The 72,089-nt window shown below is 35.7% G+C and overlaps 1 pseudogene; it reads right to left on the bottom strand.

The window, feature by feature from the left end:
- Positions 1-64,065: 64,065 nt before the first annotated feature.
- Positions 64,066-68,564, bottom strand: LOC123254953 (annotated as a pseudogene).
- Between the last annotated feature and the right edge of the window lie 3,525 nt (positions 68,565-72,089).

Genomic DNA, 72,089 nt, shown 5'->3' with positions numbered 1-72,089 from the left:
CTGAGCTTAGATAATTGAATAGATTCTTTTCATTCAATGTGTTAAATGTGTCATCCCATTATTAACTACTTCTGTGTAGTTCTTTACACCTTATTCAGCAATTTGAATTTGGATGAAAAACATAATTTTTTCAAATGTATGTATTTACACACACACACACACACACACATATTCAAAAAACAATGAAAAAGGCTTTGTGTGAATTAAACATCCCTGATCCTTATGTGCAAAGTGATTGCCTAGAAGCAAAGGAAAATTTCTCAATAGAGCCGGCCATGGGCTGGCTAGCCTTTTCCCATTGTCTCCACAAGTTTTTATTATTTTGCTTAAAGAAATTAGCAAAATAATAAAAAAAAGAAAATTAGATTTTTAAAACTGATTTAGAAAGTTTGTTACAAGTACTGAAGCAGGTAAAGGACTGAAAATGTAGGCTCTTTAGTTCAATGTTGACCCTCCATAGAAATTGAGTAGGAAAACAATTCCTTCTTTCTATTAGAAATGGCACCGTTTATTATTTGATTTCAGGGACTTTCAGACTCCTCTTAGTGGAAACATTAATTGGAAAGTGCCCAGTTATTTTCTGTGCACTTAACAATCCTCTTGTTCCCTAACAGCATCATTAGCTGACAGTCAGACCAAGAATAAGAAGCCTGTCAGCAAGAACATCAATCTCCTGGTATCTGAGATTTGTAGGCATTAGATTCTATCATTGTCCCTTATTGCTTACTTATGAAACTGGCATCTCTTTAGAGTCTCCATTGAGAAGATATAATTAAGGAAGAGTGATCAGGATGGGTCAGGGTCAGAGCTAGTAATTTTTTGCACCTGAGACGTATGGTACAAAAAATATACAGGGAAGAAGAATAGTGGCGGTAGCTGACACACAGAAAGATCACTGCTTCCCACAAGGAAAGAGGATAAGTGTGAGGTCAGGCCAGAGAGGAGCTCATCTCAAACACAGTCCATGAGAGAAACAAATATCCTTTTGTTGTTTTCTATTTAAATAAATTACTTTTTGCTAACTAGTTTCTAGCCTCAATTGTTTCTAGGCTACTAAAGACTTTAAGTCAAAATGTTTTTTTATATAGTTTTTTATATAGTAAGTTTTTAATAAATAGTTGTTGATTGATTGCTTTCTAGTGCTTTCTAGATTTCAGCACCTGGGACATAGCCCCAGTGGTCCCACCCTATTTATGGTTATGGGATGGAAAAATGGATATTGAATTGTTTCTATACATCTTTGCAAGTTAAGGCTTGCCTCACCTAAGCTATAAAAACATAGAAGCCTAAATGCTTTGCTCAGCTTCAGTCTTCATTGATTATGGCCCTAACCATTGCCATCATCATCTTCAGTTAGCATATGGTGAGATCTCAATAAACAAATGAGATGTTTTCATCTAAATTAACTATGTTTCATAGTTCATATAACCTGAGACTTTTTCAGCAAAAAGACAAAGTTTGGGATACAAATGACAAATCTATGAATAAAATGCAAATCAGTTAAACAATATTTTCCAACTTTTTAAAAAAATTTAGTGACATTTAAGTTTATCACAGAATATCATATGGTAAGGAGATTTATGAAGGAAATATAATACAGTTCACTTATACATTAATGGAGAAAGGAAAAGAGGTCTAAGCAAACAATATAGATAACTGGCATAATGAAGAGAGAAAAAGAAGTGGTCTGGCAAGCAAAACTCAACAATAATTTTTTCACTGGGAATTGCTCAAAAATGAAGCAATATAACTTAGAGTTGGTTGATGGCACAGGACCCTTGGTTAGAAGGAGCCTCAGTCTCAAGAGTGATTTCCACACTGGTGATGTTGAAAGTCACAAAATATCTACTCAGATCATACCAATGATTTTTTTCCACTAGAGGTGGGCCAGTCTAATCCTAAAACAAAAAGTATGGGTTTCTCTCCTGTTTGTCACTACTAACTGTATGACCATCAACAAGCCTTTCAGCCTGAAGTTCCTCATCTTCCAAATTAATGTCTGTACTACCTACCTCACGGTGCTGTTGTGAAGATCAAATAAGATAATGAAGATGAACCCTTTATAACATCAACTATTCTTATTCAGAATCCTATTTCATTCTCTTGTATCCATATTTCTATTTGGTACCATACTTCCTGTTAGGTACCCCATCACTTCAGATCCACTTTCTTTTTTAAAAAATTTCATTTATTTTTATGATCATTCAAAACCCATTTCCATGTTCAGGTCATAATTGTAAGACCACACTCATGCAAAACCAAAACCCCAAAATAAAACCATAAATACATTGATGTGAAAGATAATATGCTTTTATCCACATCCATGCAATTCCAATAGATCTTTCTCTGGAGATAGATAGCATTCCCCATCATAAGTCTTTTAGTATTGTTTAAGATCATTGCATTGCGTCATCATACAATACTGCTGTGTACAATGTTCTCCCAATTCTCCTTGTTTCACTCTGCAACATGTAGATCTTTCCAGCTCTTTCTGAAGTTATCTTGCTTATCATTTCTTATAGCACAGTAGTATTCCATCACTGATATGTACCACAATTTGTTCAGCCATTCCCCATTTGATGGAGGGCATCCCTTCATTCCAATTTCTTGTTCAGACATGCTTTCTTTACCTAGTAATCCCATGGTTCCCTTTGATCACCCAAAGGTATGAACTTTCCCACATCTCATACTCTGAAGGTTAAACTGTCTTCTGTGTCATTTAAAGCTTTAGTTAATCTGATAAACTCAGCTCTGATAATGAGTTAATGGGAAAGGGCTTAAAGGGGAGGGGAAATAGGAATCTCCTAACTCCTTGAGGATACATGTACCCTTTACATTTGTTTTTAGGGTTGCATCATGTTACCATGGGAAGCCTGTTTTGAGGTTCAAATGAGACAATGCTTTACAAAGTGTTTTGCAAACCAAAAAGAGCCATATGAATGTCAGCTATTATTAACAGTCCAAATTTAGTCATATTTTGGAGGTAATAGTTGTATGTTAGTCTTGCATAGTGACTCTAATTTTAGGCCAAGTTGAAAGCAAAGGTAGATGCTATGGCAGGCTGTTGGGTAGCTATTTCCAGCAGCAAGGGCCATTCATCACCTACAAATCACACCATTTAGTTAACCATCTACATAGATCGATAGAAGGCTGTTTTCTCCTCATAAGGTACTGGTACCAAAAAAAAAATCTACATGAATAGAATATATAGAGATAAGAAGATAGAGATAGATAAGTAGGTAGGTAAGTAGATAAATAGGTGATAGAGGGATAGATAGATGATAAAGATAATGAATATCCATATATATCTCTTCTTTCTTCTCTGTCTCTGTGTCTCCCTCTCTCTATGTCTCCCTCCCTCCTTCTCACTGTTTCTCTCTCCCTCTCTCCCTCCCTTCTCCTGTCTCTCTCCCCTCCCTCTGTTCTCTATACAGATATACCTATAGGATGCAGGGAGGCACAAAAAGCATTAAAAAGAGTCAAATGACCTGGATTCAAATCCTACCTCTAATATTTACTACTCATGTGACCTAAGTCAAAGTTTCCTCAACTTTAAAATGAAGGAATTACACCAAGTTCTGAGATCTCTTCTACTTCTAGATCAATTATGTATGTTTATTTAACCAAATCCTTAATTTCATCAATAGAAGGAGCTCCTTGTAAAGATCTCTCTTTGCCATTATATAACCACACATATGTTTCAACTTAGAGTCTTAGAGATTTGGGACACTTAGCAAATAATTGATTAGTCGAAGGTCATATAGCCAATATATGTCCAAGATGGGACTTGAATCCAAGCTTTCCTGTCTTTGAGGCCAACTCCCTATTCATCATTCTATGCTGTCTCTTTTTCAGAAGATGTACTTCGGTGGCAAAGCGAGAACCCCAAAGAGAAGACAGAAGAACTAGAGACTGAGGGACTCCTTCAGCCTTTCAAAACAATCTTGTGCTCTTTCCTTTATTTTCCCTTCACATAGTGGATGGCGGGCTCTTGGCAAAGTTTATAATGAACAGTTATTTTTAAGATATTGAAATATATAAAAATGAAAGTTGTGAAAAATCAACTTCCTGAAAGTTTTAAAGAAACATTTGTCTTCCTGTAATGCTTTGGAGGGGTCATCTTTGGATCTTTGCAAAAGGGAACCATGGGATGCCCTAACACCACCACACTCACCTCCAAACAGTGACTAAGAAGGATAATAAAAAAGGATGATAATATTCCCGACATAGGATTGAAAATGACTGAATGAGGTCTCTTAACCTAAAGCATCTCATTTTAAAGTTCTCTTTGACTCAGTTCACAGTTACCTAATACGAGTAACAGAACAATTGCTGAGTCAGCTGGGCTGGGATATGACTCCTCCATTCAGCAATCAGGCAATTACAAGCAAAACAAAATCCATGCCTCTACCATTTGCTGTCCGCTGGGCTGAGTCTTCACTCATGTGCTTATTAAAACCAAGATTGGTCCACAGGGTAGAGGGAGAGCATGTGGATTTCTGATTCAGCACACTGCTAAAGGCCCACTGTTCTGCAAACCAGGATCCTAAATAAGCATCACTTCTCCAAGGACTTAAAAAGCCTACTTATTGTATTTTTGTTGGCAGGGAATAGCATGGTCCCCAGCACAGCCTCTGGGTGGCACCTCTATATAACACTGGATTATCAAAGCGGACTTTTTTGCTTTTTCTCCTGCCCCTCCCAACTCTACCCTAAAGCTTCCTCCTAGCCTGGGGTGTGGGGGGAGGAGAAATCTTCAAAGAAATTGGTCCTCTACCTAATAAGATAGAGGCAGTTTTAGTTCTCTGCCCTTCTCTCAGATTCCATGTCCCACATCCATTTAGAGTTTCTTACTTCAGAATATTATGCCCTCCTAGGAAAAAGAAAATGAGGTCATGCAACCCCAGTCTTTGCTGTTCTGATTAGATGCCCCAGATCAATATTTTCAGATTCCTCCCCTTTCCCTTGATCTTTGAGCCCTATCCTTCTCTCTTCATATTCCTCTCAGCTTTTTCAAGGATTACGTTCTAATAGGGAACTATAACATTCAAATAGGGAAATACAGGAGATAACATGGATCTTAAAAGCTGGTAGGAGAGGAAGAGGTAGAAGATTCGCCAATCACAAGAAAAGACCATGAGGCAGAGTCACCTCTAGGGTCAGAAGGCTGATGGTAAGGAGGTAGAAAAGTCAGTTTTTCATTTATCAATAAGCATTTATGAAGTACATACTGTATGTCAGGCATTATGATCAGTCCAGTCTATTCCTGGTCCCAGCTGCTCCCCATAGATGAAAGAGAATTACAAATAAATAAGGTCATAGAAATAGGGAGGGGGGCAAGGTCATGAGAGAACATCAGGATTTTCAGTGATAATTAGATCAGGAAGACAAACAAGTTATGGTTGTGTGATGGGGAACCCAAAGTACTATATATACTCTTCTGTTTAGTTAGTCCTTGGTCCAGTCCAAGTTTCCCCTATTCCATGAGGTCCTTGAGTCATGCTCATTCTATTCCTGGCTCCATTTGTCATTCTTCAAACTGTCCAACCTTCTAGCCAGCAGCCTTCCTAACCTGGCGATGTCTCTACTCCACAGTCTTCTCTTCCAATTGATTTATTTCCCACCCCTCACCTGTCACCAGCTTTGAAGGTCCCTTTCACATATTGTCTTTTCCTATTAGAATGTAATCTTCTTGAAATCAGGAATTGTCTTATTTGCTAACATGTTTAGCATGGTGTTTTTAAATGAGCATTTAATAAATGCTTTATGATCTGTCTATATATTGATGAGCTTATCCCATTGTAACATCATGGCCTCTTCCAAGCACTTCCTCACTTAGATAGTGGTACTTTAGGACAATGTTTTGTATGTATTCAGACCATAGATTAAGAGCTGAGAGGAATCTTAGAGTAGTGGTGGCAAACTCAAATAGGAAGTAGTACAGACGCTAAACCATCATCACACCCATATACTGACTTAGAAAACCACATATTAGCATTATATTAGACCTGTTGTATTTTTCTTTGTTTCATTCAATATTTTCCTATTACATTTTAATATAGTACTAGACACTCAGGAGAGTTTGGCCTCCCAAAGTGGTCTGAGCCATGTATTTTTTCATCACTGCCTTAGAGGATATATTCAACATATTTATTTTATGAACTCAGGATCATACACTTAGAGGGATCTTAGAAGTCATATAATCTAATTCCTTCATTTTACAGATGAATAAATCAAGGCCCAGAAAGATTAAATAATTCACCCAAGTATCTGAATTAGCTGCTGGTTCTTCACTTAAGTAGAAGGAAAGGGAACAAGCATTTATATGGTAGCTATTGTTGTGCCAAGCATTGTGCTAAGTACTTTATAATTTCATCTCATTTGATCCTCACAATGTCCCTGAAAGCTAGGTTCTATTATTATTCCATCTTTGCAGTTGAGAAAACTGAGGCAAGACAAAGGTTAAATTACTTTCCCAGAGTCACACAGCTAATAAGTGTCTGAGGTTTTTGAACTCCCACATTGAGGGTGACAAAGCACTTTGCTCACAAGTGTTACTATCCCTATTTTACAGATGAAATATTCACACTTTTGATCCCATACTTATTAGTTCTGTGATACTCTCAGCAAATCATTTAACTCTTTGGGTTTCAGTTTTCTTACCTATAAAAAAGAATGATGATCCTCCACTTAAATGAAAGCTCCAGAAGTCTTCTGATTAGAAATCCAATGCTTTTGAACCAGTCAGTCATTCTCTTAGTCCACAGACATTTATTAAGTACCTACTCTGTGCCAGGAACTATGCCTAGTATTAGAAAAACAAAAGCAAAAAACAAAAAAACAAAAAACATGCACTAGCCTCAAAATATGCAAATAATTGAGTTGTTCAGTTATGCCTTGCTCTTTGTAACCCCATTTGGGGTTTTTGTGGCAAAGATACTAGAATGGTCTGCCTTTTCTTTTTCCAGCTCATTTACAGATGAAGAAACAGACAGAGTTAAGTGACTTTCCCAGGGTCACCTAGCTAGTAAGTTTCTGAGGCCAGATTTGAACTCAGGAAGATGAGTCTTGCTGCCTCCAGACCTGTACTCTATCCAGTGTACCACCAAGTGGCCAAAAACAAGTTTGTATATAGAAGATATATCTCCAAGTAAACGGGGATTACAGTAACATATACCTCACAAGGTTATTGGAAGACTCAGATGAGATACATGTACAATTCTTTGCAACCTTTAAAGTGCTGCATAAATGCTATTATTATTAGCAACATAAATATTATCATTCTTAAGTAAAAGAACATTAAATAGAAGAACATCAAAGAAAGGCATTAGCTGCTAAGGATGAGAAATGAAGGTTGGTGAAGAGGCCCAACAAAATGCTAGCTTTAGAAAGTGGAATTTGAGTTGGGAATTCCAATTCTCAGTCAACTGCTAAAGCAAAATCTATACATAATGGAATGAATAGGGCCAGTTAGGTGACCTAGTGGTTGGACTGCCAGGTCTGGAGTTAGGGAGACCTGAATTCAAATCTAGTCTCAGATGCTTACCAGTTCTGTGACTCATCATTTAACTCTCTTTGCCTCCGTTTCCTCATTTGTAAAATGAACTAGAGAAGAAAATGGCAAGCCACTTCAGTATCTTTGCCAAGAACACCTCAAATGGGGTCATAAAGAATTAAACATGACTGAAATGACTGAACACAATGAAGTAGAAAGAGCAATGATCCTCTAGTCAAAAGTTACAGTCTTTGCTCCCATTCTTATTAGCTATGTGATGCCTGAGGCAAGTCACAACCATTTTCTTTCTTTTTTTTTTTATTTTAAACCCTTAACTTCTGTGTATTGACTTACAGGTGGAAGAGTGGTAAGGGTAGGCAATGGGGGTCAGGTGACTTGCCCAGGGTCACACAGCTGGGAAGTGTCTGAGGTCGGATTTGAACCTAGGACCTCCCGGCTCTAGACCTGGCTCTCAATCCACTGAGCTACCCAGCTGCCCCTCACAACCATTTTCTGCCTCAGTTCTGCAGTTCAAAAAATGGGAATAGTATAGTACCTAACCTCAAAGAATTATTTTGAGGATCAAATGGAAAATAATTGTTAAACACTTAGCACAAAACCTGGCACATAGTAGGCACTGTATAAATGCTTGTTCCCTTCCTTCCCTTTTCCCATGTTTCATGAAAACCGTCCCCCTATTTTTAAGGAATATTGTCTCAAGGGAAACACTACTCTTCTAATAGTACTAGTAGTATCACTAGGGGAAACTACTAGTCTCAGAGATAGATTCTTTGAAACCCAAAGTGTTTTGGAATATTAGATACTAATGTGTTCATAAGTGGCATCATCCACAAACTGAAATCATGGAGATGTTTCGATTAGAAGGGAAGACCTAAATTTTAATACTAGCCTTGCCTCTTATTAATATCTTGGTACTGGGCCAGTGTTGTAGTTCTTCTGGACCCCTGTAAAATGGAGTAATAATACTTGTAACTGCCTTACAAGATTGTTTCCAGGACCAAATGAGCTAAGATGTACAAAGTGCTTTGTGGGCCATTAAGTACTCTCTAACTGTCTGTTCTCATTAGTGCTGCTGGTCTGGTATTTTCTTCAAATCTGAATGCTTCTTTATTCACAGTTGTTTTTTTGCTTAGTCTTTTGCTTTTTGATATCAAAAGCCTGGATATCAAAGCTTCTTCAGTGATGTGTAGCCAATTTTTATATTACAAAGTGGGGTACTTGCCTACCTGTACATCAAATATCAGAATTAAATGACCTATTTTTAATATTTGAGCCCACTAATGAGAAATGTTTTCTGTGAATATTACAACCTGTCAGTCTCTTTGGTGCTTCTTGACATTTAATGAATCAGGGTAACTGAACTTATTAATTGTGAGTCTCTCTGGGGGCAGCAGACGGCTGCTGCAGAAGGATATCACTGAAGTACATACTAAACCAGGGAGGGGGCTAAATATAAAATCTTTGGTGCCTGAGAAAGTGTTGCTTTCATTAAAAGTGACATCTCTCATTCCTTTTGGAAAATCCAGACAAATATGCATTAAAGGACATCTCAGAAACTTGATAAGTTAAAGTTATGCACTAGAGGAGGATACTTTTTTTACAAATTTTACTATTATCTATTTCTATTCTCATTCATAACATTAGTAGATTATTTACCCTAGAAGGACATGGACTAGAGGTAAAAAAAAGCCTTGATCTGGGAGTCAAGAAATCTGGGCTTTCATCAAATGTGGACTTACTTGTGGCCATTATCATTGTTCAATTGTGTCTGAGTCTGACTCTTTGTGACTCCATTTGGGGTTTTCATGACAAAGATAGTAGAGTAATTTGCCATTTCCTTCTCCAGCTCATTTCATAGATGAGGAACTAAGGTAATCAGGGTTAAGTGACTTGCCCAGGATCACATTGCTATTAAATGTCTGAAGCTATATTTGAACTCAGGAAGATGAAACTTCTTGTCTCCAGGCCTGGCACTCTATCTACTATACCACCTAACTGTTTTGAAATTAATAGGATGGAGGGTGTAATATTTAAAGGCCACCAAATTGCAATAACTAAAAATTAAAATTAAATTATGAGTCTGTTAGTAGCTTTAACAATTTAGTGTAATCAAAGTAGAGATAGTAAAGAGAGGGAACTATAAGAAAGAGATAGGGAGCAGTTTAGCTAAATACTCTAACTGCGTTCCAACGGAATGAAGTTTACCTCCAACAAAGTTCGAGTCTCTAGTCAGAAGTCCACAAGAGTCTCTTCAGCAAGAGTCACCAGAGCAAGCATCTCCCTCCAGCAAGAGTCATCAGCTCAGTAGTCTCTCCAGCAAGAGTGGCACCAACACAAGAATCAATGTCCAGCCCTCTGAAAATGCCTTTATAAGCTATTTTCTCCAACCACATCATATCTCAGCAACCAAACATAGTTCCTTAATTTGCCTGGCACTGCCCAGGGGGCTAGTGCTTGTTGGATCAATTTCCTATCTCTTTGGTTTCAACTTCCTTTCACTGTGGGCATGTATATCCTTGCAGATCTCAAAGGGCCTTCAGGTCCCTGGTTGATTAAATTAAAAGGGAGAGGAATTCCAAGCACCTGATTGATTAAATTAAAACCAATCCCCTCTCACAATCTTTCCATGATTCTACTGGGAGACGAGCATGTTGAAATCTCCCCAATTGAGGGTTTTGGTAGGTTAACATGCCTAGTCTCCCCAATGAATCATTACAGATAACCAGCTTATACCTCTAAAGATTCTCTTACTAGAATTTTACACTTCTAAGGGGAAATTACAATAATTTGGGGATAAGAGGGACATAAAAGAGAAAGAAAACAGATACAATGATTGATAGACTCATTGACAAAAAGCCAATTAGGGGGCATTCCCCCTTGGCATAAGAGTTTACATTCAGAATAAATTATATCCAAGCCCCTTCAGTTCAGTTCATTATATCCTAAAGTTCACTCTGGGTCTTTTTGATGCAGGGAATACATAGTAATCAAAACTGTGCATGTGAAATGGATGAACTCACACATAAAACAGAAGCAGATAGCATTAAAAACCTCAATCATTTTGTTTACAAGAAATACACTTGAAACAGAGACACACAAAATTCAAATAAGGGTTGGAGAAAAATCTATTATACATCAAATAAAGTAAAAAAGCCAGGGATAGCAATCATGATCTCAAAGAAAGCAAAAGCAAAAATAGATCCAATTAAAAGAAACAACCAGGGCAACTATATCTTACTAAAAGGCAGCATGGACAAAGAAGTCATAAAAATACAAAACATATATGAACCAAACAGCATAGCATCCAAAATTTAAATTTTTTTTAAATTAAATGATTTGCAGGAGGAATTAGAAAGTAAAATTATCCTAGTGGGAGACCTAAGCTTTATCTTCTCAGAACTAGAAAAGTCTTACAACAAAATAAATAAGAAATAAGTTTAAGAATTTAGAAAAAGTTAGATATGATAAACCTCTGGAGAAAATTGAATAGTAATAGAAAGTTGTACATGGCATTTCTCAAAAACTGACCATATGTTAGGATATAAAAACCTCATAATAAAATGAAGAAAAACATAAATATTAAATGTATCCTTTTCAAACCACAATGCAATCAAAATTACATTTAATAAAGGGCCATGAAAACTAAAATTTAAAATGAACTGCAAACTTATCCTAAAGACTGAGTAGATCAAATAATAAATCATGGAAATAGTCAATAATTTCATTAAAGATGACGACAATGAGAAAAACACCAAAATTTGTGGAATAATTCAAAGCAGTACTTAGAGGAAACTTTATATCTCTAAATGTGTATATCAATAAAAGAGAGCATGAAATTATGAAAAACAAAACAAGTAGAACCAAGAGAACACTATGTAGAGCTACCAAATTAATGTTTTAAGAATAACCCCCAAGTGTCTACCTCCAGAGAAAGAACTCATAAACAGAAATACAAAGACATAGTTTATATATACATTTTTTTTTATCAAGTGATGCTTTTTCTGGTGTGGGAAGGTAAGGGATGGAGATATCTGGAAATTTTGATGTAGCCAAGAAACAAATTTAAAAAAAATTTTAGACATATTAATTAACTTACATTCAATAAAAACAACAAATTTAAAAACCCCAATTAAAATATCAAAATAGAAATCCTGAAAATCAAAGGAAACATTAATAAAATTATAAGCAGAAAAATTCATTGAAATAATAATTGAAACTAAGAGATGAAACTCCTTAAGAAAAAGCTTCAGACAAGTGAGTTCTAGCATATATTTAAGAGACAATATCAATACTATGTAAACTACTGGAAAAATAAATGAAGAAAGTCTCACCAATTTTTTATGACATAAATATGGTTTTGATACTTTAAGCAGGAAGAATAAAAACAGAGAAAGAAAACTAAAAGGCCAATTTTCTCACTAAATATGAATGCGAAATTTTTAAATAAAATATACAAGCAAAGAGATTATAGTAATATATCACAAAGATCAAATGGTTCAGCCAGGTGAGATTTATACCAGGAATGCAGGGCTGATTTAATATTAGGAAAACTATAAACATATTTGAGCATATCAATAATAAAAACAACAAAAGTAATGAAGTAAAAAAATCATACAATTTCATTAATAAATGCAGAAAAACTTTTAGTAAAACACACCCATTCTTATTAAATCATAGGATTAAATGGAGTCTTTCTTAAAATGAGAAATAGTATCTATCTAAAACAAATACGAAGTATCATTTTAATGGAGATAAACCAGAACCCTTTGCAGTTTGATCAGGGTAGAGCAAGATGTCCATTATCACCACTATTTTTCAATATTGTACTAGAAATGTTTTTAATTACAATAAAACAAGGAAAAGGAAGGAATAAAAAACTGTTAATAAGGAAACAGAACTATTATTGTTTTAGACGGCATGATGGTATACTTAGAGAATCCAAGAGATTCAACTAAAAACTAGTTGAAAAAAATTAACAACTTTAGCAAAGTTGTAGGGTATAAAATAAATCCATGTAAGTCATCAGTATTTATATATCTTACCGTCAAAAACCAGTTGCAAGAGATAGGGAGATAAATTCCATTTTTTAAATTTCATTTGTAATGCAGACAGCATCAAATACATGGGGATCTACTTGTCAACACAAAGCCAAGGACCATATGAACACAATTACAAAACACTTCACACAAAAACAGATCTATACAACTGGAGAAATATTAATTGCTTTTGTGTAGGTTGAGATAATATAATAACAATGACAATTGATTAATTTATACATTCCATACATGCCATTCAAACTACCAAAAAATTTTTTGTATAGAATTAGGGGGGGAAAAGGGGTGGGGGGAAATCACCTGGAAAAAAGCCAAAAGGTCAATAATATCAAGGGAATCAATGAAAAAAAAAAGTGAAGTAGCAGTACCAGATTTAAAACTGTATTATAAGGTAGTAATCATGTAAACAATCTGGTTACAATATTCCTGTACCATGCTGTGTGCAATGTTGTCCTGGTTCTGCTCACTTACCTTGGCATCAATTTATATAAATCTTCTCAGCTTTTTCTGAAACCACTTGTTAATCATCTTTTATAGTCCAGTAGCATTTCATCACAAGTATACCCCTCAACTTCTTTGCCATTACATAAATGATGGGAAGAATGAAAAATATTGTGAAATATTGCTATGAAATATCAAAAAATATCAACTGTGAATGACTTGGCTAAGCAGATCAAGACAATGATCCAAGATAATTCCAAAGGAACCATGCTGACAAATACTATCCACTGTCCAGAAAGAGTACAGATTAACTTTTTTTTAACTTTCTTTATGTTTCTTGATTTTTATTTTATTTTTTGCAATATAACTAACTTGGAAATGTTTTGCATGATTTCAAATGTATAATTGATATATGGCTTGACTTCTCAATGAGCAGGGGAGAGGCTCAACATGTCCAAAACTAAGCTTACTATCTTCCCTATAAACCCTGCCCCTTCCATCCAAAATTTTCCATTACTTTAGAGCAGTGGTTCCCAAACTTTTTTGGCCTTCTGCCCCCCTTTCCAGAAAAAATATTACTTAGCCCCCTGGAAATTATTATTTTTAATTTTAATAGCAATTAATAGGAAAGATAAATGCACCTGTGGCCATCACTGCTTTCCTGGATTTCTGCAACACCCACCAGGGGACAGTAATGCCCACTTTGGGAATCACTGCTTTAGAGGATACCACCATCATCCAGATTAGCCACCCATTATCATCCTCGTCTGTTCACTGTCTCTTACTCCCTAAATTCAATTTGTTGACAAAACTGTCAATTTCCCTTTTGCAATTTCACATATCTAATTCTGCTACCATCCTAATGCATTCCCTATTACTTCATGCCTAGATTATTCAAGTAGCCTTCTGATTAGTTTGCATGCCACAAGTCTTTCCCAACTCCCCCATTCAGCAACCATTGATTTTCCCAGACACAGGTCTGATCATGTCACCCCCATACTCAATAAACTCCATTGGCTACCTATCACTACCAAGATCAAATACAAAATCTTCTCTTTGTCATTCAAATTCCTTCATGATCATAACATACAACTAGATAAATAAAAATGTGATACAAGATCTAGAAATAAAAGGTGATACCATAAACAAATTAGGGGAACACAATAATTTACATGCTAGCCCTGTGGATAAGGAAGAATTTATGACCAAACAAGTCCAGAGTACATCAGGAGAAATAAAATGAAAAAGTTTATTACATTAAATTAAAAAGGGGCTTTACAAACAAAACTAATGGAATAATGATTTAAAAAATGTATGCCAAGTGGCTCTGATCAAAGCCTCATTTCTCAAATATAAAGAGAACTGACTCAAATTTATAAGTATGGGGGCAGCTGGGTAGCTCAGTGGAGTGAGAGTCAGGCCTAGAGACAGGAGGTCCTAGGTTCAAACCCGGCCTCAGACACTTCCCAGCTGTGTGACCCTGGGCAAGTCACTTGACCCCCATTGCCCACCCTTACCAATCTTCCACCTATGAGACAATACACCGAAGTACAAGGGTTTAAAAAAAATTTATAAGTATGCAAGTTATTACCCAAGTGAAAATGATCAAAGAATATTAATAGGTAGTTCTCAGATGGAGAAATTAAAACTATCTATAGGCATATAAAAATGCTCCATTCTGGAGAGCAATATGGAGTCAAGGCCATATTGGAACAAATTATTATAAAACTATGCAAAACTATTTTATAATATAGAAAAATTCAGAATTATGCTAAAAGAGTTATAAAATTGTGCATGCCTTTTGACCCAACAATACTATTGTTAGGTTTATTTCCTAAGGTGATCAGTGAAAAAAGAAAAAAAAAGCCCTATATGTTCTAAAATATTTATGGCATTTCTCTTTGCAATGGCAAGGAAATTGTAATTGAAGGGATATCCATCAGTTGGGGAATTGCTAAACAAGTTGTGGCATATGATTAATATGGAATACTACTGAGTCTTAAGAAATGACAAACAGATTAATTTTGGATAACCATAAAAAGACTCACATGAAGTTAAGAAGAATGAAATGAAGAGAAACCATTGTATGCAGCACAGAAATAGTTTGAAGAAAAATTATATGTGTCCACTTCCAGAGAAAGAACTAATAAAAATAAGTGACATAGTAAGCGTATGTATTCATATATATATGAATGTCAACTTATGCCTTTTCTAATGGAGAGAGAGAAGAGAAGATGATTGGGTATTTTAATATAACAAACAAATTAATAAATTAAAAATAGTGCATATCCTTTGACTCAGTAGTACCGCCACTAGGTCTGTACCTTTAAGAAATCAAAGGAAAAGGATGTATCTGCACACAAAAATATTTATGGCAGTTCTTTTTGTAGTGGCAAAAAACTGGGAACTGAAGGGGTATCCATTAATTGAAGAACAATAGCTAAAAAAGTTTTGTTGTATGGTTGTAATGGGATACTGTTGCATCATAAGAAATCATGAAAAGAATTAATTTAGAAAAATCTGAAAAGATATATGAACTGATGTAAAGTGAAGTGAGCAGAACCAGGACAACATTGTATACAGTAACAGAAATGTTGTATAATAATCAACTCTGAAGGAGTAAAATCTTTCTCAGCAAAGCAAAGATCCAAGATAACCCCAAGAGACACATGAAGAAAAAAGCTATTCAAAACCATAAAAGGAACTATTGGATTCTGAATGCAGATGGAAGAACTTTTCAGTTTATTTCCTTCATGAATTTTTTATTGTATGTGTGATGTGTTTTCCTTCACAGCATGAAGAATATGGAAATATGTATTTCATGATAGCAGTGGTATAATGTATATCTGATTTATTGTCTCAGGGAAGTGGGAAGGGAGCTAAAGAAGGGAAAAAATCTGGATCACAAAATGTAAGAAAATAATTGTTAAAATTTGTTTCTACATGTAACTGAAAAATAAATAAAAATAGCAAGGTCCTTCTTAGCTTTCCCCTACACATATACACATATACCTATTTCATTCTTCTTACACTTAATACTATTCCCCACCCAACATGCCTTTCAATCCAGCAACATTAGCCTCCTTGCTATTCCACAAACTCCATCTCTCTATTCCAGACATTTTCTTTCGCTGTCCCTTGTGCCTGTAGTGTTTTCCCTCCTCTTCTTTGCTTCTTGACTTCTTTGACTTCTTCAAGTACCAACTAAAATCCTATCTTCTATAGGAAGCCTTTCACAAACTCTCACAATTTTAGTATTTTCTCTTCGTTAATTATTTCTTATTTGTACATTTTTTTTGCTTATTGACTCTCCCATTAGACTATAAGTTCCTTGAAGGCAAGAAATGTCTTTTCACTTTCTTTATATTCCCAGTACTTAGCATAGTTCCTGGTTTGGTAAATACTTTTTCATCCCTATTTTATTTTAAGATTTAATTTTCACCCAATTACACATTAAAACCATTTTTAACATTTGCTTGACAAATTCATTGCCTCCCTTCCTCTCATACTCTTCTTACCCTCCCTTATCTAGCAAGCAACCTGATATAGATTTTACATGTGTAAAACATTTTTCCATATTAGTCTTTTTGTGGAAGACAACACAAATAAACAAAAAATAAGGAAAGTGAATAAACCAACTATCAGTTCTTTCTCTGGAGGCAGATGGTATTTCTCATCATGAGTTCAGGGAAGTACTTAATAATGCTTATTGACTCGACTATTTCTCTTGGTCGAGTTAATTTCCTTCTGCTTCCTCAGGTCCTCTATCATTTGAAAATAAATATACCATTTTGCATTTTAGCATGATTTAAAACTCCAGGATTAAAGATAGTTTTACTTTATGAAGTGTGAAAAGACTTGGAGTTAATAGATATATAACTCTAATACCTATTAGCTATGTGGCAGTAGACAACTCACTTAATCTCTCAAAACTACACTTTTATTATCTTTAAAGTGAGGAAGGCATGGATGCTATTTTTCTCTAGTAGGGCCACAGTAAGAATCAAATAAGATAGTGTAAGTTTGTAAAGTTCTATATGAATTTTAGCTGATATTATTTGAGAAAAAAGTCCAAGGACAAGATTTTTTTTTCTCACTAGACTCAGAGTGAGAAGGTACCTAAGGTCATCTAGTCAAAGTATGCCTGAAAAAAAAAAATCCATTCTTTGGCATACATAACAGTATGCATTTCATTTTTGAGTGATTCTGTTTTTTTCTGAATACTTCTCATCATTAAGGCAGTTTTATCCCTTTGTGTTGTTTTATGCTTCCTTATGCCTTTTCCTCACTGACTCCACTTCTGCTCCTTGAGATCAAGTAAAATAAATCCAATACCTCTTTGATACAACAGTCACATATCTGAAAATTATAATCATTTCTTTCTCCATTCCTCCACAGTTTTTCTTCAAAAAAACAAGTAAACATCGCTGGTTCCTTAATTCAGCTATAGAAAAGTGCTAAAAACAATGCAATAATCCAGGACAACTCTGAGAGACTTATGAGAAAGAATGCTATCCACATTTGGAGAAAGAACTTTGGGAGTAGAAATCCAGAAGAAAACATATGATTTATCACTTGTTTATATGGGTATAGAATTGGGGGTTTGGGTTTTAAAAGATTCCTCTATTATAAAAATGAATAATATGGAAATAGGTATTGAGTGTTAATATATGTATAGCCCAGTGGAATTGTTCATCAACTCCAGGAGAGTGGTGGGAAGAGGGGAAGGAGACAAGAATCTTGAAAAAAATCATGGAAAATTTTTTAAAAATAAAATAACATAAAAAATTTTAAATGCTAAAACACAAGTTAAAGTAAATTAATGTAAAAATGTTATTTTGTATCTCTCAAGTCTTTCACGGATTATTTGATCTTTACTGCAATATTAATCCTTTTCATTCTTTTTTTTAAATTGAGATCACTTATTTTTTCCTAAAGGTTGCTATTTTCTCCCTATAAAACTCAGTTGAGTTTTATACTACATAGAGAGTTTTTAAAGACTCTAGCTTTCTTAGTATGGTGAACAATAAGTTTGGGTTGTTTGTCAATGTTGAGTCATTTTTTTCAACTCTTCTGGACCCCGTTTGGGGTTTTCTTGGCAGGGATTTGGTTGGCCATTTTTTTCTCCAGTCCATTTTACAGATGAGAAAACTGAATCTGAGAGAAAAATAGTGATTTATCCAGAGTCATGGAGCTAGTAGGTGTTTAAAGCAAGATTTTGAACCCATGTTTTCCTAACTTCAGTCTAACACACTATAAATGAAGCACTTAAGATCTAAGTTCATTTGCCAATCTACTTTTTGTAGGAAAAGAAAAACAATTATAATTTTTTAGATTTTATATATGTACAAAGATTGCTAGATGGTTAACATTATTATAAGTGCAGCTTAAAATTTGAAGGGTTTTATGTTCTAGAGTAACACAGAAAAGAATTTTAACTTCCTTCTTTTAAAAAGTGAAGCATATTCCATGGCATTTTCCAACCCCCAAAAAGGATAATTTTCATCCCTGTGTGGTAGTTTTTCAAGATATTGTGAATAAAATCTTTCAAAGGTATGGTGCATATTTGTAACCACTGGCATGAATGAGTTTTTCTTCTGGAACCATAGTCCAGGACTGGATGAAATCAAGCCAGTAACCACTTATACTCCTTGGGTCATGAGACCATGCTCTAATAACAAACCTATCTTCTAAGCCCTCTTTTCTCTGGCTTCCAATCTCATCACTCAACTGAAATTACTCTTTCCAAAATTAACAATGATCTCTTAATTGCTACATGCAATGACCTTTTCTCAATCCTAATCTTTCTTGAACTGTTTGCAACGTTTGAATGCCCTCTTTTCCTGGAAACTCACTCCTCTCTATATCTTGGCACTGATCTCTCTTGGTTCTCCTGTTCCCTGCCTGATCTTATTTTACTCTCCGTTGCTTGTTCATCACCAAAATCATGCCTACTAATTATACTTGTTTTCCAAAACTCTGTCCTGGACCCTCTTCCCTTTTTTTTCTCCTCACTCTCAATTGATGACCTCACCAGCTCCTTTAAATTTAATGATCATTTCTCTGTTCTCTCCTAAATTCTAATCCCATATCATCAACTATATATATTTTGAACTGGATGCCCCATAGATATCTCAAACTCAATATAACCAAAATATAACATTACTTTTCTCCCTAAACTTCTCTATTGAATTTATCTAAAGTTGTAAAAGATCCTATCATCCTTGCAGCCAATCATTTTCACCCTCAATGTCATTCTTTATTCCTTAACCCACCCATATATATATGTATATATATTTTTTGACAAATTTTATTGTTTCTTTTTCTATATTTTCCCTTCTCTGCACTGATGCAACCATATCTTAATTCAAGACTTCTCTTAGTTGGCCTGCCTATCTCAAAACTCTCCCCACTTCAACCTATCCTCCAAAAAGTCACAACCTCCAATTCAATAAATGTAAACGGCTCCTTATTACTTCTGGCTTCAAATTTAAACTCTTCTGTTGGACTTTTAAAGGTCTTTCCAACCTTTTTTATTTTTATTACTTTTATTTTATTTTATTGTATATAATATTTATATTATGATGTAGTATAAAAATTATATATTTTATTCCTTTTTTATTTTTCCAATTTTCTTACACTTTACTTTTCTCCAAACCCTTTAAGACACAGTCATACTGACCTAATGGTTCTTCACACATAGTATTCCATCTCCTACTTCTATAGTGTGGCACTAACTGCACCCCATTTCTGAAATGTTCTTCCTCTTCATTTCCCTCTCTTAGCATCTCTAGATTCTTTCAAGATTTATATAGTCCTTTCCTTCCATGTGAAGTTTGTCTTGATTTCCTCTAGCTAAAAAATGCCCTTTTTTCTAAAACTACCTTGGATCCACTTTCTACATATGTTGTGTATGTAGATGTACATGTTGGCTTCCATGATAGAATGTAAGAGTCTTGAGGGCAGAGACTCTTTCACTTTTGGTTTTTATTCCTAGTGCTTACCTAAATATTTGACATAAGATCAGTTTGTAATAAATGCTTGTCTATTGTTTTATGTGCGCTATAGGTCACAGGAAAGACTAACTGAGAGAGTCTGGTAAGTCTAACCCTATTATCACTAGTGGAACAGTAACTCAAAGCAGATAAGCTAATAACATCAATACAAAAGCATTATCTTTGTAAATAATGGACAGCAAGGCATATGCAGAAAGGTAATTTTCTTGTTCATTCGGAAAGACTAGCACATGTAAAGCATGTAAAACATATCGTGATTGGTTGAAAAGGAAATTGATGGCAGGTCTGGAGAATCAGATTGCCCAGAATCTTTTTTATATCTCTAAATTTCACTTAAATCCCTGCCAGACAGTGGGCAATCTTAAGAAAAGGTGCAAAGATTCTTATAGAGAGAACTTTGATGTGTTCCTCCTTGATCTGATTCTAGCCAAAGAATATCTGTATCATTGATGGGTACGAGCCATTTATGTATAACTATCCAAGTATATTTAAAGAAAGAAAAATACTTGCTACAACAGAAGGCATACAGCTGAATATGAACCTTAGGTGGTAAAACTATTGTACAAAAGAATTGCTTCATGCATTGTGAAATACTCTATCTATGGCAGAAACACCTGCCAGGCTGACTTCCTGCAATGAGATTTTGTCTGCTGTAGCTTGTCTTGTGGAAACTCCATGGGAGTGGGGTGAGCCAGAATCACTAGAGATACTGAGACAGCTAGGTGACACACTGGATAGTTAGAAGGCCTGAGTTTAGCCTTTGACATTTACTCTAGCTCTGTGTCCTGAGGAAAGTCACTGAACCCATTTACCTTAGTTTTCTCAATTCTAAAATTGGAATAATAATACCTATCTTACAATGTTATTATTTGAACTAAATGAGATATTTATCATAATGCCTAGCACATAGTAGGTGCTCTAGAAATGCTTATTACTTTTCCCCTTCTATGGGTAGCTGTGGTAGTGAGGGGTGATCCACTACCCCCAAAGGCATCCTATGAGTATAGGACCACTCATTTCAGATGTTGTAGAAGAGATACTTGGCCAGGCATGGCCCATGAAGTTGATCCAACTAGGAACTATCATGATTCTGCAATTCTAAAGTCAGAATTAATTATGTTGAGTGTTCCAAGACTTCCCCTAAGCATCTTTTCTTAGATCAGCTAAGATTAGTAGTTCTTCCTGCTCTATAAAACTTACATTTGTTCTAAAGTCCAGCCTCTATAAGAGATGGGAATCACTATCACCTAAGAGGTAATGTTTGATGAAATATGGTTCTTTTTCAATATAAATTCTCATTTGCCAGACCAATGGAGGTATCTTTAAGCATAAAATGACATAGTTGTACTTTTTTCACCACCATTACTTAACAGTAAGAGGGACTTAGGCATCAAACTTCCTAAGGGAGTTCAGATGATCTTCAAAGCAATGGATATGTTTTTAAATAAAAAGAAATGCATTCTAATACCTCACCTGGCCCAGTTTGCACTAAAGACAGTTTTCATAGATAAATAAGGGGCTTATTTTTATAACCCTCAAAAAGGTCCAAGTGCATTTCAGGACTTGGATATTTCACATCTAGAGGCACTTTCATCTGTAGTACTGACTGTCTCGGTGTTATTTGGAAGCCCTGTTACAGATGAAGAAATTTAGGTCACAGAGTGAACTGGTGAGGATGGCAGGAAGCAAACTTTACCTCCAAAGTCCTCTACCCCATGAACAAAATAAATTAAGGGTGTCTATCTCTTCCCAGCAAAAGAAAAAAAAATCCCAATGGCTCCAGGTAGAACAGAAAGTAGCCCATTGCCTTCTCTGGCAGCCCCCTGCTGCCAATTTCTTCAAGGATATCCAGTTCAATGGGCAGGCTATTTTTACTTAACAAGTCTACTAAACACATAGTGAATGACTTCCTCTTTAATTTGTTATGTAGCCAGAATTGAGTATGCCTTGAGAAGGCTCTAACTGACCAGAGACTTGACCATTCTCACTCCTAAGGTTATACTAGCTGCAAAAGCCAACATGGAATTGATTCTGACATTCTGACTCCCAGAGATTCACTTGCCTGATTTTCTGAAACTTACAAGGTCGGAACTTACAAATTAATCTCCTTCCTCTAAGACACAAGAAAGGAGGGAAAACTTCTAAGGCAAAGGGCTAAGGCCCAAATGTTGTTTTCAGAGGGAAAAGGTCCCAGGCCCCCTCCTCTTACAGCAGTGTCTTCCTAGATGCTATCAGCCAAAAATTCATAACAAGAACCAAGATCCACCAAGTGGGAACAGATTAAGAGAAAATGTAATCTTCTTCACTATCTATGGGACTATATAAGGTCACCTCGTGCTGATAGTATTAAGGCTTTTGACCATATTGTATTAGGGAAACAAATGAAAAGACAATGCTTATGTCCCCACCCCACTCCCATGACCATATTGGATTATTCTAGATTGGAGCCATGGAAAATGCACTCAAAACATCCCTACCAGTATTCTGAAAGCAGTAAAATTTTCAATTGGGAGAAAGCATATATAAGACCTTGGCATAAAGGCAAAATCCTCTGATACAAATTCCCCATGTAGAAGAGAATGGGAGACTATGTCCTGGAGAATTATGATAATGTTTATTGGCAGTAACTTGGAAAAAGACTGCAACAGTCTTAAACAATTTGTAATTTCTCCTACTCAGTTAGACATCTTCTGAATGGGATGATTTATTTTTTGTATGATTTGTTTTATATGACTTATATGATTGTTGACCTTCAATAAGGCATTTATTGGCCTCTTTCCCTTTTTCTCATTTGGATCACTTCTCTTCCTTTTGATTCCTTTGTTGATGGCATCCAATAAGAAATGATTTGTAAAAGAAAGATTTTAAGTCCTCTCTCAAGCCAACGTGTAGCCTCCTTTAAAAAAAAATAAAAACTAGCCTCAGTATTTTGCCTGGATATTTGTTATTGTTGTTGTTGTTGCTGCTGCTGCTGCTGCTGTTGTTGTTGTTGTTGTTAAAGAACATGAATGTGAAAGATCCCAACTTATAAGTTTAAAAGGTTCAGAAGAGTGAATTCACAGGAGTTCAGGGGTCTGGGAGATCAAGACAAGTTTTGCAGTCAATCCAGAATCTATTGCATGGAGGAGCAAGAAATGACCTTGAGGACTCAGTCCAGTTGTAGCTAAGGAAATTACTCAATTAGCAGTCATGGTATATTTGGACATGAACTTGGATGGACCCATATGTAAAAACTCAACTGTTAGAGACTCCAAGATATTGGAGAAGATGTTTATAATGCTGTAATTCTCTTATCTTTAAAGTAAATAACCTTGTAAACTGATTGATACTGACAGATAACACAGTAACTATCATCTAACAAGATAGGAAACACAATCAATGAGGAGCTTGAACAGATAATTCTAGAGGATACACTCTTAAGATCCCTCAGGGGTACTTCTGGAAACCTGAGGGGGAGATGAAGTAGCCTGGCTCTGGAATAATGGGTCAAAGGATACTGGCTACATAAGAATTAGGATTCTTCACAGCATCCTTGTTTACCTTAACTGGGTAAGTTAATAGTTGCACTTTTTTCATATTAGCTAATGTTCTATTTTACTTGTAACTCATTCATGATTATTTTAATCAATCAATAAATGTTTATTAAGTGCCTACCCTTTGTCAGACACTGTGATAATTGATAGGTATATAAAAATGAGTAAAACATGAATCTACCATCAAGGAACTTACAGTCTGATGGAGAAGACCTCATACAAACAAATATACACAAAAAAAGCCAAATATGTATAAGTAGGAAATAATTAGAGAGATGGAAAACCCTAGAATTAAGGACTGAGCAAGGCTTCTAAAAAAGGATGGTATATTAATTGGGATTTAAAGGAAACTAGGAAAGCCAGAAGATGAAGAGGAGGAAGGAGAGCATTCCAGTATGGGAACAGCCAGAGAAAATTCCCAGAGTGGAGAAATGGAATGTCTTGTCTGTGAAATAGCCATGAGACCAGGATTTCTAGGCTATAAGCCTAAGGGACTGGGAAGATGATGCACCCTTCAGTAATAGGGAAAGTTGGAGAAGGAGAGGATATACAGGGAGAAGAGAAGAGGGCCCAGGACAGAACCCTAAGAGCAACGCCCATGAGTGGGTATGACCTAGAGGAGAATCCAACAAAGGAGACAAGAAGGGAACAATTAAATATATAGGATTAGAACCTGAGGGAGTGGTATCCTAAAAACCAAGAGAGAAGAGAATATAAAGGAAAAATTGGTGATCAATGGTGTCAATGGTTACCAAAAGGTCAGAATGAAGATTAAGAAGTCATTGGAGGGGCAGCTGGGTAGCTCAGTGGAGTGAGAGTCAGGCCTAGAGACAGGAGGTCCTAGGTTCAAACCCGGCCTCAGCCACTTCCCAGCTGTGTGACCCTGGGCAAATCACTTAAACCCCATTGCCTACCCTTACCAATCTTCCACCTATGAGACAATACACCGAAGTACAAGGGTTAAAAAAAAAAAGAAGTCATTGGATTTGGAAACCATGCAATCATGAATAACTTTGGAGAGAGCAGTTTCAGTGGAATTATAAGGTTAGAAATTAGTTTGTAAGGTGTTAAGAAGAATGAAAAAGGAGAAAGTAGACACATCTATTGTAGATAGACTTTTTGAAGAGTTTAGCTATAAGAAGAAATACAGTGATACTTCGTTTTTTATCTATAATCCACTTGAAAACAATCAGAGAAATCTGAAACCATTGAAAGCAGAGGCAATTATTTCCATTGAAATCAATGTAAATTAAATTAACTCATTCTAGACATGCCAAAATACATACCAAAAATACATTTTATAGGGAATAAATATGGTGTTTAATACTAAAAACAATAAGAAATTAATATAAAAGACTAATATAAAGAATAAATGAACATTTAACATGGCATTTACCTTTCTGAAGACTCTTCTTGATTTATAGAAGACAGCAAGGAGATCTTTGATAGGACTCAGGCTGACTATGGAATTTCAGGGCAAAGGCTGCAACTGAAACAGAGTATCCTGGTACTATCACACAAAGCTCAGGGTTTTGACCATGGCTGGCAGGGAGGAGACTGGCAGAGAGGAACAGAAAAGAAGGCCAGTTGGTTATATACCTTCAGTCTCCACACCTTCACCTTCAGCCTCTGTGGGCAGCTGGAAAAGATTTAGCCTCAGGTCAGATTAGTTCAGCAGGTCAGCTCAACTAGTCTAATTAATGGAGTATACCAGCATAGCAGAAAAGAAGCTTCTTCAGGGCAAAAAAAGAGGAGCAAGCATACAGCCCACAAGGAGGAGGAAAGAAGAAAAAAATGAGTAAATGACTGAAGAAAAAAATTATGATTGAAAGCTTCTATTCAGATAAGGAACAAAGAATAGATGGAATAAAGGAGGACCAAGGAACATCAAGCAAAATGTCAAAAACAAAATAAAACAGTGAATAGAACTCAGGCTCTGGAAGAGCTCTAAAAAGAAATTCAAAAAACAAATATGACAGGTTGAAGAAAATTGGAAAAAGGAGAACTGAAAAAGCAAAATAGATCATCTAGAAACTGAGGCACATGAACTAAAAGAAGAAAATAGTGTCTTAAAAGTCAGAATTAACCAGCTTGCAAATAAAGTAAAAAAATAATAAAACATGAAAAAAATGAATTAAAAGAAAAATAGATCAAAAGGAAAAGGAGGGTCAAAAAGTCATGGATGAAATTCAATTTTTCAAAATTAGAATTGAACAACTTAAAGTTAATGACTTCATGAGGTATCGAGAATCTATAAAACAAAATCAAAAGAATGAAAAAAGAAGAAAATATGAAACACCTCATCAAAAAAATTGATCTGGAAAATAGAGAGACAATTTAAGAATTATTGGAGTACCTGAAGACCATGACCAAAAAAAAAAGTATAGACATCATACTACAGGAAATTATCCAAGAAAACTGCCCTGATATTCTTGAACATGAGAGCAAAATAGAGATTGAAAGAATCCACAGATTTCCTCTTGCATCAAATCCCCAAATGACACCTTCCAGGAACATTATAGTCAAGTTTAAGAGCTCCCAGGTCAAGGAGAAAATACTACAAAAAGCCAGAAAGAAACAATTCAGATATCATGAAGCTCCATTCAGGATCACAAAGGACCTGACAGCCTCCACAATGAAGGACCAGAAGGCTTGGAATATAGCATTCCAGAAAGCAAGAGAACTGGGTCTTCAACCAAGAATCAACTACCTAGCAAAACTGACCATGCTCTTTCAGGGGAAAGTATGGTCATTTAATAAAATAGAAGACTTTCAAGTATTCCTGAAGAGAATACCAGAATTAAACAGAAAATTTGAGGCCCAAATACAAAATCCAAGAGAAGCATAAAAAAAGGTAAGTAAGAAAGAGAAAAGAATTAAGGGCTTCAATAAAGTCAAATGGCTTATATTCATATGTGGAAAGATGATATCAGTAACTCTTAAAAATTGCTATCATTCTGATGCAGAGCGAAAGGAGAAGAGCCAGAAGAACACTGTACATAGAGACTGATATACTATGGTAAAATCGAATGTAATGGACTTCTGTACTAGCAGCAATGCAATGACGCAGGACAATTCTGAGGGATTTATGGTAAAGAATGCTACCCACATTCAGAGGAAGGGCTGCAGGAGAGGAAACATATAAGAAAAACAACTGCTTGAACGCATGGGTTAGGGTGGACATGATTGGGGATGTAGACTCGAAACTACCACACCAATGCAACTATCAACAATTTGGAAATAGGTCTTGATCAATGACGCATGATAAAACCAGTGGAAATGGGAGTTGGCATGGGTGGGGAGGTGCAGGGGGTGAAGGGGAAAGTAGGAGCATGAATCATGTAACCATGTTAAATATGAATATTAATAAATGTTTTAAAAATAAAATAAAAATAAAAATAAAGATTTTAAAAATTGCTATCATTGTCATAGTAGTTAAAAGAAGTATACATAGAGGGGGTGTAGTTAGCTGATATGTTTAAAAAAAAATAAAATAAAACCAGGGTGGTGGGAATGGGTTGTGAGTGTGAAGAAGATAATACTAAGAGACATGGGTAAAAAGAAGTAAAATGGGGCAAAATATGTTACATTAAAAAGCTTGGGGCCTGGGCATGAGGAGAAGATTAATATAATAGAAGGGAAGAAGAGATTGATGACAGGTAATACTTAAACTGTACTCTCATTGGAATTGGCTTAGAGAGGGAATAATAGTCAGATTTAATGGCGTATAGAATTGTATCTTACTCCTATAGAAAAGTAGAAGGGAAATAAAGAAATGGGGCAGTAGAGAGGAAAGTGAGACAATGGAGGGAGAGGGTGGGGGGGGCAGTGAATGAAAGATCCTATAGTAAAAGGGAAGTAAAAAGTGGAGGAAAGTAAGGGGAATGATATAAGGGAGGGGGAAGTGGGGAGACTGACTAAAAGCAAAATATTGGAGGGAAGGGAAAGAATGAAAGGACAAAGGTCAGGATTAAAGAAGGAAGTAAAAATGGAGGGAAATACAAAAAGGGTAAGCATAACTGTGAATGTGAATGGAATGAGATCATCCATAAATACACAATTAGATAGCAGAGAGGATTAAATACCAGAATCCTAGTATATATTGTCTACAAAAAAACACACATAAGGCAAGTAGACACACATAGGGTAAAGGTAAGATGCTGGAGCAGAACCTATTTGGCTGCAACTAAGACAAAGAAGGCAGGAGTAGCAATCATGATTTCAGACAAAGCTAAAGTAAAAATAAATTTGATTAAAAGAGACAAAGACAGAAACTACATCTTGATAAAAGGTAATATAAATAATGAAGAAATATCAGTACTCAACATATATGCACCAAATGTATAGCTTCCAGATTGTTAAAGGAGAATTTAAAGGATCTTAGGGAGGAAATACATAGTAAGTGGGGGACCTCAAGTTTCCCCTATAAAAATTAAACAAATGAAATAAAAAAAATAAGTAAGAAATAACTAAGGGAAGTGAATGAAATGTTAGAAAGAGTAGAGCTAATAGATATCAGGAGAAAATTGATAGGGATAAAAAGGAATATACCTTCTTTTCTGAAGAACATGGTACATATTGAAAGATTGACCATGTACTAGAGCATAAAAACATCACAAACAAATGCAGAAAAGCAGAAATAATAAATGCCAGTTTCTCATATCATAATGAGATAAAAATCATAATTAATAAGGGTTCACAGGGAGGCAAATTTAAATCAATTGAGAACTGAATAATCTAATTCTTCAAAATCGGTGGGTCAAAGAACAAATCAAAGAAATAATTACTGATTTCATTGAAGAGAATGACAATGAGGAGACAACCTATCAAAATCTATGTGACATAGTCAAAGCAGTACTCAGGTGAAAATTTATATTCCTGAGTGTATATATGTAATGCAGGGTTTGCAGCAAAAGCTTTTGCTTTTGAAAATTCAACCATACAGCCTTGGCAGTTAGAAGTTTAGAATGTTCACAGAAAATCAGTTCGAGCCTGAGACTATAAATAGTCCTGAAGCTCCAACTGAGGGGATTTTGCCTTTTGGCTTTGGCATTGGCCTGTGCTGATTGTCTTTGGGACATTTGACCTAGCCTGATTTCTCTGGACCTCTCCCTGACCTCTCCATTTACATCCCTACTATTTCCCTGAATTTCCCTTTGGGCCCTGGGAGAAAGTGTGGCTTTGGTGATTGGACATCATGGGTTTTAGTTTCAATAGGCAAGTAGGACATCCTAAATCAAGCCACCCTTTATTTATTGATCTGGTAAATACTTTACTTCAGGGCAGTGAAGCCTTCTGGACTGGGAAAGCCAGTCTCTCTCAGTCTGATTCCCTTCTCTGTGACCTTCCCCCAACACCAGCTTTCTCCCTAGTAGCAGTTACAAAACCCTGAAACCCTCTCTCTGTCAACTCACCCCTGCCAACAATAAATCCCCTTTGTTACCTACACAAAAGCCTCTGGCGAATCATTGTATTGAATATTAAGGCAAAGGCTGAAGAGGGAAGAAATTACTTCCTTTTATTTTTTGAGGGAAACCTAGGCATCTATCTTGGGCAGGAAGTACCCAGCAGAGACTTCCTACAGACATCAATTTCACTGGCAGGGAGGAGCCTTTAACTCCTCCCTCAAGGGTTCTTAGAAATTAACAGGAGAAACCCCTCCAGCCAGATCTAATCATTTCTGACTGGCCCAATTCCTCTTGTATCTATGAGATACTTTCCCTGCCTGTAGATCCAGCCTATTTCCTCCCAGTACCCTCTGTCTCTAGCCTCAGTGATTAGCTTGTTTGAGCAGTTCCTCCTATACTCCCATTCATTCCTTTACCTTCCTATATATAATCCATTCATCACTTCATTACTCACCTAACCTCTTTACTCCTCCCTATACTCATATTGTCTATTCATCCCTTACCTTCAGCTATTCCCCTTTATCCCTCCTCTTATCAACATTTTGCCTTACTTATTCCATAACATATATCAACAAATCAGAGAAGGAAGAGATCAATGAATTGGGGATGAAACTTAAAAAACTAGAAAAAGAACACATTTTAAAACTCCAGATAAAAACTAAATCAGAAATCCTAAAAATCAAAAGAGAAATTAATAAGATTGAAACTAGAAGAACTATTGAACTAATAAGTAAAACTAGAAGCTGGTTCTTTGAAAAAAACAAGTAAAATAAATATAGTATTAGTTAATCACATTTAAAAAAAGAAAGAAGAGAATCAAATTAATAATATCAAAAATGAAAGGGTCAATATCACCTCCAAGGAAGAATAAAGGGCAATTATTAAGAGCTATTTTGCCCAATTATATGAAAAGAAATATGACAATCTAGGTGAAATGGAAAAATATTTACAAAAAATATAAATTACCCAGACAAACAGTAGAGGAAATGGAATACTTAAAAAATCCAATATCAGAAAAAGAAATTGAAAAAGTCATTAAGGAACTCCCTAAGAAAAATCTCCATGGTCAGATGGACTCACAAGTGAATTCTATCAAACATTTAAAAACAACTAATCCCAATACTATACAAATTATTTGACAAAATAAGCAAAGAAGGGGTCTTAACAAATTCCTTTTATGTCATAAATATGGTACTTATTCCCAAGCCAGGAAAACCAAAAACAGAGAAAGAAAACTATAGACCTACCTCTCTAATAAACATAGATGCAAAAATCTTGAATAAAGTATTACCAAAGAAACTACAGTAAGTTAACACAAGGATTATTCACTATGACCCAGTGGTATTTATACCAGGAATGCAGGGCTGGTTTAATATTAGGAAAACCACCCACATAATTGACCATATCAACAACCAAACTAACAAAAATCACATCATTATCTCAATAGATGCAGAAAAAGCCTTGGACAAAATACAATATCCATTCCTATTGAAAACACTAGAAAGTTTATATTATAAGCAGTATTCGTTTAAAATCATCTGCAAGTATCATCTGAAATGGGAACAAATAGAAGCCTTCCCAATAAGATCAGGAGTGAAGCATTGATGCCTATTATCACCACTACTATTTAATATTATACTAGAAAAGCTAGCAGTAGCAATTAGAGAAGAAAAAGAAATCAAAGGGATTAAAGTAGACAATGAGGAAACTCAACTATCACTCTTTGCAGACGATATGATTGTATACTTAGAGAATCTGAGAAAATCAACTAAAAAACTAATAGAAATAATTAATAACCTTAACAAAGTTGCAGGCTAATAAATAAACTCACATAAATGATTAGCATTTCTATACATTTCCAGCAAAATTCATCAGCAAAAGATAGAAAAGAGAAACTCCATTCAAAATTTCTCTAGATAATATAAAATATTTGGAAATCTATTTGCCAAGACAAACTCAGGAATTATATGAGTACAACTACAAAATACTTTCCATACATATAAAGCTAGATTTAAACAATTGGAAAAACACTGATAGCTCATTAGTAGGATGGACCAATATAGTAAAAATGACAATTAAACTAAATTTATATATTTATTCAGTAACATACATGTTAAACTACCAAAAAACTTTTTCATAGTTAGCAAAAAACATAACAAAGTTCGTCTGCAAGAACAAAATATCAAGAATATCTAGGGAACTGATGGGGGAAAAAATGTACAGGATAGGAACCTAGCAATGGCAGATCTTAAACTATACTATCAAACAGTGATCAAAATAATCCGGTACTGGCTAAAGATAGAAGGGTAAAATAGACTTGGGGTAAATGACCTCAGCAAGTTAGTGTTTGATAAACCCAAAGATCCCAGCTTTTGGGACAAAAACTCATTATTTGACAAAAACAGCTGGGAAAATTAGAAAACAGTATGGGGAAAAAATTAGATCAACATCTCACACCCTATACAAAGATAAATTCAAAATGGGTAAATTACTTAAATATAAAGAGTGAAGTCATAAATAAATTGGGCAAAAATAGAATAGGCATACCTGTTAGATCTATGGGTAAGAAAAATTTAAGACCAAGCAAGGATAGAGACCATTATAAGATATAAAATGAATATTTTTATCATATTAAATTAAAAAAGGGTTCGTACAAACAAAACTAATGCAACCAAAATTAGAAAGGAAGCAATAAATTGGGGAAAATTCTAAAACAAAAATCTCTGACAAAGGTCTAATTTTTCAAATGTATAAGGAAATAAGTCATATTCATAAGAAACCAAGCCATTCCCCAATTGACAAGTGGTCAAAGGATATGAGTAGGCAGTTTTCAGATGAAGAGATCAAAATTATCAATTATCCCATGAAAAAGTGTTCTAACTCCATCCTGATTAGCAAAATGCAAATCAAAACAACTCTGAGGAACCACTTCACATCTCACATATTGGTCAATATGACAGTAAAGGAAAACAATAAATGTTGGATGAGATATGGCAAAATTAGGACATTAATGCATTGCTGGTGGAGTTCTGAATTAATCCAACAATTCTGAAAGGCAATTTGGAATTAGGCCCAACGGGCTTTAAAAGAATGCATGCCAAGGACAGTTGGCTCAGTGGATTGGGAGCCAGGCCCAGAGATGGAAGGTCCTTGGTTCAAATGTGGCCTCAGACACTTCCTAACTGTGTGACCCTGGGCAAGTCACTTAACCCCCATTGCCTAGCCCTTACCACTCTTCTGCCTTGGAACCAATACCCAGTATTGAGTCTAAGAAAGAAGGTAAGTAATTTTAAAAAAAGAATGCATGCTCTTTTGATCCAGAAATATCACTACTGGGTTTATACTCCAAAGAGATAATAATGAAAAATGTTTGTAGGAAAATATTTATAACCATGCTCTTTATAGTGGCAAAAAAATTGGAAAACAAAAGGATGTCCCTTGATTGGAGAATGGTTGAACAAATTGTGGTATATGATGGTGATGGAACACTATTGTTCTGTAAGGAATGATGAACTGCTTGATTTCTATATGAAGTGGAAAGACCTCCATGAACTGATGCAAAGCAAAATGAGAAGAACCAGGAGAACATTGTACACAGAAAGTGAAACATTATGGGATGATCAAATGTATTTGACTTTGTTACTAATACCAATACAATGATATAGGACAATCTTGAGGGACTTATGAGAAAGAAGACTACCTACATCTAGAGAAAGAACTGTGGAAGTAGAAATGCAGAAGAAAAACACATGATTTATTACTTTTTTATATAGATATCGGATGTAGAGTTTGAGTTTTTAAAAAATTACTACAAAAATGAATAATTTGGAAATAGCTATGGTGTGATAATACATGTATAATCCAGTGGAATTGCTTTTTGGTTCTGGGAAGGGGGAGGGAAAAAAGGAGGGTGAGAACATGAATCATGTAACCATGGAAAAATATTTTAAAATAAATTAATTAATTTTTAAAAATAAATGAAAGATAAAAGAAGTAATCCTTTGGAGGAGATAGTATGGAACAGAATCACTTGAACAAGGTGAGGTTCAAGGTAAGGTATTGGTAAGGAATAAGGGTACTTCATAATGTAAGACCAAGGTGAAGGAGAAGGAAGCGCTAGAGAGCATATGAGAGAGGAGATGAGAAAGATGAGAGAAGAGGGAGAGACTGGTAAATGGTCTTAATTTGTTTGGGAAAATATAAGGCAGGGTTATCAATTAAAAATGTGGGTAGGAAGTCATTGAAAGTTTGAGGAAAGAAAAAGTTTTTAAAAGCTGCTGAGGAAAGTAAGATAGTGAGTTGAAAAGAGAGCTATAGTTGGATTGTCTAGCAGTAGTGAGATTATATAACGGAAATTTGTAGTTGTCTCAGTCGGACAAGTCACATGATTTTCTCTTTTGTTCAGCAGATGTATGTAGGAGTTAGGTGGTGAATGGGGGGAGTGATGCAAGACTGAGGCTTGACTGGACATAATTAGTGCTATGATAAGGGGACTAGTGATTCTAGAGAGAAGGGCAGTGTTCAGTTTAGTTGGTTTATCCAGGGGTCAAGATGGAGAGAAAAGGAGAGAGTGTTTCATGCAGGGGAGAGAGCCTGGGAAAGAAGGAAGTGGTCAAGTGACTGGCTGTCTCAATTTGTATGAAAAGTAGTGTTTTGGAAGGGAAGGCAGAGGGAGAGGTGAAAAATCAATAGATTATGAACTTATAAGAGGATTTAGAATTATCTAATATAGAAGTGGTACATTTTTAAGGCATGGTATGAGCAAGAGTATGACCCTTTTTGTATGTAGCCAATGTGAGATGGAGGAATGGCTCATAAGAAGTGAGTATATCAAGGAACAGAGTGATCAGGGTGTTTGAGGAAGTCTAAATGTCTGTTGCAGTCCTCTAGAAAAAGAATAGAAGTTATAGAGAGAAAAAATAAGAGCCAGGTATTGAATTAATTGAAGAAGAAACAGAAGTGATTTGAGGGGGGTCTGTAGACAAAAATTACTAGGACTTTTTGTTTGGTGGTAGATAGGAATAGTATGAACCTAAAAGGAGAGATTAATAAAAGTGGGGGAGAACTTGAAAAGGGAATTGGGGAACAAGGAGTATTCCAACATCCCTACCTCAACCAGTGAGCTAAAGTGACTCAGAGAAGGTGCTCCCAGTCCCAGAAAGGGTGGCAAGTGAAGTTTAGTCAACAAGGGGAGCTAGGTTTCAATAACAGATAGTATATTGAAGGAATAGGTGAGAAAAAGATTTAAAATTAAGGGTAAGTTTGTTGCCTGTGGAACAGGTCTTTGGGAGGGCACAGTGGAAAGGCTGTGTGATATTTGATTGAATCTTTGGAGTGGAATGGTTGAGAGGGATTGGAATGATGAGTTGGGGGAAGGGGATTGGAATGGAATTGAATCTTGAGGAATTCAGACTCACTGGGATTTGAAGAATACCACCCAATTCATCATTATTGAGTAGAGAATAACACTCTTCTTCTGAATAAAGTTAGAGATTAAGCTAGAAACAAATACGAGATGGGAGTCGCAAGGTCAAGTGGTCAAACAAGAGGTTCCACTTCACAACTTCTCTTCTCTCCAAAGGCTAGAGATTAGTTAAGAAAAGGGCATAGGTGGAAATGGATGTTGAACCTTCACAGCAGGAGAAATAAGTCCCATTCCTCACAACTTTTCTCATCCTTTTCTCTCAAAGACAGGCACAACAGGAGATTGAAGGCCTGAAATCAAAGGTTAGGTTGCTTCTCTTTTCACCAGAGGTTCTCCACATCCCAATTGGGAGAGTAGACTGGCAGCATATATGGAAATTATCTGGTGCTGGCACAGGTAAAAGTTGTTGCTTTGGGTACAATTGGATAATGCCTGGTCCAGCCCCTTGCATCCTTCCCTCAGAGGGCATGCAATGTCCAGAAGATAGAAAACACAAGGCACTCTCCTGGTTTGAAAAACTTTAGATCTTCTTGTTTACCTAATGAGTGGCAATTGTGGCCTTGAGAAGAAACACATGGCTATAGGAAATGCATATTTTCCTAGGAGAACCCAAGATTGGACAAAAGTACTTGGCTTCCTTTTCTGAGCATAGATCAGTGATAACCAATTCTGAGAAACATACATCTCCAAACTTGTTAGTTTCCTGGAGATCTAGAAACCAGAGAAATGCCAACCTCAGCACCTTGCAAGAAAATTAAAGTCATAGAAAAGAGTCCAAAGGCATAAAATCCCCAAAATAACAATAGCTAGCACTTATATAGGACATCAAGGTTTACAAAGTGCTTTGCAAATGTTGTCTCGTTTATCCCAATTACAGCAGGAGATGGTTGCTATTATTAGCCCCATTTTAGAGATGAAGAAATTGAGGCAATAAGGGTTGAGTGACATTTTCAGAGTCATATAGTAAGTATCTGAAGCTGCATTTTAACCCAGGTCTTTCTGATTCTCAAGTCCAGCATTCTATCCACTGCATCACCAGCTGCATCAGACCCACTGGCTACAAGGTTAATGGTGGGGTTCCTCCCACAAGAGATTATTCCTACTTTTGCTGAGTCACTATTTATAACCTGTGACTCCAAGAAGCTGTAGCACTGTGGTGGCCATACCCCAATAAAACAATCTTGGTAGATGGGCTAAAACAACTTAAGGGTAACTGACCTTAAAATCATTGGTGATTTAGGGGAATGTCTCCCCCAAGCACATGAAGATTTCCTTCAGCTGAATGGGTAAATAAGAACAGTTCATTCCAGTGGTACTAAAGGTGGCTGAATCAAGCACTGTGGAGTGTCTAGAGCTTGGTTAAACATTGAAGATGCCAAGTTCATTCACTACATCCAAGGCTATCACCATCCTGACTTTTTGTCTTGCCACTAGACTTTGACAACCCTGGAAAAGAAAATGAGGCTGATGACTTTAGGCCACTCTGTCCTTTAAATCCAATTCATACAAGTCAAGACATCACCCCATGATATCACTGGTCCTCTTCAAAACAAAGAATGAACAACAATTTATCTTTGACACTGGCACTAGTCACTAGAGACCAATCAGGAATTTTCTGTACAACCCCAGCAAGGCAAATGCATGTGTACATATTCATTTCCACAAGAGATGCTTTTTTTTTCTGACAAAAGTCCATGCCCTGTAATTGCATTAACTTAATTAGGAAACTAAACTAAGTGAAGGTTTTCCTAATCACTAGATTTTATAACAGTGATATATGTCGGTTCTTCATTGGCAAAAAGATTTGTCCAGAGAACAAGGAAATTTAAACTTAAGTCCTATCCCAGTGCCTCATTTTGGTGTGAAAGTGGATGATTGATTCTCAAAGATTATGCCAATTAACAAATTGGAAAGATCTGAATCAAGGCTCATCTGAAATGCTAGCTCTGACACCTTCTTTCCTGACTCTCCCAGTTGTTGGCACTTTTCTGCCACTTTGAAATTACTTTTTTTTGATGTGTGTGAATGTATCATTTGCTTCTATGTGTGTGTGTAAATATATATATATGTGTGTGTGTGTGTGTGTGTGTGTGTGTGTGTGTGTGTGTGTGTGTCAGCTTCCTTCCAGCAGAACATAAACTCCTTGAGGGCAGGGACTATTTCTTGTCTATTCCCAGCATCTAACACAAGACCTGTCACCTATTAAATACTTCAAGTCTTGTTGAATTCAGTTGACTTTTTAAAACCAATAGCACAAAAGAAAATAAAGACCATAGCATTTCTAGTACCACATTGGGATCATGATCAGACAGCACATTTCAAATGTGATAAGGGAATATTCATTAAGAGAATTGTCCCCTTTCAGATTTTGGCACCTGACCCTCAGACATTGATCCCAGAAAACACGTTGAAGGGATCAGATTCTAGTGAGTCAAAATTCAGTCTTAAAGGAAATGTCAAACTTTAGGATAAGGGTCATTTTAAGTAATTCTATCTCATAAAAAAGTAATAGAATCAATTGTAATAGGAAAGGAAATAAAAAGTCCAGACCCAAATGAATCCACAGAATTCTATTACTTTTAAGAAATAATCAGTATAGTGTAGCTAGGTAGCTCAATGGACAGAGATCTACTGGAGATGGGAGGTCCTTGGTTCAAATCTGGCCTCCTATACCTCCTAGCTATGTGACCTGGGCAAGTCACTTAACCCCCATTGTCTAGCCTTTACCATTCTTCTGCATTGGAATCAATAGTTAATATAAATTTTAAGATATAAGTAGGGTTTTTTTTAATTTATTTAATTAATTTATTTAGAATTTTTTCCCATGGTTACATGATTCATGTTCTTTTCCTCACCTCCTCCCACACCCTCCTGTAGCCAAAGAGCAATTCCACTAGGTTTTACATGTGTCATTGATCAAGATCTATTTCCATACTATTAATATTTGCACTAGAGCAGTAATGGGCAAACTTTTTAAAGAGGGGGCCAAAGGAAAGGAAATGCTCATCTGTCAGTCTTTCTCTAAGGCAACTCTTTTGAAGTTTCGTTGTACTGTATCCTACTCATTGTATTCATCAGATTAGGAATAATGTCATGAGGCTGGATAGAACATTTCAGGGGGCCGCATCTGGCCTGTGGGCCATAGTTTGCCCATCACTGCACTAGGGGGATTATTTAGAGTCTACATTCCTAATTATATATCCCCATCAAACCATGTGATCAAGCAGTTGTTTTTCTTCTGTGTTACTACTCCCACAGTTCTTTCTCTGGATGTGAATACTGTTCTTTCTCATAAGTCCCTCAGCATTGTCCTGGGTCATTGCATTGTTGTTAGTAGAGAAGTCCGTTACATTCTACTTTACCACAGTGTATCAGTCTCTGTGTACTGGATCTGCTCCTTTCATTCTGCATCAATTCGTGGAGGTCTTTCCAGCTCACCTGGAATTCCTCCAATTCATTATTCCTTTGAGCACAATAGTATTCCACACCAACAGATACCACAATTTGTTCAGCCATTCCCCAATCGAAGGGCATCTCTTCATTTTCCAATTTTTTGCCACCACAAAGAATGCAGCTATAAATATTTTTGTACAAGTATTTTTCCTTATTATCTCTTTGGAGTATAAACCCACCAGTGGTATGGCTGGATCAAAGGGCAGGCAGTCTTTTAAAGCCCTTTGTGCATAGTTTCAAACACCCTTCCAGAATGGTTGGATAAATTCACAACTCTACCAGCAATGCAATAATGTCCCAATTTTGCCACATCCCCGCCAACATTATTTTCCTTTGCTGTCATATTAGTCAGTCTGCTAGGTGTGAGGTGGTACCTCAGAGTTGTTTTGATTTGCATTTCTCTAATCAGGAGGGATTTAGAACACTTTTTCATGTGCTTATTGATAGTTTTTGATTTCACCTTATAAAAACTGCCTATTCATGTCCCTTGACCATTTGTTGATTGGGGAATGGCTTGATTTTTTGTAAATTTGACTTAGTTCCTTATATATTTGGAAAATTAAACCTTTGTCAGAGAGTTTTATTATTAAAATGCTCTCCCAGTTCGTTGCTTTCCTTCTAATTTTGGTTGCATTGGTTTTGTTACAAACCCTTTTTAATTTGATATAATCAAAGTCATTCATTTTACATTTTGTAATATTCTCTCTCTCTTGCTTGGTCTTAAATTCCTTCCTTTCCCACAGGTCTGACAGGTATACTATTCTATGTTCACCTAATTTACTTGTAGTTTCCTTCTTTATATTTAAGTCATTAAAGAGTGTGAGATGTTGATCTAAACCTAATCTCTCCCAAACTGTTTTCCCGTTTTCCCAGCAATTTTTGTCAAATAGTGGGTTTTTGTCCCAAAAGCTTGGATCTTTCAGGTTATCATATACTGTCTTGCTGAGGTCATTTGCTCCAAATCTATTCCACTGATCCTCAGGTAGGGTTGTTTTTGGACACAATTATGAAAAACTTTAAAGAGAAGCACCTTCTCAGAAACCCTTTATGAGGCAAATATAACCCTTATTCCTAAACCAGGGAAGAATAAAGGATAGAAGGAGAATTATGGACTAATGCCATTAAGTAATATAAATTCAAAATATTTTAATAAAATCTTGTTAAACAGATTACAGTAATTCTTCCAAGATTTCATTTATTATGACCAAGTTGGATTTATACGAAGGATGCAAAAATGCAATAGTAGGGAAATAGTCAATATAATTAATCTATTAAATATTTTAAAACATCCAAAACTAAATAATTATCTCAATGGATGCAAAAAAAAAACACTCTTCAAAAAAGTAGACCATTATCATCATATGATAAAAAACCTTACAAAGTATATGAGCAGAGATTGATTTTTATATAATAAAAAGTCTATCAAAAGTAAAAGTAATCATTATATGAAATGGATAATCAAGGAGGCTTTCTTAATAAATAGAGGATGATCACTCTCCCCATTATTATTTGACATAATTCTGAAAATGTTAGTAATAACAATAATATAAAAGAAAGTAATTAACGGCATAAAAATAGATGAAAACAAAATAAAATCATTCCTAATTGCTGTTGACATGTTGTTTTACTTGGAAAATGCTAAAGAATCAGCAAAGATACTATTTGAGACAATAGTTTCACTAAAGTTGCAAACTACCAAATGAACCATCAAAAATAAACTACATTTCTACATAATAACAAAATATCCAAGAAACTATTCCAGAAAGAGAAACCCTAATCCAAATAACTGCAAACTGCATAAAATATCTGATAAAAAATTTATCCAAAAATATGAAATACTCATGCAGATTTGACTGAAAAACTTAAGGACTTAAGGATAGAAGAAAATAAAATTATTACCTATGACAATAGACCCAATTTGACAAACAGTGATGAAACAACTTATTATATGCAAGATGTTGGGGACACGGAGATAAAGCCTGAAATCTGGGTTCAGTAAAATAATCAATATGCTTTTATCAAGCACTAACTATATCTCAAAACATTATCCTTATAGCATTAGGTATAAAGAATATTTAGATCTCCCACTATTATGGTTTTACTATCTATTTCCTTCTTGAGCTCTGCCAGTTTCTCCTTTATTAATTTGGATGCTATGCCACTTGGTGCGTACATATCGAGCAGTGTTATTTCCTCATTGTTTATACTGCCTTTAATCAGGATGTAATAACCTTCCCTGTCTTTTTTTTTAAATTTTAAACCCTTAACTTCTGGGTATTGACTTATAGGTGGAAGATTGGTAAGGGTAGGCAATGGGGGTCAAGTGACTTGCCCAGGGTCACACAGCTGGGAAGTGTCTGAGGCTGGATTTGAACCTAGGACCTCCTGTCTCTAGGCCTGGCTCTCAATCCACTGAGCTACCCAGCTGCCCCCCTTCCCTGTCTTTTTTAATACTATCTATTTTTACTTTGGCTTTGTCAAAAAGCATAATAGCCACTGCTGCCTTCTTTTTCTCATTTGATGCCCAAAAGATTTTGCTCAAGCCCTTAACCTTAAACTTGTGTATATCCACCCGCCTCATATGTGTTTCTTGTAGAAAACATATGGTAGGATTTTGGTTTCTAATCCACTCTGCTATTTGCTTCCGTTTTATGAGCGAGTTCATCCCATTCACATTCAGAGTTATAATTATCAGTTGTGCATTTGCTGACATTTTTGTATCCTCCCCTATTCCTACCCCTTCTTCTTAAACTATTTTCTTTTAAACCAGTGGTTTGCTTTAAGCTGGTATCCCTTATCTCCTCCCTTGATTAACTTCCCTTTCTACCCCCTCCCTTATTATTCCCCTCTTTTTATTTTTAAAGGACTAATGAATTCCCTCCCCCTAATTCTCCCCTCCCTTTTTTGACCTCCCCACTCCCCTGCTCCCCTTGGTTTATCCCTTCTGACTTTCTCAGTAGGGTTAGATAGAGTTTTATATCCCAATGGATAATATAGCTACTCTTCCCTCTCCGGGTTGATTACACTGAGAGTAAGGTTTAAATATTACCTCTTAATGCTCTCTTCCTCACCTTATAATAGTATTTGTCCCCTCCCCTTCCCATGCCCTCTTTGTGTGTAATAGAATATCCTATTTTTCTTATTCACTCAAGTTTCTCTTGGTGTCCCCTACTATTCACCCCACTCTTTCCTACCCTCCATGTCATCTTAGACCATTTAGTATTCCGTCCTCTCCCTATGAATTATTCTTCTGATTGCTATAATAGTGAATACTATAATAGTGAATAGAGTTCACTACAGAGAATTATACATAGCATTTCTCCACATAGGAATACAGATAATTAGATCTTATTGTAGCCCTTAAAGAGTCAAATTTAAAAAATTGTGAGTTTTCTTTCTTTCCCCTCTGTTTCTTATTTACCTTTTCATGTTTCTCTTGATTTTTGTGGTTGGATATCAAACTTTCCATTTAGTCCTGGTCTTTTCTGGGCAAATACTTGGAAATCTTCAATTTTGTTGAATGCCCATACTTTCCCCTGGAAGTATATAGTCAATTTTGATGGGTAGTTGATCCGTGGTTGCAGGCCCAGCTCTCTTGCCTTTCTGAATATCATATTCCAAGCCTTGCAGTCTTTTAGTGTGGAGGCTGCCAGATCCTGTGTGATCCTGATTGGTGTTTGTTGATATTTGAATTGTCTCTTTCTGGCTTCTTGTAAGATTTTTTTCTTTTACTTGGAAGCTCTTGAATTTGGCGATTATATTCCTGGGTGTTGTCTTTTCTGGGTCTAGTGTAGAGGGTGATCTATGGATCCTTTCAATGTCTATATTGCCCTCTTGTTGTAGAACTTCAGGGCAATTTTGCTGAATAATTTCTTTTAGTATGGAGTCCAAGTTTCTATTAATTTCTGCTTTTTCAGAAAGACCAATGATTCTTAAATTGTCTCTTCTAGACTGGTTTTCTTGGTCTGTCACTTTCTCATTGAGATATTTCATGTTTCCTTCTTTTGACTTTGTTTTATTTGTTCTTACTGTCTTGAGAGATCATTGGGTTCTAATTGCTCAATTCTAGCATTTAGGGACTGGATTTCCTTTTCAATCTGGTCATTTCCCTCTTCTAGAGGGACACAACTTGTTCATAGGTAGGTGCAGGACATTTTGATGGAGGTGGCACTTGCTTAGCCTTGAAAGGAGATAAAGCGCTAGTAAGCAGCAATGAAGAATGATGGTAATCCAGTCATAGAAGAAACTCTGTGTAAAAGTAACATGGTAGGGGATGAAATATCACCCACAACGATAGCTAGTAACCTAGTTTGTATGGAACACAGGATTTAGAAGAGGGGACGACTATATAATGAGCTTGGAAAGTTAGTTTGTAGTCAAATTTTGAGATTTTTTAAGATTCCAAATAAAGGAATTTATATTTATTTAGGCTATTAGGTATGAATCAGTGGATAGAGCAGTCAAATCTAACTTCAGATACTTGCTGTGTGACCTTAGGCAAGTCACTTAACTACTGACTGCCTCAGATTCCTTATTTGTAAAACAGCAATAATAATAGTGTCTGCTACACAAACTTGTTGTGAGAATAAAATGAGATCTTATTTCTAAAACTCTTAGCACAGTTCCTGGCACATAGTCAATAAAGAATTGCTTGTTCCCTTCTCCTCTTCACCTCCAAGCAATAGGGAACAAATGAAGCTAGAGCAGAGAAATGAAATAGATCTTCACTGTCAAAACATTAATAAGCTAGAAATGTGGAGGGTGAATTGGAGAGGTCAGAAATTAGAAGGAGAGAGTACAATTAGGAAACTTTCAAAATAGTTTAGGTAGGTGAGAAGAAATCAGATTACAGGGGTGATTAAATAAGTAGAGAGAAAATTGAACATATATGAAAGATGTCACAGTAGAAGTAATAAGAACTGATAACGAATGAGGTAGAGAGATTATTGTCTTCTTTCTGAAGATCATTAAGCTAGTGCCAGGAGAGCTTTTAGATGTCTAGAATATCTCCTTTTTTATGGATGAGGAAACTGAGGCTCAGTGATTTGTCAAAAGTCATACCTGTAGAAAATGGTCAAACCAGAGTTAAAAGTCAAATCCTGTTACCCTAAGTTAGTGATATTTCTGATCAGTCAATCAGAAATTTAAACTATTCATCAATAATTATATGGGGGAACAAAGACAAAAATGAAATGTCTACCATCAAAGAGAGGAGAAATAATGTGTACACATATTAATATATACAAAATATCTAGAAAACCAAAGATAAATTTAAGGAATGAGGGAGGAGCACCAGCAGCTGCATGAATCAGAAAAATTTTTCCTGTGGAATATAGCACTTTAGCAATGAATTAAAGGAAGTAAGAGATTCTAAGAATCAAGGGTAAGAAGACAGTGCATTCCAAATGTGGGAGATGTTGTTCATTTTTAGTCATGTTCAATTCTTTGACACCCCTTTTTGGGGTTTTCTTGGAAGAGATACTGGAATGGTTTGCCATGTCCTTCTCCAGTTCATTTTTCAAATGAGGAAACTAAGGCAAATGGAGTTAAATTACTTGGCCTGGGTCACACAACTAGTGTCTGAGCCCAGACTTGAACTTAGCGTGATGAGACTTCCTGATTCCAGGCTCAACATTCTATCCACTGCACCATTTAGCTGCTTCATGACTAAGTATGGAAATGAAAAATGGAATCTCAAGAATGAGGAAATGAAAGTCAATTTGGCAGAATTGGAGAGTCACTGAAAGTGACTCAATTTACAATGAACCTGACATGGTAGTTTAGAGCCAGACTGTACCAGACTTTGCATGCCATTCAGAGGTTCTACTGCTCTATACTGTGAAGAATATAGAATGTGATAGTACTACAATGGATGAAAGTGGTAGCAACTTTACCACTACCACATTTATTAATTTCTTGGGTTATTTAAGCAAGGAAGCTTGCAGTCATGTTAGGAGCCCTTCATAACTCTCTTCTCAAACTTCCAGTTTTGCCAGAGCATTCTGAGGACCTGCAGAAAAGAAAATAGGATCAAGAAGGGAAAAGGAAATCCTCTCCTAGCCCTCTTCCCCATATCCAATAAATAGTCTTCCATTATTTTAACATGGGAGCATCTTTCGGAGCCAATTTTGTTAGCTTCTGTCCATCCCTTATAATTTTCATTTAATTTGCAAGGAGGTTACAATAACAAGAAAAAGATACTAAGGTCCACTTTTCCCCCAACTCATACCAAAAACAATGTTCTTGGGCCAAGCTTGGTAAAAGGGGTCCACTAAAGGATAGAAAATGGCCAAGATGAATAAGAAGGGGGAATTCAGAGCTAATAAGGAATTAAAATCATCCATAACTTTTTATGCCAACTTTTTACCCAAATGTATAGGAAAATCTCTCCTGGAATACTTTCTTAAATGAAATCAGAACTGTGTTTGGAGTTTCTCATTGCCAGTTTTAATTTGGCTGCTGATATTTTATTATGACTTACTTTAGCAACTGAAATTTCAAGTTGCTGCTGGAGAAAGATAAGCAAAGGATGGACTTAGGGTGACTCAGGCTTATCTTTAGTATCTCATAGTCATTTTACAGAAGACTGAATGCCTCAAGAAAAAATATTTCTCTTATTAGTGAACATGAAAGTTTTCCTTCCTGGCATTATCAGTTCAGATGGTATGAGAAAGAATTGGCAATGCATTCCAAAGAGAAACTTCCTTGCTTTTCATAAGCTTGGGTCACATCTGCAGGGAGTTTTTTTTCTCTTCTTAAAAGCTCTCCCAAGTATTAGGCTATATATGCACCCTGCTTAAATGAGTCAAATTATTGAGTAAGTCAAGCAGGATGAATAGCCAGATGGATGGCATACGGCCAGATTGAATGGTGGCCAGAATGATTTATATGAGAATGTCATTTTATGGAGGCCTTTCTTGGTTTGGTTTGGTTTGGTTTGGGGGTGGGGCATAGTGGATCTATATTTCTTGAAGAACTTCGTGTTGTTCCATACTTCAGCTTTCTTATTTTTAATATTTCATTATATCCTTTCATAGAAAAATTGACATTGCAACCTTTGTCCTTAGTATTAATAATATTGAAATTCTTAGGTAATTCAAAGGAAAAATCATGTACTTTAGAGACTTCATAATTCTAATAGAGTCCAATGTCACAAACAGAAAAGGTCATTTCATTAAAATAATATACAAAATTCCTTATCTGTCCTTGATTTACATAAAAGTAAATATATTTTGCCTGAATTATTTGGAAAATTGTCTAAAATTTACATTTCATATTGGTTACAAAGGCTTTGACGTAACAATATAAATAAATTAGCAATTTCATTCATTGCCTAGTCTATTGCTTAACTATGAATAGAAGATAATCTCTTTTGCAGATTGTAGTTTTTATACAATATCTGCTTGACAGATATTTCTAGAATATATGAGGAAATTTTTTTGAAAAAAATGATAAATATTAATAAGACTATAAGTATCATAAATTTTCTATTTAAAATACCCAATTTAAAATACAGGGTTGTAAATGTTCTATATAAAATAACTAGAATCTTTATAGGACCTGAAATCTTTAAGTATATTTTTTATTTTACATATTATACACACACATATCCCCAAACCCATTCTCTCTCCTAACCTCAGAACTTTGTCTCATTTTATCCTCACAACAATCCTAGTGTATAGGTTCTATTATTAGCCCCTTTTTATAGATGAGGGAACTGAGGTAGACAGGGTGTGAGTTGCATGTCCAAAGTCATATAGTAATTACCTAAGGCTGTATTAAATTTAGGTCTTCATGTCTTCTCTCAAAACTTTTGCTTTCTTTTTCCTATATCCCCAAATTTTAGTCATGCCAATACTATTTTCCTAGTCTTGGGAAATACTTAAAATTTCATGTTTATCTTGAACTTCTCTTTCTCCAATAATTTACCATCATTTGCAAAGTTTTGTCGACTCTTACTACATCATTATCTTTTATACTCATCCTCATTTTTCCATTCTTACTACAATACCTTATTTTATGCTTTATAGTTTCTCATCTGGACAACTGCAATAGCCCTCAAACCAGATCCCCTCCCTTCGGTTCTGTACTCCAATCCCCTCAATCCACTCTACATACACTGAATTAATAGTCCTAATGCACACAGATGAGGTTACTTCACTGCTCAAAATCTTTCTATTTCAATGAATTAAAGTCTAGAATGTTTATTAAGTGACTACTATTTGCTAACAACTTGGGTGACTGGGGATGTAAATAGTAGTGCAGTGGATAGAATGCTGAATTTCGAGGAGTCATGAAGACCTGAATTCAAATCCAGTCACAGATACTTACTATGTGACCTTGCACATGTCACTCAACCACTGCTCACCTCAGTTTTCTCATCTATAAAATGGGGCTAATAATAGCACCTATAACCTAGGGTTGTTGTGAGGATAAAATGAGGCAATATTTGTAAAGCACTTTGTAAAGCCTCAAGTATTATATAAATGCTAGCTATCAATATTTTTGGAATTTTCTACCTTCCTACTCTTTTCTACAGATTTTTCTCCTTTCATTTTCCAACAAGATTGTGGGGGTGGAAATTCTCTGATTTCTAGATCTTTAGGAACCTATGAGGTAATTTACAAGTTGGAGAGACAAATTTCTCAGGATTGCTAATCACTGATCCATACTCAGAAGAGGAAACCAAGTATTTGCCAGGCTCTCGTAGGAAAGCTCATGTCTCTTCTGCCATTTGTTTCTTCTAGAAAATTGCCACTGATTGGTGGAGAGAAGAGAATTTCTCAGAAGTGCCAGAGGCAGAGAAAAGCACACACACAAATCACTTCCTCCCTATTTAAAAATTCTCTACAGAGTATGGACTCATGTGACTCTGATTTATTCTTTTGCCTTATCTAAGATTTTCCACCTTCCAAGCCCATTTCTTTGATGCCTAACAGAAATATAAGGGAAAGGAAATGATTACCTGCTGCTCATGCTGGGCTAATATAAATGGCTTTACATCAAGTTTGGGTAACAACAGAATTGGATACAACATAGATAGTATGAAGGACTAATGTGACATAAATCTGTAGATTAGGGACAGATAGCAGGGTGTTTGGGATGCCAAGATAGAAGATTTGCATTTTACTGAAGATTTTCTTTAAACTAAGAGCCACTTTGGTTGACTATGCCTTAAGAAGATTATTTTGACAGCTCTAAGGGGGCAGGGAAATTATAAAGGGAATTGAATAGGAGGAAAGCTAATCATGAGTCTACAATAGTCCAGGCTAGTGTTGATAAGCTTAGGGTGAATAAATGGGGAACCACTACTGAAGAAATTGGATAGATGGAATTAGCATAACTTGGCAACTGATTGGATGTGAGAGGTGAGGGAGTGGGGACAGTCAGAGATAATTTCAAATTTTCAACTTGAGTGACTATTATGAGAGTGGGGATACCCTTAACAGAAATGGGGATCTTTCAAGGAGTAAAGTGTTTGGGAGTGTGGAGGAGTGAGGAGGAGGAGGAGGAAGATAAATTTATTTTTTCCCAAAACTTTAATCTTCAGGTGCCAATATCCCACAGACAATTGTTGATATAAAGCCAGTACAGGGGGAAGAGAGATGGAGGCTGGATATATATATATATATATATATATTAGAAAATAGTAGAGGGACCTGAATTTAAGACCTGACCTAAGCCACTAACTGTGTGAATCCCTGGGCAAATCACTTTAACCACTATCTGCCTCAGTTTTTTCAACCATAAAAGAGGAAATCAAATTATACATTCCTCCTGGGGTCATCATGAGGATAAAATATCAGTAAAGTGCTTTGCATTCTTAAAGGGCTGTATAAAGGTTAGCTATTATTCTTGTAGAAATGATAATCAAATCCTTAATAGATAAATATGCCAAGAAAGAAGATTTAGAATATAGAAGAGAGCCTAGCAAAGAGCCTCATCAGTTCTCCATCATCTGATAATTACAATCTATACTCCTCATCCTAATATTCAAGACTCTTTTCTGCTTGGAATCAGTTTCGCTTTTAATCTATTTCAATTAATATTTATTAAGCACTGTACTAAGGAAGTGCTGGGTATAGATGAATAAGACAAAATCTTTTGCTCTAAATGAGAATGCAAACTTATAGGGGAAATCAAACAAAATTATTTTAATTCTAAGTTTCAGGATTGGTGTGTGGATTTGGATTCCATTGGTGAAGAGAATCCATTTATCAGGGAAGAACAGCTGCTTTGTAGCTAATGGTCTTGGGGAACTCTGAGAAGTTACATGATTTGCCAAAGGTCACATAATTTAGTCTGTGTCAGAGGTAGGATTTGAATTCAAATGCTCCTGACTTTGAGAATGATTCCCTATCCATTATACCACCCTGCCTCTCTTTTAAGTGATAATAACACAAATTAAAATATGATAAATGAACAGTACATTACAGTTGGAGGTGGGCTTTTGTCTATAGATTATGCAGAGGTAAATCTACATGTAAATGTTATTCATTTTATTAATATTCAATTTCTTTTGTGTCTCATATGATACAATTAAATCCTTAAGGAATAAAAAAATAAGATCAATAAAAATTCACTTTCTTAACTCTTTCTAACTTTTTGACAACAATGACTTTCCCCTATATTTGTGAAATATATTCCCCTTTTTCCTACCCACTTCCTTTCATCACCAGTCTCTAACAATTGAAATCTTAGCCATTTTTCTAGACTCAAGTCACTTCTTTCATGTTTAATTCCTGTTGGCCAACCAGACATACTGATAGACATAAGAGTTAAAAGAAAGTTTTGACTCAATATGAGAGTTATAAAAGTGACCTCCAATTATAAAAAATTAGCCCCTGAGTCAAAATGACGGTTAGCAGCTTTTATTTACAACAAGGTAGAGATAATGAAAGCAGGAAATGTAGGAAGGAGACAGAGCCTTGTCTAGCCTACTGCCCTAAGTGCGGCTCTAGTGAAGTCCATCTCAGCCCCAGCAGAGGCTCCCTCAAGTCCTGATCTCCACATGGAAGTCTCGGTAGTCCTCAGCTAGAAGTGCCAGTGGTTTCTTCAGCCAAAATTCCACCAACACAGAATCACTCCAAGGAAAAGCATGTCTTTTACAGCTCTACTCATTGATGCAGAATCTAAGGGAAGTGTCTCTCCAAAAACCAAGGAAGGAAAAAGAAGCAGACCTTGTTGGTCTCTTCTTTTATACCCCTTTTTCCACATCACTTCTTGTCTCTCCCCCTCTTTACAGGAACCAATTGCAGTCTCCCAATTTGCCCAGCACTGCCCAAGGGAGGCACAGAGCTTGTAGTCTTTGGAGGTATGAACTTGTGACTTGTGAGTTTTCTTACCTAATGGTTAGCTAGCTACTAAGTAGGGGAACTTTAAGTTCTTGATTTGATTAACTAAAAATAGACAAAGGGAGAGTTAATTCTATCTTCACATAGAACATAAAGTTCTTGAAAGAAAGGACTTAGTGGGGCTTTGAGTCCTTTTATCTTTAGCTCCTAGCATCATTCCTTGAATATAGTATATGCTTAATAGGTATTTGGAATTTCAATTATACTCTCTTAGTTCTATATACCTATTTTTGCATTTTTAATGCTCTTCAGTACTTGTAACTTTCTCTTTGTCTTATCTCACCTACTCCTTAAAATCAGAGGCTCAATTTTATTTACTTTTGCATCTATCTTAGTAGATATCTAGGTGGCTCAATGGATAGAAGCCCTAGCTTGCAGTCAGGAAGACATGAGTTCGCTCAGATTCTTATCAGTTGTGTGAAACTGGCCTAGTCTCTTTACCTCAGTCTATTTGCCTCACTACCCTGATCTGAAAAATGAGATTGAGACGGAAATGGCAAAATAATCTAGTATCTTTGCTAAGAAATTACCAAATGGTGCTTCAGAGAGTCAAATACAACTGAACAACAATGATATCAGCTCCAAAGACTGATCCTATTGTAGCCACTCAATAAATGTTGATTTAATTGAATAACAATTCCCTCAAAATGTTTTTATATGGCTTTAAAAAAAAAAACACTCCCCCTCATTTCTTACTCTTCCCCTCTTCCCAGGCTCTTAAGATTTCTTGGTCTCATTCCTTAGGAGGTAGTGTTTTAATTTCTTCTTTCTATAACTTAACAACTCTACTTACTGTGTGACTGCTAATCTCAAAGGAAAAAGCAAATCCTGATTTTATTTATCTTTTTAAACTATTATCATGATTTCTCAATCTGTCCTGTGATTTCCATTTCTGAATGCATGCTGCAATTTTACTTAAAGGTATTAAGAGAAATGAGCAAACACTTTGCAAATCTTAAAACACTTATATAAATAAATGTTAATTGAACACTGTGCGCAATGTACTCTACAAGGTGAGTAGGCACTGATAGAGTTGCCATGAAACATAAGACACAGCTTTTTGCCACCAAGAAGTTTACAATATGATCCAGTGAAATGATGTATGCTGATCAACATGGCACAAATTAGAAGATGGAAAAGAGAAAAAGAGGATATAAAATGCTATTAGATTAAAGAGAAAATACTTCCAGTTGAGGGAATCAAGGAAGATCTCATGAGAGAAGAAACCCTTGAGCTAGGCAAAGAAGGATGAGAAAGATGTCAATAGGTAGAAATAGAGAATAAGGACCATTATAGAGGTCAAAAAGTATTGGATATTGGATGTGCTCAAGGGATGGCAACTAGTCCTATTAGCTGAAATATAGAGGGCGTAAGAGATAGAAGTGAAAAATGAGCAAGAAAAAACAGCTTAGAGTTGTTCTATGCATATAAAAATTTCTTCTTTGTTCCTAAGATGAAAAGTGTTAGCAATTATTTGTCCCCATACACAGTCCTATTCCTTGAGTAGACTGTTGCAGTGTTCTAAAATACCAAAAACTTTCTAAGAAATTGTAAAGCAACTATGTTCTCACCAGAGATAAAATATAGGAAAGGCGATGCTAAGTGGTGCAAGGGAATTGAAGGTGAAACAAAAGAAAAACCAAAAGAAGAATATTAGAAACATGCCAAGACAAAGGGCAATATTATAAGCTTACATAGTGATTTAGACCTACAAATCAATCCTTCCTAACGGCATTGCTCCATGTGATCCTCTCAGAAAGCTTATGAAATGATTAGTGAAAGTATTACTTGGTGAGCGAGTCTAGACTCAGTGAAAAGAGTCAGGCATGGAGATAGGGGATCCTGGGTTCATATCTGGGCTGAACACTTCCTAGCTGTGTGACACTGTGTAAGTCACTTAAACCCTCATTTCCTGACCATTTGCTGCTCTTCTGCCTTGGAACCAATACTTTGTATTGCTTCTAAAACAAAAAGTAAGGGTTCAAAAGGGGAGAGGGAGTATAACTGACTCATTTTGTACATTAGGAAACAGAAGTTCACAAGGTAATTTCTGATGTTAAGGCTTTTCCCACTCCATCATATAGGACATCTATTATGAAAAGTCAAATGATTTACTCCATTAAGCCTGGCTTCATGAGAGTTAAAATGGTACCATACGTGTTTTATAGATAGATGAAACTATACATGAAGAGCAAACCAGCCAGAATCAGTCTCCTGTTATTTCACCTCATTTCCTCTTCTTCTCATAGAATAGAAAGAAAAGGAGGGAATTTATATTGCAACCATAGACAATGGGGGTAAAAGAATACAATAATGAATGACTTTTTGGTGTTTTGGTTGGTTTTGCTGATTTTTTTTTCTCTTCTTTATTCTTTGTCATAAGTTATGATTCTCTGGGAGTGGGAATGTTGAAAGGTATCCATGTAAATTCAGGTGATAGAAAAATAAACAAGTTGCTATTTCAAATAATTATTGGAAGAAAATTAGTGGGGGAGGAGTAAAATAAATACAAAGAAAAGACATGCAACTTTTCTACATTTTTTAGACTTCTTGTATGCTTCTGAAAAGAAAAAGAAGAAAGGGGGAGAAGGAAAAAGGAAGATTTTAAAGTTCCAAATTCCTTGCAGCAGAATAGAAGTGGCTCCTAAAAACACTTTTATTTTTTATCAATTTAAATACTGAAAGGAAAAGGAATGAAAAGCAGAGTGGTTTTCATTAGACATATACCTTTGAAATATCTTCTTTGCCACCTTAATGTTATTTAGCTGCAATATGAGATGGAGAAAAATTCCCAGGATGATGATTAAACAATGCTTATATTGCATCAATGAAATGATTGAGGTTCCTAGCTGCTGGGGATTCAGCCCTCTTGGATGGTTTTTAAACCATCATTTAAAAAGAAAAAAAGCAGAGAGATGTTATAGTTATGCCTAACTGTCTGTATGCATCCAAATATAAGACACATTTGGAAAAAGAGGCTGTGCCTGTGGATGATGCTAAACCTATAATGCAATACACAAAACTTTCCTTCTCACTGCAAATGAACAGTGCCTGGGTGAGCACCATTTGCTATGTGGTAACCTTAATGAAATGGCTGTGGGGAAGAGGCAGGGAGGAGGGAAAAGAAAAGAAAGAGTAAATAGGGATAGAAAACCTGAAATCAGCAAGTCAACAACTTAGAGGTAATGTATCAAAAGACGGTGAAAATGCAGCTTAGGGAGAGAGTGGGAAGATTCAAGGGAATCTTTATTTTTAGTCTTGAAAGACATGTACGTCAATGAGAGTTTTATGAACACTGGACAAAATTGGAAGAGGAAAGAGGAGAAATAGAGGCTGATGTGTTTATGCATATGGTGAAGACCTGTGATTTTATCAGCATAGGGTAACTTCCAGGGAAGAAACTCCATTCACAGATGCAGATTGGCAACCCATCTGCAATTTAGAGTGGCGTAAAAATTACTAGGGATGAACAATAATTTTTAGGTAGTTTCATTTGGTGACAGCCATGGTTGTGTATGTTTTTTACTGACATTGAACTGATTCAGAATATCTGACCTTGAACCAGATGGAGCTGATTTCCTCATCATTAGTAGTTCTCTGCCAATTGATTGCTGGATTTCAATTCAAGTAAACAAGTATTTATTAAGTACATACTATATGCCAATAATTATGCTAGTACAAAGATAGGAAAAAAATAATCTCAAGGCACTTGCAATCCAAGACAGGAGATATTAAACAGACATGGTTTGTCCATACATACACACATACATAAAGATATTGAGATATCTGTATGCTCACATATATTTGTATGCATAAAAATAGACACCGGATAAATTGGAGATAATCTCAGAGAGAAAGCAGGAGTATTAACTTTATTTTGTCTCTATTAAAAGAAGGAACATATTAGACATAAATATCCAGAATGACAATAGTTTTAATTTATCATAGCCATAATATTTCACCAAAACTGAGTTTAAAAAACATAAAGTATTCAAATCTGATCAACATGTCCTTTCCCATTCTATGTTTTTTGTATTTTTCCTTCCCATACATGGTGGGTTTCATCTTATCATTTATGTTCATCTGAATTTCTTATGTCTTATATACAGCCCAGTAATACCTAAAGTTGGAGCCAGCCAACAAAATCCAGAGATGATTTTGAGATGTTCTGCCAGTAAGGTATCCTTTCACTCATACAAATCAACAACTTACAGAGGTTAAAAGAACTGTTGAAAAGAAGGATTACAATAGGGAAAGAAGACAGTGGTTTAAAAAAAAAAAAAAAGAATGTAACAAGCATTTATTGAGTACCTGTTATGTGGCAGGCATTATACATGCCTTATAAATGTTATCTCATTTGATCTAAAAAAACCCTGGGACAGAAATGTTACTATTATCCCTATTTTAGGCAGACAAAGGTGAAGTGATTTACCCAAGGTCACATAGAAAGTATTTGAGGTCAGATTTGAACTCAAATCAAATCTGATTCAGCATTCTTTCCACCAAGTCAGCTCAGATCAAATCTCAGTATTCTATCCACTGAGTCAGCACAGATCAGATCTCAGCTTTCTATTCAGTGTGCCAGCTACCTCCTTCTAGGATAGAATCTGGAAATAAAAGAGCATTACAGGCAGAAAAAATTTCCTTTCCACATTATAGCTGGTATACATGGCGACTAGAATATAGAATTATATTTGAGCATCTCTGGACTATAAGTAATCATAGAACTCTTCAGACTTTGAATGGATTAGCTATATGTTCATGGAGATGTTTTGGAGATAACTCATTATATGGGAGTATTAAAATTCATAGTAGTCTGTCATTTCATGGGACAGATTCCACTCTTGTAATTTTCAAAAGTAGCACCCAAATCACTTGCAGTGTGTGTGTGTGTGTGTGTGTGTAGAAGGGGTAAGAAGTGGGGGGAAAGAAAGGAAATAAACCTGGATGACACCATGAAGATGTATTTAATTGCTTTATGTTTTGTTTTTTATAAACCTGGATGACACCATGAAGATGTATTTAATTGCTTTATGTTTTGTTTTTTATAAACCTGGATGACACCATGAAGATGTATTTCATTGCCTTATGTTTTGTTTTTATTTCTACATTTTTAAGTGGGTATTCCTCCAAGGAAATGCATGAGTCGTAGTTTTTAATAAATATACTTCAACAACTGCTAGATACTGCTGATATAGTTTGGCATAAGAAAGTTGGTTGTTTCAAGGATCCTTTAAGCCCACAATGAAACAGGATCCAACACATCAATACACAAAGGAAAGGGCCATCAAAAACAAAAAATAGTTCAAGAACTGACATCCTACCATTGTGAAACAGCCTAATAAATCCTCTGAAAAAAAGCAAAGACCTCCAGAGGGTCCTTGTAGCTCTAGGAGTTGGTACTTATTCTTTTACACTGTAGAGGTATGTTCAACTTCAAGGCATACTATATGTAGATAGAGTCCACAGAGAGTCTACAGTTTCTCAGACATGCCTTGAAACTGGGAGACCAGTCAGCAACAACAATAATAAAACAGCTGGTTACTAACTTGATATGAAAGAAAAATTCATCATGGACAAGAAAACACAAATACTGGATTACTTAAGGTGAAAAAAAAGATTTTTACTGAAACAATTCACTTTTTCATTCAAGGCTCCAATAAAACCATTGTCAAAAGAAGTCTAGGTAAGGCTATAAGAGCTAGACATTTTCATTAGACTTTAAAACAGCTACTCAAAAAGTGCTTTGAAGATATTTTTTCTTCCAGTGGATCTGAAAGTCTCGACCCTATTGAGGAAAGAATGAACTCTAATAAATATATTAATATGCTGAGACTCAGAATTGAACATTCCAAAACACAGATAGAGTGTAACAACATGAATTTGTTCCATGCCATACATAATGAAGGTTAAGAAATTCATCTCACCATAGAAAAAACACTACAATGGTTTGGGAACTCAGTTGATTTAAAACTCATTGAACAACAATGGCCTATAATCATGGAATTACATGGGAATATAGTTATGTATTATATATTACCCATATGGGAAAAGTACTGGCCATCAAAGGTAAATTTTCCCCCCAAAGGTACACTTATTATCAAACATGGTTTAATTTCAAGATGAGGAATTAACAATATGTCCTAATATGCCATGACTTCAATGTCAAAGTGATTACAGCAAAAAAAAAAAAAAAGACATATTGCCTATTAAATGTTTTTAACTGAAAAAAAGGTAGATTTTTTATTTAACAATACATTTAGCCCTTTGACTTTGCCTAAATAATTCACATATCACTAAGTGACTTATCCATTGTTTCCTATTCAGGTGTCTGAGATGGAGATTCCTCTTAAGTCCAAGGCTAACCCTTTATCCATTATTCCACATTGCCTCACCTATCGTTCTAAATATCATCATTGTCCCTATCTTTCTATATTAAGCCTCCTCAAAGCAGGAGGCACCCAACTATCTGTCTGTATGTATTTATATTTCAAACCCCTCCACACAAATTACTTCTTCATTTAAAGATTTTGTTTATTTCTTGATCTCTAAAGAAGCCCAGAAACTACTTTGGCTCACAGAATGATCTGTTCTTTAAGCAGTTTATTATATCCCCACTCTAAAAAATACCAAAATAAGAAAATCCAAACTTATAGGTGATGCATTTGAAAAATTAATAATATTAATCTATCATGAACCTTAGTGATTAATTCCTTTTATAGAATCCCACTTCCAACTTTACAGATGGATAAACTGAGATTTAAGCAAGTTATATGACTTCCTCAACATCACCTAGCCCATCAATCAAATAATTCAGTCTAGAAATCAAGTCCGCTGATCCTGAGGTGTAACTAGAAATTTTTGTTTCTAGGTCAAGAGTTGGAGGAAAGACAGAAAAGTTTGTCTCAGGTACAGATACTAGTTTAGATAAAGTGTACCTCATGACTCTCAATTTTCTAAGTTTCTGAAGTATTAGTTACTGAAGGGAGGTGGAGTGAATCAAGGGCCAGAGAGAAGAATGATTGCTGGGTGCAATCCAGGATGGTGCCATTTGTGTCCTTTAAATGTTTGCACACTGGGACAAAACTCTTATTTCCCTGCCTGTGGGTCTATTCTGACCCACAAATCGTCTCCAGTCAAATTCTTCTTTCAGTTTCATACAATTATGCACTATTAGAAAGAATCCCTCAATTTACAAAAGGTCACATTGAGCTCTCTTGGTGCATTTAAACTAGGATCCTTTTTTAAATTCAATTATCAAATAACTTTTCAGGAATATAATCATTGTAAAACACAAGAGACTCAAGTACAGTATTGACTACCTTACTGGTATAGCCTCTTCAGGCAATCTTTCTAAAAATCATCATCATTCCTGCCCTACTACACTAAACCTTCTCGTCACAGGAGACACCCACTAATAATATAATGAATGGCTAAGGGAGGAGAACAGCAAGGAATTGTCACTTGTCAATTAAATGTGTGATTTCATTCCTGGAACAATGATGCCAGAGTGTCACAGAGGAGACTGGATTTTTTTTACTTGAAATGGGAACAATTAATTTAAAATAAGTTCCCCCTTTGACTTACAGAGCTGCCATAGCCTCATGGGAAATTTTGAAAAACATTCTTGATGGAAGAAGTTGGTTCATCAGAATTCTGTTGCCACAGCTACAGTCTCATTGCAGTAACAGTCCAATTGGTGATGCTTTGATGTCAGCTAGCTTAGAGAGAAGAGAAGAAAATTAAAAATGCTTCTGTCTCCTTTAAGTCAAAAGATATTGGTATGGAAAAAAAGTATTTAAAAACATATTCAAGTGTCTTATGTTTCCTTCTAATACTAGCAAATATCTTATGTAAATTAATTGGCCCATTCTAGTTGGATATTTTTTAACATAGGAACTTCATCAAAAAATTAAATACAATTCTGACAATGATAAAACTTAGTGACTATCTTAGAGATATTTTATAATGCACCTAATTGAGAAGTAGAGAGCCAAAATTTCTACTTACCATTCAGAGATTTGGATTTCTGTGTTTTGTTTCGACCAAGATTCATGGGTGGCACAAGTAGAATGTTCTTGTTGAAAAAGTAATATTTCCCCTTTACATTAATACCCTTAATGCAAGATTTTTCAATAGCAGTATAAGTAAAGATATCAATTAGAATTAATGGAACTAAGTCAAAAAAAACCCTATAAAATTCTCTCCCACAATGATTCTCAAATAGTCACTCATTTCCAGTCAAACTCAAAGTTTGCAAATACTCATCTTCCATTTACTTCAGAATGAGGTTTGCATACACATTAGTGTTTTCGAATTTGCTCTGGTAAATGTTTAATGACAAGTTCCCTGAAGGAATATGTGTGTGTATGTTTTTGTGTGTATAAAGGACATATTTCATGTTTAATCTGCATTAAACATAATTTCTCCATTACTTTATTAAGTTTATAAAATCAACAGGACAAATCCAGCCCTTGTTGGTAGCATTTGCCGATTTCAAAGTTGTAAATATTTCCACTGAAAATGTTAACATTAACTCTTGTGATCTCAAGTGCTGATTCCAGCACAAGCCTAAGTGAGACACAATACCTCTACTCTATCCCCTTTTCTCTGTGTTTCAGCCTAAACAGAATCATAAGCTGCTAACCATGAAAAGTAAAGCAGAGAAATATATTCACCAGCCGAATTGGCATTTGGAAAGGGAAATTACTAAAATAACATTGCCTGAGGAAGGAAGAAAGGTCAGAAAAATCAGGAGAAAGCCACAATATTGGATTTTACCAAAGAGAAACAGTATGTGCAATGACCCTTTAGAAGAGATGGGGGCCGGGGAGAGGAAGATGCAAAAGCAATTCCAATTGGTGTAGATAGTAAGATATCACTGCTGCTCTTTATCACAGGATCATGGACCATGGAAATTGTCCAGTGATCAATCAGCAATTGTGCATTGAGATCTAGCTATTTGCCATGAACTGTGTAAAGTGTTGTAAAGACAGTTGGTAGTGAATAGGAGCAAACTGGAGGAAGGGAGAGCTTATTGGTTCAGGAAGATCATACTGAGTCCTCATTCTGGGAACCAATGGAGTATTATGTCCAAATAGTAATACCCAGGAGACATTTGAGTCAATGGAACTAAATCTGAAAAAAACAAACAAATAAAAATCTACTCCCAGAGATATAGATTTTAGGAATCATCATAAAGGTCATGACTGAAATTTCAACAACATTATGGAGTCTAAATAGAAGTAGCTTTTAGAGCTAGAAGACAGGTTCTAATTCTGGCCCCTTTACTTAGTACCTCTAAGGCACTAGACAATTCACTTCCTCTCCCAGGGGGCCACCATTTCCTCCTCTATGAAATGAGAAGTTTGGGTTAGATGAGGTATTTCCAACTCCATTTTGTAATTCTTTGAATAGATCATCTCTGAGACCAAGACATCAACTAGAGGAGATAGTGGGAAACAGCAAAGGAAGTGGAGAAGGAACAGACAGAGGGATAGAAGTCACAGTTGGATCCCATGAGGTGACACTAACCAAAAGGGAAGAGTTTCCGCTATCACATAGAAGTTTGCTTTTCAAAATCACACCAGAGAGAATATAGCATAAGCCAGGTCTAACTGAGGGTGGTCCAGTGGTCCACTGAAATGAAGTAAGATATTGGTATACCATTTAATAGTAAAGAAGAGGAAATTTACTTAACCATAGCATAGAAAGAATATTCAGCAAGGATACAGCATTGCTTCAGTAGAGAACAGCTTCCCTATCTCTACATTCTCCACAGTAGTTCACCTATTCAGATGTATTGAGCCACACAAAAGCCTCTGACTCCCCTTTCACTGACTTTTGTACTTAGACAATCAGTAATCTATGTATTTGGTTCAAACATTAGCCTCCTAAATCCATTAAGTGCTGATAACAGAAAAACTAGCCTAGTTGGGTGTGTGTTACTTCTACTCTTAATAATAAATTACTTTCTGAGGGATTTTCTTATCTTATTTTTATTTTTCCCAACTGAGTAAATTTAAACATCAACTAATTTTATGTTCTATCCTTGCCAAGATAAAAAGAAAACCTTTTTTTCTAATCAGAAATTATTTTCTTTTGTTGGTATGTCTAAAAGAGGTGAAGATTTTTCCCAAACTAAAAAGAAATAATCTTTTACCTGAGACTGTGAACTCAGAGTTTTAAATTTCATAATATTAGAAGTTTGTGAAAAGAGGATATACAATAGAGGTCTACTTCAATGCTGAACACTATAATAAGAACTTGGCAACTGTCTCTTCTAAGGTAAAGAGAGAAAAGGAAACCCACAGTTAAAAGTTCACAGCTCCTGAATTATTTTTTTAAATAAGAAATTTCTTGCTGTAAAATTAAAATTGGAACAGAGTGAAGTTACATTCTTTAGAAATATCTCACTTTTAACATATCCAACACCATCCAGAAAAGTAAAATAAGTACCCTAGAATTTAGGAATTTGAGTTCTTTTCTCTAAGATAGATACTATTGTTTTAGGAATGAAACAATAAAACTGTTTATTACTAAAACTTCTGACTCTTTCAAGTAAGGTTTATAGTCCAACAACAAAGAAATATAAAGCTATATCAATGGAACTATAGACTACTTTGGTGAAAGATGATTGTTTTGTCAGATGTAGGCACCTTCTTTTCCCCTGTCTTCTCAAAACTATTTCATTGGGAACAGAGTCAAAATACTGCAGAAGACATTAAGATCAGTAGATGAGAGCGTGCCCCTTTTCACTTTGCTTTTTTTGTAAGGTTTTTTTTATCTCTAATTCCATTCATAAAGTGACTGATATGGAAATGTTTCATGTGATTGCATGTGTATAACCAATACTGAATTGTTTTAGCATCTTAGGGAGGGAGAAAGGAGAGAATTTGAAATTTAATAAAATTTTAATGAATATTAAAAATTATTTTTACATGCAATTGGGAAAAATATAATATTGTTTTTAAAAAACAAAGAGCATGCACCAATCTCATAGCCTTTTGTATATAGTTCCAAATTGCCCTCAAAAATGATTAGATAAATTCACAACTTCACCAACAGTACACTAGGGTCCAAATTTTTCCACATCTCCGCCAAAATTTGTCCTTTTCCTTTTCTTTCATATTAGCTAATTTGATAAATGTGAATTTGTCTCAAAGTTGTTTAATTTGTATTACTTATAATCAATAGTGATTTAGAACATTTTTCCTATGATTCTGTGTAGCTTTGAATTTCTTCTGAAAACTTTTTGTTTCTATCTTTTGACCATTTATCAATTGGAGAATCTCATTCTTTCTTTTAAACCCTCCCCATCACACTTCTCAATCTTTTGCAAATCTGCATCTGGCCTCATTAGTCAGCTGAAACTGTTCTTTCAAAGGGATCTGTTGTCAGTGATTAAAAATAAATAAAACAACTAAAACCTTACCTGTGTATTGGTTCAAAGGCAGAAGAGTGGCAAAGGCTAGGCAATGTAGTTTAAGTGACTTGGCCAGGATCACACATCTAGGAAGTGTCTGAGGCCAGATTTGAATCAATTCATTCTGGTCTATAAAAGATGCATTGATTATTTCTGCCTTTTTACATTTGTTTACAATATCTCTGTGCCTCAGCACACAGTTTTTTTAAAAAATTCAATGTGAGGCTGAGAAATATGTATAATTTTTTGCAGTCCCATTTAAAAGATGCCATAAGCCTTTTAACTGTAGTTTCCCCAGAAATTTGTTCGCTTTCCCTTTCTTAGCTTTCTATTAGACTTATTCAAAAGTGATAGAGGAAAATGTATATCTTCTGGCACTATTGCATTGCTATCTTTGTCTTCTTGTCACTCAGATAATATTTCCTTTATAAATGTATATGTTGAGGCTATATGATGGTAACCACATCCTGACCCCTGCAGGCATAGCACTGGAAAAAGGAAGAAGGAACTAGGGAGTGAACATGGTTTTTGATGTAAATCTGTTTCATGCCCTTGAGTCTACCAGAGTAGCCTGGCAGCCAGGAGTGGGAGGTAGAAGAGGGGTGCTAAGTGAGCTCAAGGTCAGTGAATATCAGTTCATGGGTTTATGTTTTGCTTTGTTTTAACCTTCTTTTGAATTCTGGGTTCCTGGATTATCAAGACAGCTAAAGTTGTTTTTATCTTTACCGAAAAATTTCTGTTTTGAAAGGGTATGAGACAGCATCGGGATGAAAGAAAATGTCTCGTCCTCTGTCTTGTTGCTCACACAGCACATTGTTTCTTGCAGTGAGTTTGTGGATGAGACTGAATAATCTGGATATTGATAGTATTAGGTGAATTCACCAGATTTCTGGCTAATCCATGTTATATTGGAAATATGCCTCTCATAGACCCTATTTACAGTCTAATGAAGCATAAGAACTCTTTCTTAGAATAAGATTTTTAAGTGTTTAAGACAGAATGCAAAAGATTACAAAAAAAAAATTGTGTCAAAATACAGTTATAAAACTATTTAAGAAATAAGTTCGGAGATCCCAGATTAAGAACTCCAGCTCTAGTGATTCATTTTAACAGTATATTCTCTGCCTGGTACTAATCAAAATGAATTGGATGGGCAGCACAGAGTAGAGACTTTAAAAGTCAGGGGTTGAACTTGTTTGGAATGAAGGCATAAAAGTCATTCTTATATCATATATGCAGATAAAAGAAAGCTGGAATAAATAACTATAGTTTTCAGCAACCTAGTCAAACTTTTAAAAGATCTTAACAACTCAGAAAAAAGGAGCCAAAACTAAAAGTAAGTGAGTCAAGGGACAAGTAGGTGGCTCAATGGATATAGAACCGGACCTAGAGAAAGGACATATGGCCTCAGAAACTTCTTAGCTATGTGTCCCTGGACAAGTCACTTAATCCCAATTTTCTAGGCCTTACCACTCATCTATTTAATATTTAATAATATTTAAACTTAATAATAAATGATAATATAAATATATATAAAAGAAAATATGTAAATACATATAAAAGAAACATAAATATATTAAATAAATAAATTTAAATAAAAATAATATTTAATATCAGTTCTAAGGCAGAAAGTAAGGGATTTTTTTTAAGTGAGACAATAAGCAGGCTAGGTGTTTACCACAGATCAGGTACTATGCTAAGCTATGGGGTTACAGAGGAAGGCAAAAAAAAGTCTGTTCTCAAGGAGCTCACAGTATATTCATGGAAACCTGTAAATAATTATAAACAAATAAGATATATATTGGATAAACCTGACATAATAAACAGGAAAGGAACTAGAATTACAAAAGAATAGGAAAGGCTTCTGGAAGAGATGGGATTTATAGCTGGGACTTGAAGGAAGCCAGTGAAGCCAAGAGGTGAAGATGAAGAAGAAAATAATTCCAGGCATGGTAAAATGAATAAAAATGCCCACAGCTGGGAGATGTTGTATCTTTTGTAAGGAATTGCAAGGAGACTGATGTCACTAGTTTGCAGAGAATATGGGAGTGATTAAGGTTTAAGATAGAAATGGTAGGAAAAGTCCAGCTTTTGAAGGTCTTTAAATGTCAAACCGATGATTTTATATTTGATCTTGGAAGTGTTAGGGAGCCACTAGATTGTCTTGAATAGAGGAGGAGGAATGACGTGGCCTGATCTGAGCTTTAGGAAGATTAGTTTGATAGTTGAATGAGGATGATTTGGAGTGGGAAGAGACAAGGCAAGGAAATGAGCCTTGTCTACTATTGCAGGTTATTTCAATAGTCCAGGCACAGGGAGATGAAGCCTGCACCAACATGGTGACAGTTTTAGAAGAAAGAAGCAGCTACATTTGAGAGATGTTGTGAAAGTTAAATCAACAGGGATTGGTTTAAAATTTAATATAGTTAAATATAAAACACTGTTGCCTTTTGTGGATGAGATCTAGAGAACTTTCAATAACTAAATTAATTCAAATAATTGATAACTTCAGAAAAGTTGATGTATATAAAATAAATTCACATCACTTAAAAGTTGTGAAGCAAAAATTAAAATAACTATTTTGTTTTAGACTCCACTAAAAAATGTATACAATCTATATCAAGAGAAATAATAGCTCCACTATATTCTGAAGTGGTCTATTTAATGTTATGAAATTTCTATGTTAAGAAGAAGAGTGTTAATAACTTTCTAAGGCAGCCTTTAAAAAAAGGAAAAACCAGTAAGGAGAAATTCTAGTTTGAACAGGCTATTCTCCAAAAGAAAAAAAAAACTGGTTGTTTGAGTCATCATTATGTAAATCTTTAGGAGAAAGGTCATTACATTTAAAAATTTGTAATAGAACAGAGGAAACAAAATAATCTGACATGTACCCTTGGTTTGGAGCAAATGGATTTCAAAGGTTTCAGAAAATTTCATGCATTAAAATTCCATAGGGGCACCCAGGCCACTATAGGAAATTTTCAAGAATGAAATTCTAGAAAAAGAAGTCCATTGAGGAAGGAAAAAAAAAGAGATTTGTTCCCCCCCTCAAAAAAAAGACTGATCTGAATATACAGGAATTTTGCTAACAATGTAGTTGTTTTTTAAAAGTAATACAGAAGATGGAAGCAAGGCTAGATAATAAGGAGTGAATATAAAATCATAGCATTATGCAATAAAAATGGTTTCAGAGATGTTAAAACTCAGAATAAATAGAAGCTGGAGAAATCATCTAAGATTAGTACAAAAACATACGTTTTGGTTTGGTTTGGTTTGGTTTTCTTTATTGGCGATAAGGAAGTTTAAAGATGAGGTAGAGCCATTTTTCTATGGAATGGAGAAGTCAGTGAAAACTCATAACAAAGAATGACAGAGCTCTTCATCTTCTTTTTTTCTCTGCCAACAATAATGGCATTTGGACTAGAAAAGACAGAACAAAATCACACATCAAAGTTGCTATCTAGAGTCTTGTTCTGGAGCCTATCTTATAGGCTGCTTGGGCGACCCTGAATTTTAGGCATGAGGTCCATAAAGGCTGACTGTAATTTCAGGGTAATGGCCAGAGTTCGGGTTTCAAGGAGCTGTGAATCACCATCTGCATTTTCTGACTGGCTCCTACTCCACTTGATCCATAGCTCAAATAGTGCCTTTTGGCTAAGCTGGCAATTCTCAGACCCTTGCTTGCTTTGATAAGTCAATTCAATTGTTTCATAGAGCTGGTACAAGAGCTCTCTGATGTCATTCTTGGCACCTCTGATAATTTCCAAAGCATTCTTATATGCTGGAGGCTGGAGGTGGGCTGGTAGAGAACCTAGTGGTGTGAAATAGCTGTCATCTCTTGAATAGTCTTCTCTGAAACAATCATCTTCCTCTGAAGGTCTTGGACATTAACTAAGTCAGGAGATATTGGGAGGCATTTGTCCAAGGACACTTTTAGTTCTTCTAGTATTAGTTTCTCCTCTTGGATTTCAGATGAAAGTTTCCCTTCCTTAGACACAGATTTTGGGGTGGCATCATTAACTTCTGTGCTGGTACCATCAATTTCTATGTTGGCATCCTCCTTGCCCAAGTCATCACTAATGGCATTCTGTTGCTGTTGTTATTATATAGTGGTTTTAACCATGTCCAACTCTTCATAAGAATGAAAGGCATTTGAAGTTTTCTTGGCAAAGACACTGGAATGATTGTCATTTCCTTCTTTAGCTCATTTTACAAATAAGGAACTGAAACAAACAGGGTTAAGTGACTTGCCCAGGGGCACACAGCTATTAAGTGTCTGAGGCTTGATTTGAACTTGGGAAGATGAGTATTCCTGACTCCAAGCCTAGCTAAACACTTTGCCACTCAACTGTCTTTGGAATTAAATTAGAAATCATCTAATTCAACCCTTTACAAATAAGAAAACTGGCTTAATGTGTCCAAGGTTGCAAAGCTAGTTATATATAGAAGACTCTAGTACTCTTCCCACTATATCGTACTGCCTCTATGTGGTATTCCATATATATTAAAATATTTTCATTATTTCAAACAAGAAAGTTTCATTCATTCTCATACTACATTCAATATTTTATGTATTTTTATCATTTTTTTTTATCATTTATCATTCCCGAGGACGTTCAAAATGCAAAGACACAATTCCTGCCCTCAGACTTGGAGGCAAGATAGGAAAGAAAAATGCATTCATCTTACTAAATTATTTCTATTTATCTTTCAATTTCCAAAGGCTATCTTAAAACTCAGCCTTAGCAATTAAACATTTAGCTTCATTTGTCTTAGATGTGCTTTCTTTTCATAAGCAAAATCAACTTATTTCAGAAAGTACTAGAACCTGTGAAAAGTTGAAAGTTTCAGATAAGCCTAAGTTTTGCTACTCATGGAGATTTATCAAAGCAATTAAAAGACAGTTTGCTAAAAATAGCCTTCCCTTGATAGCAAAACTGGCTTTTAGTAGGACACAGCTCTGCTACATAACCTCACAGAGAAGCAAAGTAACCAAATCCACTGCCCCGGTTTACTTTAATTTCTCTTAAATCTGTATTCCCTCTAGATAACATCCTTGAAAAGTGAAGGATTCTGGTTACTCCGCTGTATGATTTCTGGGAATAATAACAGGGCTTAGAATTTAGGAAGAGTATGACAACTTTCATGCCCAAAACGAAAATAAAATGGTGAAAGCAGAGGGACACAATGAAGTCCATACAAACAAAATGTATGTAGATTATTTTGATGTAATAATTCCAAAATAAATTCCCTGCAGACAGACAAGGGCCATGGATTTATTATTTCATAATTATGAAACATTCCTGAGAGCAATGATGATGAACATCAACTCATTTGGCAATATATACCTTTAATGGGACACATAACATTGGATTGGTACAGTATTTTTTTACAGTGTGACCTTCCATTGCCTCCAAACAAGTGTTCAGGGTTGCTATGAAGAAAATGTTTTGTCACCAGTTATTTGATCCATTGGGGTCTAGACTTATAACTTTATTAGTGTGATGGGAATTTTCAATATGGAAATTTCCTCCTTGAATATAGATAAGTAATTCTCCTTTATACATGGTAGTACCTGAAGTAGTGATTCTTAATTATTTCGTTCTCAGGAGGACCTCCCCAAAAGAACTTTTGTTTTGGGGAATTGTACCTATCAATATTCATTACTTTAGAATTTGAGACATTTTAGTATCATTTAGAAAAGTTTTGAACTCATAGAACTACTGAAACTTCTTGAAGACTCCTAGGATTCACATTTTAAAAATCATTATCTTACCTACCTAAACTGATGCAAAGTGAAGTGAGCAGAACCAGAACATTGTACACAGTAACAGCAATACTGCTTGATGAACAACTGAAAATAATCTAGTTATGCTCGGAGTGATCCAAGACAATTCCAGAGACTCATGATAAAAAATGACATCTGCCTACAAAGAAAAAAATGATGGAATCTGAATGAAGACCAAAACATGTTACATTTCATTTTCTTTTCTTTCTGTTTGAGATCTCTTCCATAAAATGATTTCTGTGATTACCATGCTTTATGTTTTTTCTTGATAATATCCCAATGCAATGACCTCCCTCTTCCCAACTATCTCCATCTCCTCTTTGGTTATCTTCTGAACTTTTTGATAATTTCTTCAACATTTTCTGTATTATTTGTTCAACTTATGTTGAACACCTACTATGTACAAAGGCACAGAGGAAAATGAGACCTAGCCCTTGATCTAAGGATCATTCTCCTAGTCTCTGCCTAGTGACTAGTTTGGGCTCCAAAATAGAATATTTCTTGTGTGTATCTCTCTCTGACTACTGATTTTCTTTAGTTTCAGGCTAACGCAATCCTGAAAAGCACTAGGTGATGCAATGGATAGAGTCCTGGGCCTGGAGTTAGGAAGACCTCTATTCAAATGTGGTGTCAGACACTTGATGTGTGACCCTGGACAAGTCACTTAACCCTGTTTGTTCTAGTTTCCTCATCTATGAAATGAGCTGGACAAAGAAATGGAAAACCAATTCAGTGTCTCTGACAAGACAATCCCAAATGGAGTCAATAAGTCAGACACAACTGAAATGACTAAAAAAGTAATCCTAACAAAATTAAGAATAGCATATGCTACTATTAAAAAATAACCTTTCCTGAGCAGGTGTTTTAAGACAAACTTATCTCAATCATATCTAATACTCTCTTCAAGCTTTACTAACTTTCCTCACTTTAGATCATTACTCTGCTTTTCAGACAGCTAAGTAGTAAAATAGTTTGAATAGCGAACCTGAAGTCAAAAAGACCAAAATTCAAATATGACCTAAGACATTTACTACATGTTTGACCCTGGGCAAGTTATTTAACTTTTCTGTGCCTTAGTCTCCTCATCTGTGAAATGAAGATAATAGGAGCAACTACCTTTTTGGGTTGTTGATTTTTATAAAGCACTTTTAACTCTTAAAGCACTATATAAATGCAAACCAGCATCATCAACATTATGATTTTTTTTATTCTTACATAGATCTTAGTTTAAGGATTTATGAATTCTGGCTTGAATCAGAAGCCATCCTAAGTGACCAGTTTGCTCACTTTCCAGTTGGATCACATACTCTTTCCCAGAAGAGCTAATTTCCTAAACTCTCCTTATTTGACCTTATTGGTTCAATGTGTAACAGTGTGAACTGAATTTGCAAAGGCGAGCAGGCAATTGGAAGGGACCCTGAAACAGCCCAGCAGAATGTTGCCCTTTCAGATTTCTGTTTGGGAGAAGCCAACAGCAAGAGGAGTTTGGAAGAGGCTTCTCAGCTGTCACTTCTCTCCTGACCAGATGAGGAGCTGGAGGGGTTTTGTTCTTTGGTTGGGAGGTTTGGATGGTAGGTTGGCTCCTGAGTGAATTGGGTTCCTCTGTACTTTTATGTGTGACTATTGGGAGATCACAAATACCAACAAAGAAGACATTGAACAGCCATTCTCCAACTTGGCCAGAGAGGCCGAATTCCTGGAGTGGGGGAGCAGCTTTGAATGAGGGGGAGTCCTTTCCCTGACCCTGCCTGAACCCATTGATCCCGTTACTTCCTTTTTATATTCGTTAGAAATATTTGATAGGAGACTGTAGGGAAGGAGAGAGAGTGAGCTATGGGGACTAGCCACAGAAGAAGTCCAAGTGCTCTCTTGGGGAGAAGACATAGATGATAATAAAGTTCATCCTTTCACTCCTTCCTTGATTCCCCTATATCTCTTTCCCCTGAACCCTAAATTTAATTTATCCTTTAATAAACCCCTGTTAGTTTGATACTTAAGAGTCTGGAACAGTTACATTGAGGGGGGAGGTGACTGATTCTTGTGGCTGAGGAGAAGACCATTACCATTCTTGAGGGGTAAAGCTACTTGTACTTGGGAGTTGGGGGAGGCTTGTCTCAACAGGGCTGGCTCTGGCGGTGGGATCCCATCCATTAAGGTCACAACTAAACCCCAACACCTTCCTTCAACATCCCCACTATAGCTTTGCCAGTTTGGGAAGCTCACTGAGTTTATTCCCTCATAGGTATTCCCTGGGGTAGGGGTGAGTGAATAGCTGATCTGGCCCATTGAAAGCTAACAAGGGGAAAGTCTAGATACCCACATATCTACCATCAGTACTCACCCCATACAAATGGAAAGAGCAGTGGTCCTGAAGTGAGTGGACCAGGTTCATATTCTACCTATAATGCTGACTTTGTGACTGGTCCTGGGTAAATAATAATAGTAATAGTAATATAGTAATATTATTTATAGTTATTATTAGTAGTTAATAATAAAAAGTTAATTAATATAGTTAACATCAATAGTTATATATTATTATTTATATTATTATATTCATTATATATTAATATAACCACATTTGGGTCTTGTAACAACCCGGGAAATAGGTGCTAATATTATTCCAATTTTACAGATGAGGATACTGAGGCAGATAAAACTTAAGTGACTTGCCGAATGACACACATCTAGCAACTGTCTGAGACAGCATGATGAACTCAATTCTTCCAGGTTTTAAGTGTAACAGTCTATTCACTTCACCAATTAGCTTTCTTAAGTCACTTAGTCAAGCCTAGGGTTTAATAAACTCTCAGCTTGGTGGTAGAATGGAGAGAGGGCTGAACTGAAATCAGAAAGGCATGAGTTCATAGCTGGCTTCAGCAAGTCACTTAATCACTATATGTCTGTTTCCTTGACTGTAAAATGGGGATAATGAGAGCACCTATTTCCCAGAGTGGCTCTGAGAATCAAATAGAAAATGTTTGTAAAGTGCCTAGTACAGTGTCTAGTACATGAAAGGCACATGAAAAATGTTTACTTCCTTCCTTGTTGGCTTGACATCATTTGACCCTCTACACCTGTCTTTTCATCTATAAAACGATGGGGGAAGCTGGATTACTCAACCTCTAAGTTGTCTTCCGACTGTAAATATTTTCCTATGATTCATTCTAAATGATGAGATTCAAGGTGTGGCTATACTGATAATGTGGAGCTAAGTAGAATTTAACATCCAATGAAATCGTTAAGCAAATATATGCTCAAATGAGCACTATTTGGGAAGAAGAGCAGAAGGTAACAATAGAGATATAGTCAAAAATTAGTCAAAATAGAATAATCAGGGTAAAAATAAAGTGTCAACATTCGGGGCAAGTGGATAGTGAAATGAACATTTTGCAAGTCACATCAGATTTAGAGTAATTATTTTTGTCCCTCAAAAGCAAGTTTTCTAATAATGGTGCACATGTGGCAGTTCTATTTCCAGGGAATCAATGAATTGTTTTGAAGAGACAAGACATATGCTTCAGTCTTGATAATTATGAAGGAAAACATTTTGACCAGTCAAGAACAAAAGGACAAAACAGCAAGAATAAAGATCTCTGGACATGTGGGCTGACTCAGTAGGCAATTTTATTAAGCCTTGGAGCAAGAGGTGTAAAGTAGGGAAAATTCTCAATTACCTATGGGCTGGTTAAACAGTTTGTAAATTCTACAATTCATATTCCCCTCTTCATAGATATCTATCAGTGGACTTTTTAAATTTTTTCTTTAAAACATGAAAATTGCCATGATTTCAAGTAGTTGGGTCTTTCTCAACTTGGGAATTTTGCACATCTTAATAGATAACACATAAGTAGGGGAGGCACAGGTGAATAAAGGAATGATGAGAAGTAATCAGGAAGGAAGAATATGAAGTAGGAGAGATTAGTGTCACAGAAACTCAAAAGGAAAATTTTTTAATAAGAGGGGATGGTCAACAGCATTAAATGCTACAGAAAGGTCAAGAAGGATCAAGGCTTCAAAAAGGCCAGAGGTTTGGGAGATTAAAAAGATCCCTAACAGGGGCTGCTAGGTGACTCTGTGAATTGAGAGCCAGGCCTAGGGATGGGAGGGCCTGCCTGGGTTCAAATTTGACCTCAGGCACTTCCTAGCTGTGTGACCTTGGACAAGTCACTTGACCCCCATTGCCTAGCCCTTACTGCTCTTCTGCCTTGGAACCAATACACAGTATTGAGTCTAAGACAGAAGTTAAGGGTTGTGTATTTTTTTTTTAATCACTGACAACAGATCCCTTGGAGAGAGCAGTTTCAGCTGACTAATGAGGCCAGATGCAGATCTGCTAAAGGATGAGAAGTGACTAGGATATGAAGAAGGGGAGGCAATAAGTATAAATAGATTTTTCTAGGAGTTTAGTTGTGAAAGGGAGGAGAGATTAAGGGACTGCAGCTTAAGGGATCAGGTTAAATTTTTAAGGATGGGAAACAATTTATGTTTATAAGAAATGACTATGTTTGTAAGGAAGGAGCCAGTAGTTGAGAAAAGAGTGAAAATTAAGGCCTGGAGGTGTGTAGGTGGCTCATTAGATAGAAAGCAGGCTTGGAGACAAGAAGTCCTGGATTGAAATTTGACCTCAATCACTCCCCAGCTATGTGACCCTGGGCAAGTCACTTAAACCCCATTGCCTAGCCCTCCTTGCTATTCTCTTATAACCAATACATAGTATTTATTCTAAGCAGAAGGGAATGGTATTTTTTAAAAAGAGAAAAGTAAGGACAGTGAGAGAAAACTGAAAAGGGAAGTTCTGAAATTGGGAGACGAGCTTGCAATAGATGACCTCAATTTTTTTCTGAGACCTTCTTCTGAGAGGGAAAGGAGAGGGTTGTTATAGGTGGCTTGAGAAGGAGAAAGTACAGATTAGATACTGAGAGCAGGACAGAGACTTAACAAAGATTCAGCCAGAGAAAAATAAAAGGATTATTGTGCAGCAGTGATTATAGCATCCAGATGAGATTACCTAACATAAATGTATAGTAAACCCAGTCAGGGGGGCAGCTGGGTAGCTCAGTGGATTGAGAGCCAGGCCTAGAGATGGGAGGTCCTAGGTTCAAACCCGGCCTCAGCCACTTCCCAGCTGTGTGACCCTGGGCAAGTCACTTGACTCCCAATGCCCACCCTTACCACTCTTCCACCTAGAGTAAACCCAGTCAGCACAGTCATGTTATTTCCTATATCAGCCATCAGCAATATATGGATAATAGAAAGGGGTCCAATAATGGATATATGGCTAATACTTATTAGCTAAATCTCTGATTATTTATTTCAAGCAAGATACAAGTTTATGGGACATATGATTACCAATGATGTTCATAATGTTGCAGTCAAAATCCAGACCAGATTCCTAAGCATAAAAGATATGAACCAGAGGTTCTTAATTTTTTTTATGTGGCATGGATCTCTTTGACAGTCTAGTGAAGACTATAGGCTCCTTTTCAGAATATTTTTTAATTCCCATAAAATATACAGAGGATTATAAAAGAAACCAATTATATTGCATTAAATATAATTTTTCCCATCTAAGTTCAAGGCCCCCAATTTGAGTAACTCTTGCTATAATTGGTAAAATCCTCCCAATGTTGCTGTTATGGATGATATTGGGTTGATTGCATCAATTTCAGAACTATC

Source organism: Gracilinanus agilis, chromosome 1 (assembly GCF_016433145.1).
Source record: "Gracilinanus agilis isolate LMUSP501 chromosome 1, AgileGrace, whole genome shotgun sequence".
Taxonomy (NCBI): Eukaryota; Metazoa; Chordata; class Mammalia; order Didelphimorphia; family Didelphidae; genus Gracilinanus; species Gracilinanus agilis.
Note: the sequence above shows the minus strand (reverse complement) of the source record. Positions and strands in the feature narration are given on the sequence as shown.